This window comes from Bufo bufo, chromosome 6 (genome assembly GCF_905171765.1).
Source record: "Bufo bufo chromosome 6, aBufBuf1.1, whole genome shotgun sequence".
NCBI lineage: Eukaryota > Metazoa > Chordata > Amphibia > Anura > Bufonidae > Bufo > Bufo bufo.
The window spans coordinates 151,250,367-151,322,455 of NC_053394.1; the positions used below are offsets into that span (position 1 = coordinate 151,250,367).

The 72,089-nt window shown below is 44.9% G+C and overlaps 2 protein-coding genes across 2 annotated transcripts in view; both read left to right on the plus strand.

Moving 5' to 3' along the window:
- Positions 1–32,203: 32,203 nt before the first annotated feature.
- RNF114 (ring finger protein 114) lies at positions 32,204–54,142 on the plus strand. The gene is made up of 6 exons (XM_040435396.1): positions 32,204–32,357; positions 45,726–45,876; positions 48,068–48,174; positions 48,780–48,894; positions 48,973–49,080; positions 52,247–54,142. The coding sequence occupies exons 1-6, from the start codon at positions 32,230–32,232 to the stop codon at positions 52,310–52,312; spliced, it is 675 nt and encodes a 224-aa protein (XP_040291330.1). The 5' UTR covers positions 32,204–32,229; the 3' UTR covers positions 52,313–54,142.
- A 17,103-nt stretch (positions 54,143–71,245) lies between these two features.
- SNAI1 (snail family transcriptional repressor 1) overlaps positions 71,246–72,089 on the plus strand; it is a 2,282-nt gene continuing 1,438 nt past the window's right edge. Inside the window, exons 1-2 of the mRNA XM_040435394.1 lie at positions 71,246–71,397; positions 71,526–72,044. Coding sequence (XP_040291328.1) covers positions 71,319–71,397; positions 71,526–72,044 — 598 coding nt within the window. The 5' untranslated portion in view covers positions 71,246–71,318. The remainder of the gene's footprint in view (positions 71,398–71,525; positions 72,045–72,089) is intronic.

The window sequence follows — 72,089 nt, forward strand, 5'->3', positions numbered from 1 at the left end:
GAGTTTGCAATCTGCTGTTTTCCTCCAACAACACCTCATCCTAGATCAGTTTGAACAGCGTAGGGTTCAGCCTTACCTCCTGTAATTACCTTTCATGATACCAAGGCTTGGGGACAATCGTAGCCTATCAACAGTGCAATACCAAACTCCTTCAGTGGGGACATTTCATGAGATATGACAGATAGGTGCTCCCATTCATTGGCTGTTTCACAGGTAGATATGCAATCTCGATCTAGAGGTATATCATCTTTTGTATAAGCTGGAGGTAGATCTAATGTGAAGTTTGAATGAATTCCTCAGTCCTTTGACCCTTTGACTGTTCACTAATGTGTCTCTCCCCGTCATTGTGGTGAGTTTGAGCTTCACTGGTTCTGTAGCCACTTGTAATTTCTTGCAGATTTCTTGATCAATGAAGGTGACATCACTCTGGGCATCCAGTAGCGCATAGGCGTATACCTTCTTGTTCCTCCTTTTAGGATTTGAAATGCAAACTGGTACAACAATTGATGTGCCGTTGCTTTCTCTTTCCCTCACTCTGCAAGAGAATACTGATACTTTATTTCCTTCCTCAGTATCTTTAGGTATTGAGGATTTATCTTTCTTTGGACGTTCTTCATGTTGTGGTATAGGATGGCGTTTTTTGCAAACGCTGCATGTGGACCTTTTGTTACACTCCTTAGTAACATGGTCTTTTCTTAGACATCCGAAACAAAGTTGGTTATCCAGTACAAATTTTTTATTTTCTTCTAGGGGCTTCTCCTTCAATTGTTGGCACTTGTGTATGGAGTGGTTCCGTCCACAGAACATACATTTGAAGGTAGTCTGAAGATTTGTTGGTTCTGTCCCTCTACTGATCCCAGTAGTGACTTTGAACTTGCTCTCGTAGGTATCTGGACCTTTAGCTGCTGCGTTGGTTGCAAAGCTAGTTGCTCTTGCATGTCTTATCTCTCTTGCAGGCCTTACTTCTAAGGATTTTAAGACGTAAGATGATGTTACTGGATTACATGCTATCCGTGCTTCCTTATTGACAAACTCAGAGAACTCTTTAAAACTTGGGAAGTTCTTCTCCATTTCAGCTTCCATTTGATGGCGCTGTGCTTCCATTTGAGAGCGCTGTGCCTCGATGGCAGCTTCTATTTCAATTTCTGCTCTCTTGACAGCAAGTTGTTCAGCTAATTCCTTTTCTTTGGCTGAAGTATTTGAGGACTCTGATATATGGGTGGCACTTCTGCTAGCGAAAGCAATCCCACTTGAGATTGTGGTTCCCCCTAACGACCTAGCATAGTCTCTCATAAAAAGTTCATTCATTCTCCTTCTTGCTTTAACTTCATCATAGTTTGCTGTAGATGAAAGTTCTCTCATGAGCTTTACTAAATCCTTAGTGACCGCAGTACATGTGTCCATGTTCATTACAATATCCTGGGAAGGTGTCATAAACGGTTGACATATGCTGCCATAAGCTCTGATTCAGATTCTTCTACCATCTCTACCATATCACTCAAGTTCCTTTTTATACTTTATTGCTTTAGCTTTCTACGAATGTCTTTAATGTATGATTTCCACCTATCTTACATCCGGGTAAACTTTTTCTCTTTTAATGCTGCTTCTTGCTCCAAATTTTCCAGCAAATTTTCTGGCACATGATGAACGTCTTAGTTCCTCTGTTTGGATTATATTTGTCTGAGGCAAGACTAATGCTGCATCAGACTCTTCTATCTCAGACAGGTTCCCTTGCTCTTCCCCCCCCTACTCTACCTATCTTTGTATCCTCTAACAGGGGCATGGTCATACTAGGCTCAGATATTTTACTTTAAATGCTATAACAATCAATACAAATAATAAGATGCCTTTCACTTTAAATGCAATACTGACAAATGAAGAAATAAATGACTTTCACTTTAAATGCAATATTGACAAAATGCACAAATAAATTACTTTCACTTTAAATACTTTAGAGTCCATATACTACAAACTGTCCTTTGTTTTTACTTTAAAGTCTCTTATTTCTGAACACAAAAAAATGTCTATTTATGCCAAAGGCTGTATGCAATGATAAGTAATAAAAGGAAAGCTCTGAGCTTATTCTGAAAAGCAGGAACAAATGTCAGTCTTCAATGAGACGTGTCTTTTCTTAATATAATGCAATGCTCTGCGCTGACTTGTGATGCTCTGCGCTGACTTGTGATGCTCTGCGCTGACTTGCGATGCTCTGCGCTGACTTGCGATGCTCTGCGCTGACTTGCGATGCTCTGCGCTGACTTGCGATGCTCTGCGCTGACTTGCGATGCTCTGCGCAGACTTGCGATGCTCTGTGCAGACTTGCAATGCGCTGGCTTGGATACGCTGTTTGCGATAGTCTGTGCTGAATTGCGATTCTTTGTGCTGACTTGCGATGCGCTGGCTTGGATACGCTGCTGCAGACCTTGGGCTTACTGGCGTGAAACTAGCTGGCTGCAGTACATGGTTTCTCAGTGGATAGCGGTGCGGGCACTCTAGCGCTGGACTTTGGCCTCCCACCATGCGTCTCTTTCTCTCTCTAGGGATTGCAAGAGGGTTAGTGCTCTTTCTCTGACTATTTTGCCTTTGCCGTTCTGCCACTTTAAGAGTCGGCTACAGTTTGACTAATGCACACGTTCTATGGCCTCTATGGTAGCTCCGCTGAGGTGTCTTTGCTTGCTCACTCAGGGAACAGTTGCTGTGCGGCGGTATATGCTGGCACTCTGCTGCTCTAATGCGCTCTTTACTGTGCAAGTTGAGTATCGCTATCACTTCGCCCTCTGAGGGTAATAGTTTCACTGTGGCAGGCACAGCACTATGAATTGCCTTTTGCGCTGTGGCATTAGAAGAATTCTGATACCTCTGACTTTTAGTCTAACCAGACTGTTTGTTACTCTGTAATTCCTCCAGCGCAGTAGGTTTAAAGAGCACACCAAATGCTTGAAATAACTTCTTTATTAACTTTTCTTCATATAACATTGCCGCCTCCGCAGCAGATAGTCCATATACAAAACACGTGTTGCATAAAGATTTATAAAATGGCGGTATGCATAAGATGGTGTTCAATCTTGTCATTCAACATAAAATGGTGGATATATTTCTCTCGAGTATCTGTACTCTCCCTTTAAGTTATTTAAGCATTTTATGATCTATCTGAGAGGTATATCTGAGGTCTAACTAATAGTTCACTAGCTGAACTTGGTCGCAATTTTCAATATGCAGTTAGCATTAACTATTTGCAGATTGGTTGAGTATGATCTGGTATGGTTGTATGCAATTTGGATTGCAATATGGAGTTTGAATGGTTGCAATTGTTTGTATGGTATTTGTAGTTTGCAATTCGCGAAACTGTAGGTAAACACGCATATAACTGGTTCAGTACACAGTTCTTATCACTATATTAACAGTAGGAACATTATATAACTGTTTTAAATGCCTATTTTGGCCTCTCTGCTTCCATAAAACACAGCTATTAGTGGAGTGAATGTCTTTTCAGATCCTCGATCTGGTGAATAATGATTTCTAACAGCTCCTGCTAGGGAATTTCCCACACAGGCTGTGTGTGAGGCTGGCTGTGATTGGTCAAGACTCCTGCCCCGCAACAACAGATTAACTCCATGCTTTCTGTTGTTTCTGCTGTGTCATTGAGCTTACCTTACATTATATAATGAATCTTAAAGGCACATTATCTTTTTCTGCTTCTGTGGACACAAAATACGGTATAACAGTTTTATGACATCTAAAAATGAAGTCACTGTAAATAACTCTGCTTTTGTCTTTAACACACAAACATAGGAACTGTATTAAGGTTATTGGCAGGTTTAGCTGTATAAACATATAAGCTATATTAGCAACCTAGGACAGGTCTTAGCTGGCTAGCTACAGTCACTGCTGCCAATTTACTGCTGGAGTCACTGCAGCTTTAGTCTGTTCCACAGCATCGGCGCCTCTGTGCCCTGGGTTCTTTATACTTCCACACCCATATCTCCTCCTAGTTGTGTCACATGGTTCCACGTGTGCCCTCACTGGCGAGGCACTTCACGGCACCCTGCCCCCTCCTAATATGGCATCACTTCCTCTAACATATAGGCTGTTTACAATTCTCCTCTTCTTACTCTTGCCATCTTTGCACTCCTTCCACAGGAATGGATGCATAGTAAAAATACATGAATGTTCTTAAACATAGCATTCCCCTTACGCTAACATATTTCTCCAGTTTTACAGATGGGGCCCCATAACAAAGTTAAAAAAGGACCTTACTTTATGGTGCCATGTTTTGCCACTCAGGACACCATGAGCTTGTGTTTGTTTGCTCCTCAACTCCCTTTCCATGACCTGGGCAGGGGTGGGCGCAGACAGCAGAGGACCCCTGTGCAAGAATCATAGCTCTTTGATCTCCAATAGTTCATTATACAGATCTTCTTTATGTCTCGCTAGCAATCCACTACTTACTATGAACCATTAAACTCATTTATTCAGTCCCTGTCATTTTTAGGCTGAAAGGGCCCTCTTACCTACTGGGGCCCTTTGCAACTACACTTGCTGCACATATAGTATGTACACATCACCTTGTTTTGCTAACAATATGTGACCAAACTGATAAAGGCATTGAGCGAGGATTTGCCACCAGATAGCGTCTGATTAAAAAAAAGTATGACATGAAAATTGGTTGCAAAATGGCTTCTTTTACTAAATAAATAAATATCTATCACAATTAGGCTTTCTGTTTATCATGACGTGGTACAAGTCTTTAGTACTTGGGTGGTAATATCTGTCCTTGGTAAGAGAGTGCTTTAATCGGCGTGAGGAGACTTATGGGACATACATGCTCCTCTGGAATTCTATGAAGAAAGGGGCGCAAATGTGCTCTGAACAAGCTCTACCTCTTATGCCACCAGATGTAAGGTAGATATCCTATAAGTCAGTGGTGCCCCACCATTTTTCATCTGAGGGCCGCACTAGACATGGTATAAATTTTGCGGGCCAGAACCAGGTAACTTTACCAAAAAGAAATGCAAACAATGTGAGGGGGCACCTGTGAGCATTACTACTGTGAAGGGGCAAATATCTGGGCATTTTTTCCGTGAAGGGGCACATCTGGGCATTTTTTCCGTGAAGGGGGCGCATCTGGGCATTTTTTCCGTGAAGGGGGCGCATCTGGACATTTTTTCCGTGAAGGGGGCGCATCTGGGCATTTTTTCCGTGAAGGGGGCGCATCTGGGCATTTTTTCCGTGAAGGGGGCGCATCTGGGCATTTTTTCCGTGAAGGGGGCGCATCTGGGCATTTTTTCCGTGAAGGGGGCGCATCTGGGCATTTTTTCCGTGAAGGGGGCGCATCTGGGCATTTTTTCCGTGAAGGGGGCGCATCTGGGCATTTTTTCCGTGAAGGGGGCGCATCTGGGCATTACTACAGTGAAGGGGGCGCATCTGGGCATTACTACAGTGAAGGGGGCACATGTGAGCATTACTACAGTGAAGGGGGCACATGTGAGCATTACTACAGTGAAGGGGGCACATGTGAGCATTACTACAGTGAAGGGGGCACATGTGAGCATTACTACAGTGAAGGGGGCACATGTGAGCATTACTACAGTGAAGGGGGCACATGTGAGCATTACTACAGTGAAGGGGGCACATGTGAGCATTACTACAGTGAAGGGGGCACATGTGAGCATTACTACAGTGAAGGGGGCACATGTGAGCATTACTACAGTGAAGGGGGCACATGTGAGCATTACTACAGTGAAGGGGGCACATGTGAGCATTACTACAGTGAAGGGGGCACATGTGAGCATTACTACAGTGAAGGGGGCACATGTGAGCATTACTACAGTGAAGGGGGCACATGTGAGCATTACTACAGTGAAGGGGGCACATGTGAGCATTACTACAGTGAAGGGGGCACATGTGAGCATTACTACAGTGAAGGGGGCACATGTGAGCATTACTACAGTGAAGGGGGCACATGTGAGCATTACTACAGTGAAGGGGGCACATGTGAGCATTACTACAGTGAAGGGGGCACATGTGAGCATTACTACAGTGAAGGGGGCACATGTGAGCATTACTACAGTGAAGGGGGCACATGTGAGCATTACTACAGTGAAGGGGGCACATGTGAGCATTACTACAGTGAAGGGGGCACATGTGAGCATTACTACAGTGAAGGGGGCACATGTGAGCATTACTACAGTGAAGGGGGCACATGTGAGCATTACTACAGTGAAGGGGGCACATGTGAGCATTACTACAGTGAAGGGGGCACATGTGAGCATTACTACAGTGAAGGGGGCACATGTGAGCATTACTACAGTGAAGGGGGCACATGTGAGCATTACTACAGTGAAGGGGGCACATGTGAGCATTACTACAGTGAAGGGGGCACATGTGAGCATTACTACAGTGAAGGGGGCACATGTGAGCATTACTACAGTGAAGGGGGCACATGTGAGCATTACTACAGTGAAGGGGGCACATGTGAGCATTACTACAGTGAAGGGGGCACATGTGAGCATTACTACAGTGAAGGGGGCACATGTGAGCATTACTACAGTGAAGGGGGCACATGTGAGCATTACTACAGTGAAGGGGGCACATGTGAGCATTACTACAGTGAAGGGGGCACATCTGGGCATTATTACTGTGAAGGGGCACATCTGGGCATTATCTGTGTGAGGGGGGCACATCTGGGAATTACCCCTGTGAGGGGGGCACATCTGGGCATTACTACTGTGAAGGGAGCATGTAAGCATTACTGTGAAAGTGGCACATTTCTGGGCATAGCAAAACTAAGGAGGGGAATGCAGGAAACTCTCTTTAGAAATGCCTTGTGGTACAATATTATGAGTCCTCTCACACGGGCACCAGACATAGCAATCACATATTAAGAAATAGGCTCAGGTCAAATTACTTCCACCACTACCACCCTCGCCAGTCACATCCTCCATAGACCTCCTGCTCCCATCTGACTCGTCCTCATGAGTGGCACACTGTTATGGGGGTATATAGAAGTGGCACACTGTTATGGGGGTATATATGGGTGGAACACTGTTATGGGGTATATATATGAGTGGCACACTGTTATGGGGGTATATAGAAGTGGCACACTGTTATGGGGATATATATGGGTAGAACACTGTTATGGGGTATATATGAGTGGCACACTGTTATGGGGTATATATGGGTGGCACACTATTATGGGGTATATATGGGTGGCACACTGTTATGGGGTATATATGGGTGGCATACTGTTATGGGGGTATAAGTGACTTCTATTTGGGAACATTGGGACTAGTAAAGAGGAGTCATGTAAAACATAACATGTGCCCCTAGGACACAGCGAATCTCTCCTCCTCGTGTGTTGTACTCGGTGTGGGGGGGCATGTATAAGACTGCAGAAAATAATTGTACTGCAGACCAAATGACTGTGAAGGGGGCACATGTAAGCATTACTACTGCGAAGGGGGCACATGTGAGCTTTATTACTGTAAAGGGGGCACATGTGACCATTACTACTGCGAAGGGGGCACATGTGAGCATTACTACTGTGAAGGGTTCCTCCAGGAATGTAATACATTGTACCATCATATTCATCAGAGAGGGTACCCAAAAAGGACATTACATAAGGTCTTCCATAGGGCCAAAAAGAACCAATCATTATGACCTTCTCCAAAATAAACAAAAAGAAAGTACCAAAACTCGCTCAACCATCAGATGTATTGGTACTTTTGACGTACAGAATCGCAGGATCTATCAAATCTTACAGAGGCATTGGCACATTTTAAAAAATCGTACAGGGAGACAGGGAAAGGAAAAAATCAGCGGCACTGCGTGGATACACCTGAGATGCACATCCGTGTCGAGTCCAGAGACAGCAGCCGTCTGTAGGGACCTTGCAGATGGTGGTGCTCAGCGTAGTAAGTAATATAGGCAATGAATGGATAGAGAGAGAGACGCGGCACTCACCAAAGGTCGTTGCTGGTTGCTTTATTGCAAGTCAAGCGGCATACTGCGCAGGCAGGGGAGCGGGATGGCCACAATGTGCGCCGGCGGCGACGGCCGTTTCGCGCAAGGATAGCGCTTCTTCAGGCCGGATATGACGTGCAGGTGCACAGGTAAACCTTTTTATAAGGAAATATACTGGGCGTCACAGTGGTGATCCCGGACCTCCCCTGTGTGCAGCTGCAAAACAGATACAAACAGAGACACAAGGCATTAATACAAAAAGTGTCAATTAACAAAAGCGGTGCATGGAGTTAATGCAAAAAACTAAGGTATTCATTCTTAGATTAGGCAACAAGTTTCAGGGGCCGATTCAAGTATGAGGACGTTGGTAATTATCTAGATATTTTATGTACCTAGAGGGTGAGAGTGGGAAAGAGGCTATGTAGAAAACACTTAAGAAAAAGGGAGATGTAAGTTGTCAACAATATTATTAGAGTATAATGATGGAGATAGCAGCGATAAATGGATGGCAGGACAATAAGGTCACAAGAAGACAGCCATGTCATTCTTGTCATTGAATCCATGGGGTCCCATGGCATTTGTCCTGATGATCCATCTGGCCTCCCGTTGCAGCAAGAGGCGGTGGCGATCACCTCCCCGAAGGATGGGTCCCACAGCCTCAATGCCAGCAAAGGAGAGGCCAGAGGGATCACCATTATGAGTTGCACGTACATGTTCAATTAAACGGGGGGAGCCTCGTCCGGTACGGATAGAGTTGATATGTTCACGTACCCGTTCAAGCATTGGCCTGATTGTTTTTCCAATGTAGAACATGTTACAACTACATGAGATGACATACACCACGAAAGGGGTACGACAGTTGATGAACTGTGTAACTTTATGTGTGACACCCCCTAGAGACAGACTTTTTGCTTGAGAATTCAAATGGCAGAATGAACAAGTGCCACATTTGTGGTTGCCTATTGGGATTCTACTATGCAACCAGTCAGACCTCTTAGGTGGCCGAAGAGCACTGTGGACTAGTTTGTCCCTTAAAGTGTGGCATTTCCTGAAGGTAATAAGCAGTTTGCTAGATGCTACTGTGCCCAAAGATGAATCATGCTTCAGGAGGTCCCAGTTGTTGTGTACTGCCCGTTTAATGATGTCGGCTACGGGACTGTATTTAACCACCTCCCGACCGCCTAACGCACGGATGCGTCCGGAAGGTGGTTGATTCATTCCTCCTGGACGCATCCGTGCGTCATCTCGCGAGACGCGAGATTTCCTGTGAAGGCGCGCACACAGGAACGGAAGGTAAGAGAGTGGATCTCAAGCCTGCCAGCGGCGATCGTTCGCTGGCAGGCTGGAGATGCGATTTTTTTAACCCCTAACAGGTATATTAGACGCTGTTATGATAACAGCGTCTAATATACCTGCTACCTGGTCCTCTGGTGGTCCCCTTTGTTTGGATCGACCACCAGAGGACACAGGTAGCTCAGTAAAGTAGCACCAACCACCACTACACTACACTACACCCCCCCCCCGTCACTTATTAACCCCTTATTCACCCCAGATCACCCCATATAGACTCCCTGATCACCCCCCTGTCATTGATAACCCCCTGTAAGGCTCCATTCAGAGGTCCGTATGAATTTTACGGATCCACTGATACATGGATCGGATCCGCAAAACGCATACGGACGTCTGAATGGAGCCTTACAGGGGCGTGATCAATGACTGTGGTGATCACCCCATATAGACTCCCTGATCACCCCCCGTCATTAATTACCCCCCTGTCATTGATCACCTCCCTGTAAAGCTCCATTCAGACGTCCACATGATTTTTACGGATCCACTGATAGATGGATCGGATCCGCAAAACACATACAGGCGTCTCCCTGGAGCCTTCCAGGGGGGGGTGATCACCCCATATAGACTCCCTGATCACCCCCCTGTCATTGATCACCCCCCCTGTCATTGATCACCCCCCCTGTCAGGCTGCATTCAGATGTCCGTATGATTTGTACGGATCCACGGATACATGGATCGGATCCGCAAAACACATACGGACATCTGAATGGAGCCTTATAGGGGGGTGATCAATGACAGGGGGGTGATCACCCCATATTGACTCCCTGATCACCCCCCTGTCATTGATCACCCCCCTGTCATTGATCACCCCTCTGTAAGGCTCCATTCAGACATTTTTTTGGCCCAAGTTAGCGGAATGTTTTTTTTTTTCCTTACAAAGTCTCATATTCCACTAACTTGTGTAAAAAAATTAAATCTCACATGAACTCACCATACCCCTCACGGAATCCAAATGCGTAAAAATTTTTAGACATTTATATTCCAGACTTCTTCTCACGCTTTAGGGCCCCTAGAATGCCAGGGCAGTATAAATACCCCACATGTGACCCCATTTCGGAAAGAAGACACCCCCAGGTATTCCGTGAGGGGCATATTGAGTCCATGAAAGATTGAAATTTTTGTCCCAAGTTAGCGGAAAGGGAGACTTTGTGAGAAAAAAATAAATAAAATCAATTTCCGCTAACTTGTGCCAAAAAAGAAAATTTCTATGAACTCGCCATGCCCCTCATTGAATAGCTTGGGGTGTCTTCTTTACAAAATAGGGTCACATGTGGGGTATTTATACTGCCCTGGCATTTTAGGGGCCCTAAAGCATGAGAAGAAGTCTGGGATCCAAATGTCTAAAAATGCCCTTATAAAAGGAATGTGGGCCCCTTTGCGCATCTAGGCTGCAAAAAAGTGTCACACATCTGGTATCGCCGTACTCAGGAGAAGTTGGGCAATGTGTTCTGGGGTGTCATTTTACATATACCCATGCTGGGTGAGATAAATATCTTGGTCAAATGCCAATTTTGTATAAAAAAATGGGAAAAGTTGTCTTTTGCCGAGATATTTATCTCACCCAGCATGAGTATATGTAAAAAGACACCCCAAAACACATTGCCCAACTTCTCCTGAATACGGCAATACCACATGTGTGACACTTTTTTGCAGCCTAGGTGGGCAAAGGGGCCCACATTCCAAAGAGCACCTTTAGGATTTCACAGGTCATTTACCTACTTACCACACATTAGGGCCCCTAGAATGCCAGGGCAGTATAACTACCCCACAAGTGACCCCATTTTGGAAAGAAGACACCCCAAGGTATTCCGTGAGGGGCATGGCGAGTTCCTAGAATTTTATATTTTTTGTCACAAGTTAGCGGAAAATGATGATTTTTTATTTTTTATTTTTTTCTTACAAAGTCTCATATTCCACTAACTTGTGACAAAAAATAAAAACTTCCATGAACTCACTATGCCCATCAGCGAATACCTTGGGGTGTCTTCTTTCCAAAATGGGGTCACTTGTGGGGTAGTTATACTGCCCTGGCATTCTAGGGGCCCAAATGTGTGGTAAGGAGTTTGAAATCAAATTCTGTAAAAAGTGGCCGGTGAAATCCGAAAGGTGCTCTTTGGAATGTGGGCCCCTTTGCCCACCTAGGCTGCAAAAAAGTGTCACACATCTGGTATCTCCGTATTCAAGAGAAGTTGGGGAATGTGTTTTGGGGTGTCATTTTACATATACCCATGCTGGGTGAGAGAAATATCTTGGCAAAAAATAATGGGAAAAGTTGTCTTTTGCCAAGATATTTCTCTCACCCAGCATGGGTATATGTAAAATGACACCCCAAAACACATTCCCCAACTTCTCCTGAATACGGAGATACCAGATGTGTGACACTTTTTTGCAGCCTAGGTGGGCAAAGGGGCCCACATTCCAAAGAGCACCTTTCGGATTTCACCGGCCATTTTTTACAGAATTTGATTTCAAACTCCTTACCACACATTTGGGCCCCTAGAATGCCAGGGCAGTATAACTACCCCACAAGTGACCCCATTTTGGAAAGAAGACACCCCAAGGTATTCGCTGATGGGCATAGTGAGTTCATGGAACTTTTCATTTTTTGTCACAAGTTAGTGGAATATGAGACTTTGTAAGAAAAAAAATAAAAGAAAAAAATTCATCATTTTCCGCTAACTTGTGACAAAAAATAAAAAGTTCTATGAACTCACTATGCCCATCAGCGAATACCTTAGGGTGTCTACTTTCCGAAATGGGGTCATTTGTGGGGTGTTTGTACTGTCTGGGCATTGTAGAACCTCAGGAAACATGACAGGTGCTCAGAAAGTCAGAGCTGCTTCAAAAAGCGGAAATTCACATTTTTGTACCATAGTTTGTAAACGCTATAACTTTTACCCAAACCATTTTTTTTTATCAAAGACATGTAGAACAATAAATTTAGAGCAAAATTTATATATGGATGTCGTTTTTTTTGCAAAATTTTACAACTGAAAGTGAAAAATGTCATTTTTTTGCAAAAGAATCGTTAAATTTCGATTAATAACAAAAAAAGTAAAAATGTCAGCAGCAATGAAATACCACCAAATGAAAGCTCTATTAGTGAGAAGAAAAGGAGGTAAAATTCATTTGGGTGGTAAGTTGCATGACCGAGCAATAAACGGTGAAAGTAGTGTAGGTCAGAAGTGTAAAAAGTGGCCTGGTCTTTCAGGGTGTTTAAGCTATGGGGGCTGAGGTGGTTAAAGACGAAAGCAAATTTTTCGTCTTTGTCCACGCCTATGTTATTCCCGAGGAGACTAGAACGAGGGCGGATAGCCGCTCGATGGAAAGCATCCAATACGTTCCTCCTTGGGTAACCCCTCTCTAGCAGTCTACCCACAAGTAGATGTGACTGCTTATAAAAATCAGCATCGGTGCTGTTGATCCTACGCAACCGGACGAACTGTCCATAGGGCACCGCGTCTTTAACGGCAGGGGGATGGAAACTGGCCTGGTGGAGCAGCGAATTTGTGGCAGTGGGTTTACGAAACCCTGTTGTATGCAGATAACCATCAACGACGGAGACATGTACGTCCAGGAAATCCAGACAACTGCCCCCGAAGTTGAAGGTGAACTTCATGTTCATTTTGTTAATATCATTAAGGTACTGCACGAAGAGCCCACACTGCTCTTCGCTGCCCGACCAGACCAGGAACACGTCATCCACGTATCTAAGGAACCTGTGAATGTGTGCGAGAAAGGGATTACCCAAGGAGAATACGTAGGTCTCCTCAAATTTCAGGAGACCCTGACTCCCTCCGTGTCTAGTGTAGGGAGCCGGTGGTCGTGTCCCCTCACTATTGTAGGGTCTTCAGGTATTAGATAGCCGAGGTACGTGGATATGCGCCCATCCACCTTTGGGGTGTTCGCATAGGCTGAGCAGTCAGGGAGAGTGGCAGGTCTCATGCAGGGGTCTCCCTTTTGTTCCTTAGTTGTGGATCCAGTGAGTCATTGAATATATTGCATTGTCTTGTTTCCTCTACACCATCCGTGACAGTTACCTGGAGACAATGACTATTTCCGACCAACCTCCATTTGCATCGGATTCCAGCAACATAGTCATTAACCTCACGCCCCACGAGCTGTCCCCTGGCTGTGTCTCACTCCTCCGTCGGGGACTGGGATACAGCCTGGTGGAACAGTTCGACCCAGTGGGGTTCGAGGTTGACCTCTATAAGGCCGTACGCAAGCTTTTCCTTAAAAAATTGTTTGCAGAAAAATGCTCCATACGCCCCTTACCCTTACCTGGTGAGGTCCCGGCCCACATGACAACCACTGAGTTCCATTTGTACCCCAGATTTGATGCAGATGAGCTGTCATGCATCCAGTTCCTGGCAGACAGTGATAATGAGGATATCACTGTTCCACACTCTCTGACATCTTTTACGGAAGGCATCAGGTCCACGTTCTTGCCCCCCATGCCGACGGGCTCTTCTATTGACCTATTTTATAAACAGGTCCTTAGGGATGTACGTGCACTGGTTTATCCAGTTGCACCCCCTAATATTACCCGGGAGGAGAAGACCGCCTTACACTGGCTATGCAGCCTTGAAGATGTGGTCATTAAGCCCGCCGACAAGGGGGGCAACGTGGTCCTGATGTCTAGAACCTACTATCTTGAGGAAGCCTCTAGGCAGTTAGACGACACCACTGTTTACCAAAAGCTCAGTGAGAACCCTGTCCCATCCATCCTTTCCAGGGTCCATTCACTTCTTTCTAGATATGTCGACCAGCAATTTTTGCCTAAAAGCATCATAGAGAGGCTTGTCCCAAAATTCCCCAAGTATCCAGCTTGGTACTTTGTGCCAAAAGTACACAAGTCCTTATCACATCCCCCAGGGAGACCCATTATTGCCGGTATAGGGTCCCCGACAGAACCTATTTCAAAATATATAGATTGATTACTTAGGCCTCTTTTAGTGGGCACTCCCACGTATCTCAAGGACACCGGGGACTTCCTCCGCGCCGTCAATGATATTGAATGGCGGGAGGAATTCCACCTTGTGTCCTTGGACGTGGAGAGTCTCTACACCCGTATCCCACATGATGCTGGCCTTAGAGCCATTGCATCAGTCCTTGCCCATACAGATAAAAATACAGTGTTCTCTCAATTTGTACAGGAGTCTCTCCATCTGGTACTCAGCAATAATGTCTTTCAGTTCAACCGCCAATGGTACCGCCAGATACAGGGTACAGCAATGGGCACACCCGTGTCATGTACCTTTGCCAACCTGTATCTGGCGGTATTTGAGGAGACCTACGTATTATCCTTGGGTAATCCCTTTCTCGCACACATTCACAGGTTCCTTAGATACGTGGATGACGTGTTCCTGGTCTGGTCGGGCAGCGAAGAGCAGTGTGGGCTCTTCGTGCAGTACCTTAATGATATTAACAAAATGAACATGAAGTTCACCTTCAACTTCGGGGGCAGTTGTCTGGATTTCCTGGACGTACATGTCTCCGTCGTTGATGGTTATCTGCATACAACAGGGTTTCGTAAACCAACTGCCACAAATTCGCTGCTCCACCAGGCCAGTTTCCATCCCCCTGCCGTTAAAGACGCGGTGCCCTATGGACAGTTCGTCCGGTTGCGTAGGATCAACAGCACCGATGCTGATTTTCATAAGCAGTCACATCAACTTGTGGGTAGACTGCTAGAGAGGGGTTACCCAAGGAGGAACGTATTGGATGCTTCCCATCGAGCGGCTATCCGCCCTCGTTCTAGTCTCCTCGGGAATAACATAGGCGTGGTAAAAGACGAAAAATTTGCTTTCGTCTTTAAATACAGTCCCGTAGCCGACATCATTAAACGGGCAGTACACAACAACTGGGACCTCCTGAAGCATGATTCATCTTTGGGCACAGTAGCATCTAGCAAACCGCTTATTACCTTCAGGAAATGCCACACTTTAAGGGACAAACTAGTCCACAGTGCTCTTCGGCCACCTAAGAGGTCTGACTGGTTGCATAGTAGAATCCCTATAGGCAACCACAAATGTGGCACTTGTTCATTCTGCCATTTGAATTCTCAAGCAAAAAGTCTGTCTCTAGGGGGTGTCACACATAAAGTTACACAGTTCATCAACTGTCGTACCCCTTTCGTGGTGTATGTCATCTCATGTACACTGCGTGCAGAATTATTAGGCAAATGAGTATTTTGACCACATCATCCTCTTTATGCATGTTGTCTTACTCCAAGCTGTATAGGCTCGAAAGCCTACTACCAATTAAGCATATTAGGTGATGTGCATCTCTGTAATGAGAAGGGGTGTGGTCTAATGACATCAACACCCTATATTAGGTGTGCATAATTATTAGGCAACTTCCTTTCCTTTGGCAAAATGGGTCAAAAGAAGGACTTGACAGGCTCAGAAAAGTCAAAAATAGTGAGATATCTTGCAGAGGGATGCAGCACTCTTAAAATTGCAAAGCTTCTGAAGCGTGATCATCGAACAATCAAGCGTTTCATTCTAAATAGTCAACAGGGTCGCAAGAAGCGTGTGGAAAAACCAAGGCGCAAAATAACTGCCCATGAACTGAGAAAAGTCAAGCGTGCAGCTGCCAAGATGCCACTTGCCACCAGTTTGGCCATATTTCAGAGCTGCAACATCACTGGAGTGCCCAAAAGCACAAGGTGTGCAATACTCAGAGACATGGCCAAGGTAAGAAAGGCTGAAAGACGACCACCACTGAACAAGACACACAAGCTGAAACGTCAAGACTGGGCCAAGAAATATCTCAAGACTGATTTTTCTAAGGTTTTATGGACTGATGAAATGAGTGAGTCTTGATGGGCCAGATGGATGGGCCCGTGGCTGGATTGGTAAAGGGCAGAGAGCTCCAGTCCGACTCAGACGACAGCAAGGTGGAGGTGGAGTACTGGTTTGGGCTGGTATCATCAAAGATGAGCTTGTGGGGCCTTTTCGGGTTGAGGATGGAGTCAAGCTCAACTCCCAGTCCTACTGCCAGTTTCTGGAAGACACCTTCTTCAAGCAGTGGTACAGGAAGAAGTCTGCATCCTTCAAGAAAAACATGATTTTCATGCAGGACAATGCTCCATCACACGCGTCCAAGTACTCCACAGCGTGGCTGGCAAGAAAGGGTATAAAAAAAGAAAATCTAATGACATGGCCTCCTTGTTCACCTGATCTGAACCCCATTGAGAACCTGTGGTCCATCATCAAATGTGAGATTTACAAGGAGGGAAAACAGTACACCTCTCTGAACAGTGTCTGGGAGGCTGTGGTTGCTGCTGCACGCAATGTTCATGGTGAACAGATCAAAACACTGACAGAATCCATGGATGGCAGGCTTTTGAGTGTCCTTGCAAAGAAAGGTGGCTATATTGGTCACTGATTTGTTTTTGTTTTGTTTTTGAATGTCAGAAATGTATATTTGTGAATGTTGAGATGTTATATTGGTTTCACTGGTAAAAATAAATAATTGAAATGGGTATATATTTTTTTTTTTGTTAAGTTGCCTAATAATTATGCACAGTAATAGTCACCTGCACACACAGATATCCCCCTAAAATAGCTAAAACTAAAAACTACTTCCAAAAATATTCAGCTTTGATATTAATGAGTTTTTTGGGTTCATTGAGAACATGGTTGTTGTTCAATAATAAAATTAATCCTCAAAAATACAACTCGCCTAATAATTCTGCACTCCCTGTAGTTGTAACATGTTCTACATTGGAAAAACAATCAGGCCAATGCTTGAACGGGTACGTGAACATATCAACTCTATCCGTACCGGACGAGGCTCCCCCCGTTTAATTGAACATGTACGTGCAACTCATAATGGTGATCCCTCTGGCCTCTCCTTTGCTGGCATTGAGGCTGTGGGACCCATCCTTCGGGGAGGTGATCGCCACCGCCTCTTGCTGCAACGGGAGGCCAGATGGATCATCAGGACAAATGCCATGGGACCCCATGGACTCAATGACAAGAATGACATGGCTGTCTTCTTGTGACCTTATTGTCCTGCCATCCATTTATCGCTGCTATCTCCATCATTATACTCTAATAATATTGTTGACAACTTACATCTCCCTTTTTCTTAAGTGTTTTCTACATAGCCTCTTTCCCACTCTCACCCTCTAGGTACATAAAATATCTAGATAATTACCAACGTCCTCATACTTGAATCGGCCCCTGAAACTTGTTGCCTAATCTAACTCCTTGCACCGCTTTTGTTAATTGACACTTTTTGTATTAATGCCTTGTGTCTCTGTTTGTATCTGTTTTGCAGCTGCACACAGGGGAGGTCCGGGATCACCACTGTGACGCCCAGTATCTTTCCCTGTTTACCTGTGCACCTGCACGTCATATCCGGCCTGAAGAAGCGCTATCCTTGCGCGAAACGGCCGTCGCCGCCGACGCACATTGTGGCCATCCCGCTCCCCTGCCTGCGCAGTATGCCGCTTGACTTGCAATAAAGCAACCAGCAACGACCTTTGGTGAGTGCCGCGTCTCTCTCTATCCATTCATTGCCTACATTTTAAAAAATGATAACGATCTTAGGGAGGTGTTGACTATTAAACCGAGTATCACTTACCGCAGAGGTCAAAATCTAAAAGACTCACTTGTTCACAGTTTTGATAGTACCACTCCATCCAAGAGCACTTGGCTCAAATCAAATGTGGTGGGTAGTTTTCCATGTCGCAAGTGTACATCAAAAAGACAAAAGATTTCACTAATCCTGTAGATGACAAAAAGTACGATATCAGGCAGTTTATTAACTGCCAAACTATGGGAATTATTTATGTTGCTCAATGCCCCTGTTCCAAATTGTATGTCGGAAAGACATCCCAAGAATTTTGCCGGCGGATTTGCCAGCACATTAGTAGTATCAATACTAAATCTGACACTACAATTTCACGACACAACAGTTTTTTTCAGAATGGAGATCCTAGGTGTCTTAAATTTTGGGGTGTAACTAAAAAATCCCTTGGTGCAGGAAAGGTTGACTTGGATAAAATCCTTCTCCAAGAAGAAACTAGGTGGATTTATCGCCTTGACAGTCTCAGCCAAAAAGGCCTAAATGAAGCCTTCACTTTTTCATCTTTTTTATGATGTACCACCAATGAACCTTGTATATATTATTTAACCACTTCACATCCAGGCCATTTCCCCCTTCCAGACAGAGCCTAATTTTGCAAATCTGACATGTCACTTTATGTGGTAATAACTTTGGAACGCTTTTACCTATCCAAGCCATTCTGAGACTGTTTTCTCGTGACACATTGTACTTCATGACAGTGGTGAATTTGAGTCGATATATTTCACCTTTATTTATAAAATAATCCAAAATGTATCAAAAATTTTGAAAAATTAGCAATTTTCAACATTTCAATTTCTCTGCTTTTAAAACAGAAAGGGATACCTCATAAAATATGTATTACTTAACATTCCCCATATGTCTACTTTATGTTGGCATCATTTTGGAAATGTAATTTTATTTTATTAGGATGCTAGAAGGCTTAGAATTGTAGAAGCAATTTTTTAAATTTTTAAGAAAATTTCCAAAACCCACTTTTTAAGGACCAGTTCAGATCCGAAGTCACTTTGTGGGGCTTACATGGTGGATACCCCCATAAATGACCCCATTGTAGAAACTACACCCCTCAAGTTACTCAAAACTGATTTTACAAACTTTGTTAACCCTATAGGTGTTCCACAAGAATTAAAGGAAAATGGAGATGACATTTCAAAATTTCACTTTTTTGGCAGATTTTCCATTTTAATAAAAAAAATTCTTTAACACATCGAGGGTTAACAGCCAAATGCAATGAGCAGGACACTGGATCAGTTGGGGCTGCTATGCAGTGGGTCAGATTTATAGGTGAATAAGTTTGTGACGCCAGTTGCAGCTTGCGCAGGTACTGTAAAAGGGCCCTTTAAGATGGTATGAGCACACGTACTAGGTGAGGAATGCCAGAGGGGGGATATTGTCTCTGTATTGTGTCAACGGTGTCTCCTACCTGTAGTACGGCTGGACTCCTGTATCCTGGCTCACATACAACAAAATTGAGTGCTGTCAATAGGAGTAATGGAGGAATGATGGGATTCCACACAGAAAATAGGGTCCAACTTGTCTTTACTTGATGTTATTAGATGCAGCTTTAGATCCATACAATGTACAGTAGTAGTCTAGGATCCCAGCAGGTATTGGCAATATGTGGCAGGAATTATATATATATATATATATATATATATATATATATATATATATATATATATATATTTTCTGCATCTGGTACATACGCCTTTAAGAATCTGGCAGGTATCTATCTTCTGCTCTGTCTTGGGTCTGCTTAGTATGGGTCTGACTAGCTGTGGAGGTACTTATCTTCTCCTTGTATTTTGGAATCTTTTACTTACAGGACTGCTCGCAGGGTATGGTGGTTTCTTCCTGGAGATCTGATAGTTCTGAAGTTGGCTGCTTCCTTGGTCATCCAGCTGAGGTAAGGGACTCAGGCTGGGAAGGTGGATCTTGGGCCTCAGGTTGAGGCTTGGATCCCTGGTTGGGGTCCCTGTTTCTGGGAGCTCCTATCCACGCAGCCTACCCCAACAGGGGGTGGCTGGTACACTGCCTAGAACTTTCTATCCTCCCTCTGAAGTAGGATGTGGGAACATTCCACTCCTCCTCAGAAAGGGGGAAGCTAGCCTGGAATGGTCTATTCCAGTCCAGATATACTAACTGGCTTGGTTCTGCTACATACTGCTGCCACCCGCTGGTGTACATGGATATCACAGCATAAATACAATGCAACAGACCTGGAAAATGCACATTATGGGGAAAATGATGCAAACTTATACCAGATGACATTATGCATATACCTAACTTTATGAAGCAGTGGAACAGAAGTTTAGTGACATACTTCAGGATGTTACACAAACAAAACTCAATATTTATTACGCTGATTCTGCGGTTTACATAAACACTTTACAAATCACTGGTCAGACCACACATGGAGTACTGTGTACAGTTCTGGTCTCCTGTGAACAAGGCAGACATAGCAGAGCTGGAGAGGGTTCAGAGGAGGGCAACTAAAGTAATTACGGGACTGAGGGAACTACAGTACCCTGAAAGATTATCAAAATTAGGGTTATTCACTTTAGAAAAAAGACGACTGAGGGGAGATTTAATTACTATGTATAAATATATCAGGGGTCAGTACAGAGATCTATCCCATCATCTATTTATCCCCAGGACTGTGACAAGGGGACATCCTCTGCGCCTCGAGGAAAGAAGGTTTGTACACAAATATAGAAGAGGATTCTTTACTGTAAGAGCAGTGAGACTATGGAACTCTCTGCCTGAGGAGGTGGTGATGGTGAGTTCACTAAAAGAGTTCAAGCTGGGCCTGGATGTATTTCTGGAGTGTAATACAATTACAGGCTATAGCTACTAGAGAGGGGTCGTTGATCCAGGGAATTATCTGATTGTCTGAATGGAGTCGGGAAGGATTCCCCCCTCTACATTTTTTATAGAGCAGATCGTTACGGATGTGGCAATACCTAATATGTATACTTTTTCTTATTTATTTTTTACACAATAATAGCATTTTTGAAATAAAAAAATGATGTTTTAGTATCTCCATAGTCTGAGAGTCATAGCTTTTTTATTTTTTGAACGATTGTCTTAGTTAGAGTCTCATTTTTTGCAGGATGAGGTGACAGTTTAATTGCTACTATTTTGGGGGGCATAAGCCTTTTTGATCGCCTTTTGATCGCTTGGTGTTGCACTTTATGTGATGTTAGGTGACCAAAAATGCTTTTTTTGGCACTGTTTTTTTTTTTTACGGTGTTCACCTGAGGGGTTAGACCATGTGATATTTTTATAGAGCTGGTTGTTACGGACGCGGCGATACCTAATATGTCTATTTTTTATTTTATTTATTTCTATTTTTAACATTTTAATTGTGGATTTTTTTATTTCATTTTTTAAACGCTTTATTTTATTTTTTATTTTACATACAAGACACACTTTATTTATTTTTTTCACCATTGAATACTCCTGTAACTGGGGCTGACATAGTAGTCCCAGTTACAGGGAAAATACACCCCCCAGAGAGTGTGTACAGCATAATACTGCGCTGTACAGCCTCAGTGCAGGGCTGATCGAGGTCCGTGGAAGACCAGACAGCTCCTGCACTCTCCTGACCCTGGCGGTCACATGACCACCGGGCCGGGACAGGAAGCACATAGCGCTTCCTGATCTGTATACACAGCACTCGCTGAGCACTGTGTATGCAGCGATTTAGAAGGCAGGGACACCTGGGAACTGTCCCTGCCTTCTCTCTGGGGTGGCCTGCTGTCACTGACAGCGGGCCCCCCGCTCGGCAGCTGCACGATTAGCGCGCAGCTGCCATCTCTGAATGGACGTTCCAGAACGTCCATTCAGAGATAAACATCCACCCATAGAACTTTTATATCCTATGGGCAGATGTGAAGTGGTTAGATAATTTGTTACATTTTTCTTTGACTTTTTTTGTGAGCCTTGAGGACACTATAATAAATAGCCACACACTTTGAATGTGAATTTGATTTTATTGACAGTAATAACTTAAGGCACCAGTGAAGTCACAGTTATATGGTAGAAAAATATACATCTTCAAATATCTGCATAGTAGAGCATCTATACAATGCGATAGTCTAAGCATAATCTGCAACAGCGAGTAGTTATCTGTCCCTTTGCTACTTTATATATACTTACCTTCTCCTTTAGGAGATGTCATAGTGTCATTCTGTATTTATTTAATATCTTGTGATAATATCTTATTATACCATCTTGAGAGTGGCACTTAGGTCTGACAATAATAGTATATATTTGTTTGCCCGATGAAGTCAGAAATCCCCTAGTTTTCCAGATAACACCAGTCATGTGCTACCCCGAAAGCATACCTGGAATCAGTGTAACAATTTATTCTCAGGCCCTTACCCATTGTACATGCGTCAGTGAGTGCCAAGATGGGAGTGGCTTTTGTATAATTACCATCTTGGATTACCGCATACCCGGTGACAAAGTGTCCTTGTTCATCATTCCACCATCTGGAGCCATCTACAAAATACTCAGCATCAGGAATAGTTAATGGTGTTTCAGTAACATTTGGTAACCCTTTTGTTTCTGCAATCATCAATTCATGACAGTTATGATTTGCAACTGGATCAGACATTTCTACTCCCCCCTCCTCTTCTAAATCCACTGGCATCAAAGTAGCTGGATTTAGAACCAGTGGCGACTCTAGGAACAATATATAGGGGGGGCACAAAGATACCACAGTCAAAAATGGGGCAAAAACAAAATAAGTATATATAAATAAGATTACAAAATACGAGAGAATTGCGGTATGCAGGGATACATTTATAATAAAACAATTTACTTACAAAAGAAGCTTTTCAGTCGCCTGCTGTGCCGTCCTCTGCTTGCTTCCGCGGATTCTTTCCCCTTCTTTCTGTCTCTCGTCAGTGCGCAGGCGCACTGTTATGGTGGATCTGTGGAAGACACACTGTTATGGGGGCATCTGTGGATGACACTGTCATTATGCCTCTCATTAGCCCTCATTATGCCTCTCATCACTCCCATATCAGCCGCCATGCCTCTCATTAGCCCCTATATCAGCCCTTATGCCTCATTAGCCCCCATTATAAGCCCTTATGCCTTATTAGCCCCCATTATTCCTCTTATCACCCCCATGCCTCTCATTAGCCCCATTATAAGCCCTTATGCCTCATTAGCCCTCATTATGCCTCTTATTAGCCCCCATTATGCCTCTCATTAGCCCCCATATCAGCCCCATGCCTCTCATTAGCCCCCATATCAGCCCTGATGCCTCATTAGCCCCCATTATAAGCCATTATGCCTCATTAGCCCACATTATGCCTCTTATTAGCCCCCATGTGCCTCATTAGCCCCCATATGCCTAATTAGCTCACATATGCCTCATTAGCCCCCATTGTGTCTCTAATTAGCCCCCATGATTCCTCTCATTAGCCCCCATATGCCTAATTAGCTCACATATGCCTCATTAGCCCCCATATGCCTAATTAGCTCACATATGCCTCATTAGCCCCCATTGTCTCTCATTAGCCCCCATGATGCCTCTCATTAGCCCCCATATGCCTAATTAGCTCACATATGCCTCATTAGCCCCCATTGTCTCTCATTAGCCCCCATTATGCATCTTATTAGCCCCCATATGCCTCATTACCCCATTATATGCCTCATTAGCTCCCATATGCCTAATTAGCCCCATTATGCCTCTAATAGTCTAATTAGCCCCCATTATGCCTCTCATTAGCCCCTATTATGCCTTTTATTAGCGCCCATATGCCTCATTAGCCCCCATATGCATCATTAGCTCCCATATGCCTCATTAGCCCCCATTATGCCTCTAATAGTCTAATTAGCCCCCATTGTGTCTCTAATTAGCCCCCATGATGCCTCTTATTAGCCCCTATTATGCCCCCAGCAGCCTCATTTTTTATAAAATAAAAAAACACTTACCTCTCCTGCTCCTGGACGGCGCCTGCAATTTTCTCTCTCCTCAGTCGACTGTGCTCTGAACTGGCATGCACAGCGTGAGGTCACAGAGCGCCCTCACGCTGTGCGCAGCTCTGCACAGCCGACAGCTGACAGCCGAGGACCAGGAAGCGGTAAGTACATAGCGTTCACCACTTCCTGGTCCTTCGGTACTAATGAGCGCATCATTAGTATTCACCTGGGGCTCAAGAGGTAGCGTAGCTGCTTTGGAGAATCAGCGTGGGGGGCACCCGGGGGGGGGGGGGAGAGAACAACATAGCCCCCATTATGCCTCATTAGCCCCCATATGCCTCATTAGCCCCCATATGCCTGTAATTATCCCCCATATGCCTCCAATTAGTCCCCATTATGCCTCTCATGATTAGCCCCTATTATGCCTTCAGCAGCCACATTTTTTATAAAATAAAAAACCACTTACCTCTCCTGCTCCTGGACGCCGCCTGCAATTTTCTCTCTCCTCAGTCGACTGTGCTCTGAACTGGCACGCACAGCGTGAGGTCACAGAGCGCCCTCACGCTGTACGAAGCCCTGCACAGCCGACAGCCGAGGACCAGGAAGTGGTAAGCACAGAGCGTTTACCGCTGCCTTCCTGGTCCTTCGGTACTAATGAGCGCTTCTATAATGGAAGCGCTCATTAGTATTCACCGGCCTGCTTTGGGGGAAATCAGCGGGGGGGGGGGGGGGGCACCTGTAGCGACGCCGCTAGTGCTGCTATATAGCAGTAACTCTCTCAGATGTGAGGTGTTTAGAAATACAGTGACCTATGAAAAATCACAGTAGATTTACAAAGTTGCAGCTTCTCCTTGGAGGCTTTACAACCATTTTTAGCAAGGAAAATAAGCAAAGATAAAGTCTCTTCATTACACTGTTCAGAGCTGTGGCAACAAAGCATCAATATATTGTAAAAGAACAGTGTCCAGATAGGCCGGCTGCCAGGACTGCAACACATAATGTAGAGCAGTAGAGAAAATATATCTGAGCTTACCAACACACGCGTGACAATAGATAAGGCATCATGAATGTTAAGTTTAACAGGCTTTGTTAGTGGGAGTTTAACAGTTGTTCCCCCTTGACAATTAATGTAATCTGAGGAGATAAGCTCCTCATGTACATATTTCTCTTGTATTAGGGTATGGGCTGCTCCTGTGTCTACCAAAAAATTTATTCAATTCCCTGTGTCCTCACATGTGGATTTGATGATTAGTTGTGGACCTGGGGTTGTGTCAAGGGGGTAGTTAACGTTTAGGGAACTCACAGGATTGCCATCACTTCATTGATGAGTTCTGGGAAGTAGTCTGACCTCTCAGTCCCTGCAGACAGCTTCATTATCTGTGCTACATCTCCTGTGTGCGCATCCCAAAAATATCTATGACATCCAGTGTACATTTGTATGTTTTCCGTAGACGGTGTCCGCTGTGGACAGGGACATTAGCTTTGCTACATCTCCTGTGTAATGTGTGCACATCCCAAAAATATCTGTGACATCCAGTGTACTTTTTCTGTAGATGGTGTCCGCTGCGGACAGTGACATTACCTGGGGTACATCTCCTCTGTAACGTTTCCACATCCCAAATACCTGTGACATTCCCTGTAATTTTATATTAGCCGCTGCTGATATCAGTGACATTATTTGCGGTATTTCTCAGGTGTAGCGTGTGAGCATCCCAAAAATATCTGTGACATCCATTGTACTTTTTCCGTAGACAGTTTCCGCTGCGGACAGTGACATTAGCTGCGCTACATCTCCTGTGTAACGTGTGCACATCCAAAAAATATCTGTAACATCCAGTGTACTTTTTCCGTAGACGGTGCCCGCTGAGGACAGTGACATTACCTGGGGTACATCTCCTCTGTAACGTTTCCACATCCCAAATACCTGTGACATTCCCTGTAATTTTATATTAGCCGCTGCTGACATCAGTGACATTATCTGTGGTATTTCTCCTGTGTACCGTTTCAACATTCCAAATACCTGTGACATTCCCTGTACTTTTTTAATATCCGCTGGTGGCAGCAGTCATTATCTGCGGTATATCTCCTATGTGATATTTCCACATCCCAAATACCTGTGACATTCCCTGTAATTTTATATTAGCCGCTGCTGACATCAGTGATATTATCTGCGGTATTTCTCCTGTGTAACGTTTCCACATCCAAAATTCCTTTGACATTCCCTGTAATTTTATATTAGCCGCTGCTGACATCAGCGACATTATCTGCGGTATTTCTCCTGTGTAACGTTTCCACATCCCAAATACCTGTGACATTCCCTGCAATTTTTTATTAGCCGCTGCTGACATCAGCGTCATTATCTGCGGTATATCTCCTGTATGACATTTCCAGATCCCAAATACCTTTTTTAATGACATACTGTGACATACTTTCAAGCATACAGTATATAACATTTAATATGAAGAAGGCGAGCAGTAAGGGGCAGGGAAGTGGCCATGATGCTGATGGTGCACGCAGAGGCCGTGGCCCTGGGCGCAGTGAAACTGTGCCTGCTGCCAGAGCACAAGAAAAACAATCATCCAAGATACCTAGCTTCATGTCCCAGTTTGCAGGGCGGCGCATAGCAACGCTCTCGAAGTCAGACCAGTGCGACCAGGTGGTCGGTTGGATTGCAGCAGATAATGCTTCCAGTCGGTTAAGCACCACCCTGTCTTCCACCAAGTCCAGTCTCAGTAGCCAAGAGTTTGGTCAACACAATACTCACCCTGATCCTCCTTCCTCCCACCATGGAGAGTCTTGCCAAACAAGTGATCCCACACTCGGATATTCCGAGGAGCTCTTTTCAGCGCCATTCCTTCATTTGGGCCTCTCGACAAGCCCGCTTGAAGAGGGACATGAGATCTTGTGCCCTGATTCCCAAACTCTTGAGCATCCACAGTCACAAGAAGTTGATGGTGGTGAACGGCAATAAGTGTTTCACGAGGTGGATGATGATGATGAGACACAGTTGCCAATAAGTCAACGGCAATTAGTGTCTCAAGAGGTTGATGATGAGGATGAGACACAGTTGTCAATAACTGAGGTTGTTGTTAGGTCAACAAGTCAGGAGAATGAGCAGAGTGAGGAAGTGGAAGAGGAGGTGGTGGACGATGAAGTCACTGACCCAACCTGGAAAGGTGGCAAGCCGAGCGAGGACAGCAGTACAGAGGGGGAGGGATCCGCAGCACCGCAACAGGCTGGAAGAGGCAGAGGGGTGGCAAAAAAGAGAAGGTGGGCCACACCAAACAGGCCCGCAACTGTTCCCCGGAGCACACCCTTGCGGAAATCTCCCTTGCCAAGGGGTAGGTGTTCCGCAGTCTGGCGCTTTTTTGAGGAAAGTGCAGACGACACAAGAATTGTAATTTGCAATCTGTGCCATACAAAAATGAGCAGGGGCGTGAACACTAGCAACCTCACCACCACCAGCATGATCCGCCACATGGCATCAAAGCACTGTAATAGGTGGGCCGAACGCCTGGGTCCACAATCTGTGTCTGCGGGTCACACCACTAACTCCTCTTCCCCTTTTTTACATGCTGGCCAATCTCCTGTCGAAGGCGCAGGCCCGGATGCCTCCCGCACTGCACCTGGACCTTCGCAAGCACCATCAGCGACCACATCCACTTCCGTGTTCCAGCGGATGTCCGTAGCCCAGGCATTTCAACGCAAGCGCAAATACCCAGCCACCCACCCACCCACCCACAGTCCATAGCACTAAATGCGCAACTTTCCAAATTACTGGCCCTGGAAATGTTGCCATTTAGGCTTGTGGACACTGAGGCCGTCCGCAGTCTGATGTCGGCGGCCGTCCCTCGTTACGCAGTCTCCAGCCGCCACTATTTATCACGGTGTGCTGTACCCGCCTTACACCAGCATGTGTCCCGTAACATCACCCGTGCCTTGACCAACGCAGTTACTGGGAAGTTCCACTTAACCACTGACACATGGACAAGTGCTTTCGGCCAGGGACGCTACATTTCCCTGACAGCACACTGGGTGAACAGGCCGGGAGCGAGTCGGAACCTGGGATGGCACAGGTGCTACCGACACCAAGGATTGCGGGCCCTAATTCCATCAGGGTTTCCGCCACCACCTACGTTAGTGGCTCCAACCCCCACTTCTCCTCCTCCTCCTCCTCCACTTTCACCTCAGAATTATCCTCTTTCAGCACCAGTCAGTAGCTGGAAGCAGTGTAGCACTGCAGTGGGGAAGCGTCAACAGGCCGTGCTTAAGCTGATCTGCTTAGGTGACAAACAGGACACCGCCGCAGAGCTTTGGCTGGGGATAAGAGACTGAGCTGTGACTCTCGCCACTCAACCTAGAACCAGGCATGGTTGTGTCTGATAATCGCCGTAACTTGGTGGCGGCTTTGGAGCTCGGGAAGCTCACACACATCCCATGCCTAGCCCACATCCTCAACTTAGTGGTTCAGCGGTTTCTCAAAACCTACCCCAATTTGCCTGAGCTACTGGTGAAGGTGCGCCACGTGTGTGCCCATTTCCACAAGTCATGGACAGCTTCCGCCGGCCTGTCAACGCTGCAGCAGCACTTACAATCTCCAGCTCACCGACTGTTGTGCGACATGAGCACGCTCTGGAACTCAACGTTCCACATGTTGGCCAGGCTTTGTGAGCAGCAGAGGGCAATAGTGGAATACCAGCTGCAACATGGTCGTCGCCTTACCAGTCAGCTTCCGCTCTTCACAAGCGAGGAGTGGGCATGGGTGTCTGACCTCTGTGAGGTTTTAAGAAACTTTGAGTAATCAACACAGATGGTTAGCGGCGATAACGCTATTATCGGCGTCACCATCCCATTTCTGTGTCTACTCAAACGCTCGCTGCTCTCAATTAAGGCCGACGCTTTGCATGTGGAAGAGGTGGAAATAGGGGGAAACATTACACAGGGTGATAGCCAGACCACCCTCAGTTCGTCTTCTCAGCGCAAATTGGAGGAGGAGGATGAGCAGGAGACGGTTGTCTCCGCTACAGAGGGTAGTACCCATGGAAGTTTAATCCAATCTGTTCAGCGTGGATGGGCAGAAGAGAAGGAAGAGGCTGAGGAGATTGAGAGTCATCCTCATGATGACAACAGCGAAGTCTTGCCTATTGGGACTCTGGCACACATGGCTGACTTTATGTTAGGCTGCCTTTCCCGTGATCCACGCGTTTTACGCATTTTGGACAACACAGATTACTGGTTGTTTACCCTTCTCGACCCCCGCTACAAAAAGAACTTCTCATCTCTCATTCCTGTGGTGGAGAGGACGAGCAAAATGGTGCAATACCAGAAGGTCCTTGTTGAAAAATTGCTCCAAAAATTCCAGTTGACAACACTGGGGGCAGAGTATGTAGTTCCTTGGGCAACCGAGGAGGGGAGACGAGGGGAACACACAGCAGTTCCAACAGAGGCAAGGCAACACTCTCCAAAGCCTGGGACAGTTTCATGACACCCCACCAGCACTCTCACCCTGATGCGCGGCCTAGTGTCACAAGGAGGGGAAAGTTTTGATGGTGAAGGAGTACGTAGCAGACCATGTCAGCGTCCTCAATGATCCCTCTGTGCCTTACAACTACTGGGTGTCCAAGCTGGACACGTGGCACGAACTGGCTCTCTACGCCTTGGAGGTGCTGACCTGCCCTGCCGCCAGCATTTTGTCTGAGCGGGTATTTAGTGCTGCTGGGGGCATAATAACTGATAAGCGCATCCGCCTGTCAGCTAAAAATGCTGACAGGTTGACTCTTATAAAAATTAACAAGGCCTGGATTGCCCCTGACTTCTCTACTCCACCAGAGGAAAGCGGCTGAACATAATTGCACTTTAAATGTGTTTTTTATAATGTACTGAATACACTGCATTCCCATGCACCCCTTCCACCACAAAAAAGGGTATATGGTTCGATCTTCCTTTTCTCGTCCTCATCCTCTTCCATCATATCAACATGCTTATTAGTCTGCCCTCGCTCCTAATGTTGTAGAGGGTCAGCTCACCTGCAGGCCCTCGCATATAATGTTTTAGAGGGTCAGCTCACCAGCAGGCCCTCACCTACAATCTTTTAGAGGGTCAGCTCACCTGCAGGCCCTCGCATTTAATGTTTTAGAGGGTCAGCTCACCAGCAGGCCCTCACCTACAATCTTTTAGAGGGCCAGCTCACCTGCAGGCCCTCGCATATAATGTTTTAGAGGGTCAGCTCCCCAGCAGGCCCTTACCTACAATCTTTTAGAGGGTCAGCTCACCTGCAGGCCCTTGCATATAATGTTTTATGCTTAATCATATTTTATTAATCTTTTCAGAAGGTTAAAGTATATAATAAAACAGAGGGACACCTTTAAATTAAGCGTTCTGAACCAATATATAGACACTACTAAATCAATGAAATTAAGGTACATCATACCAAATTGAATAGCATAAAGTAACATGTTTTATCAAATCTTAGTGTAATCCGGTGAACCAGTTTTCCTTCAAACAATTAGTATGGAAATTGAAGAATAAAAGGATAAGATAGAGAATGGAACGAGGAAAGAAAGAAAGTGAGAATAAAGGGAAAGCGGAGTAGGGGGAAGGGGGAGAGGGTGGAAAAGTGGGTCTCGATTACGCATATAATGTTTTAGAGGGTCAGCTCACCTGCAGGCCCTCACATATAATGTGTTTGAGGTTCAGCTCACCAGCAGGCCCTCAACCATAATGTTTTACAGGGTCAACTCACCAGCAGGCGCCCATAATTTTTTCAATGGTCAGCTCAGCAGCAGGCACTCATCCCTAATGTTTTAGAGAGTCAGCTCTGCAGAAGACCCTCACCCCTAATGTTTTAGATGGTCAGCTCAGCAGCAGGCCATCAATCATAATTTTTCAAGGCTGTGTATGACGCCCTCCTTTATGTGTAATAAAGGGTATATTGTAGTGCCGGTTCCTTGTAATTTTTGGCAGCCCTTTCACTTAGTGCATAGGCTTTATGAGTGTAGGAGTCCCACTACATGAACAATTGTACCACAATATGAATGAGTCCCTCCTTTATGTGATATACAGGTTGTATCGGAGTGCCTCTTCCTTGTAATTTTTGGCAGCACTTGCACTTTATATACAAGTAAATATACAAGAAAGAATGTTTACTAACAATTTTTCCTTTAAAATCTATTTTATCTTCGGTTTTATGTGTATTAGTGTTAGTCTGTAAAAGTGGCGTACGACTCGGACAACATCGTTTCCAGCAGTGACCTGGGAGTCCAAGATGCATCCAGACATCCTCCCTATGCTGTTCCTGAACCATTTTGGTGGTGTTTCAACCAATTTCTGACCTTTTCCTATGAACCAGGCACCCTCCCCTCTTCAGAGCAGGGGGTTCCTGGTTTAATGCTCGGGTTCTCCCATTGACTTCCATTGTGCTTGGGTGCTCGGTAGAGCCCCCGAGCATCCTGATGTGTTCGACCCGAGCCCCCAAGCACTTTGGTGCTCGATCAACACTAGTAAAGATGTACGGTGACGACACAAGCATCCATGTTAATTCTATAGGGAAGCTGACCCTGGCACAGACTTGCCCAGTGCAGATTAATGAGCCCCTAGAGATAGACATTAGTGCCACCTAGAAGAGCGGAGACTACCAGTTTGACCTCGGATGGCAACTCAAACTCCCTCCAATGAAACATTCAAATGGCATTATGGTGATGGTTCTCAATCTCAGGGCTCATGCACACGGCCGTCCACAAACAGCAGGTCCGCAATATACAAGCACCGACCGTGTGCACCCCACACCCCTTACTTGAATGGGTCTGCAATCCGGAAGTTCTGTACGGAACGGAGGCGCGGAAACCCGTGCTAATTTTTGCAGTGGGGACGGAGCACGGACCCATTCAAGTTGAATGGATCTGCATCCACCTGCGGCAGTGCATTGGGTACCGCAAATTGCGGCCCCAATGCACGGAACGGCTGAACAACGGCCTCCCTTCTCTCATAGACAGTCCTCTCCTATACTGATCCCTTCTGGAACCACGGTGTGGCTGCCCAGTGTGAACTGTGGCCTGTTCAGTTAGCCACTGTGTCAGTATTTGTATTTTATCTACTTTTAGCAACTGAAATGATTATTATTAAAAAAATAATAAAGATGTAACCCTATGAATTTACCATGGTTACTATTAGTAATACTGTACCCCTATATTACCATGTATTACTATTAGCACGATATCGCTACGAGGAGGACGATCACTATGGACTACATGACGACGTTGGAGCTGTAAGTTTCCAGCATGAATAACGTCATGTGACCCGGTCGGTCACGTGTTGCGCCGGGGGGCGGGGTCTGAGGAGGAGTGACGTCAGAGGGTGTATGCGGAAGTGCCGGGACTGATGGCTGGGGAGCAGCGCAGGCCGAGAAGCTCCGGGGCAGCCTGGGACGTGGACCCCATGGAACGATTCATCTGCCCCATCTGCCTGGAGGTGTATCTGGACCCGGTGCGGGTTACCTGCGGCCACATGTAAGTCCCCGCTGGGTCACATTGTACCAAGGGAGCTGTAGTGTCGCTGCTGCTGCTGTGTCCTGTCACCTCACCTGAGGGACCAGACTAGAATGGAGTCAACGGATCGACACTTGGCATTTTTTGGGAATCGTCTGTGTGTCCAGTAGAAAGTGAAAGTGAGGTGTGCAGCTGCTGACATGTCTGGGTGCAGTCCCATGTAAGACGTCACCAGGGGAGTAGATGTCACTAAAGATTTGTTCTGCTATAAGCTTGTATATACCCCCCTCTAGACACGTATACACACATGTATATCCAAGTACCCACCAGCCATAAAGTCCTGATGGGCTAAGAAGGCGTATTTATTATATATATATATATATCTCTTTATTTGAATAAAACAAGTACAATTAAAAATTTTAGTACGAGATCAAAATATAATAATATTATTATATTTTTCTTCCCCATATAAGGCTACTTTCACACTGACGTTTGGTGCAGATCCGTCATGGATCTGCACAGACGCATCCGTTCAGATAATACAACTGTCTGCATCCGTTCAGAACGGATGCGTTTGTATTATCTGTAACATAGCCAAGACGGATCCGTCTTGAACACCATTGAAAGTCAATGGAGGACGGATCCGTTTTCTATTGTGTCAGTGAAAACGGATCCGTCCCCATTGACTTACATTGTGTGTCAGGACGGATCCGCTTGGCTCAGTTTTGTCAGACGGACACCCAAACGTTGCAAGCAGCGTTTTGGTGTCCACCTCCAAAGTGGAACGGAGGCAAACTGATGCATTCTGAGCGGATCCTTTTCCATTCAGAATGTATTAAGGGCAAAACTGATCCGTTTTGGACCGTTTGTGAGAGCCCTGAACGGATCTCAGAAACGGAAAGTCAAAACGCCAGTGTGAAAGTAGCCTAAACCACCAGTTCCCTCCCAACCCTTGCTATGCGTCTCAGATCTCATTATCACACAAAAAAGAGGAGAGAGGAAGAGGCAAAAAGGGAAGCTGCAACAAAGAGTCAAGACAAATAGATCATCAAGGCTTAAAGGGAACCTGTCACCGGGATTTTGGGTATAGAGCTGAGGACATGGGTTGCTAGATGTCCGCTAGCACATCCACAATACCCAGTCCCCATAGCTCTGTGTGCTTTTATTGTGTAAAAAAACTGATTTGATACATATGCAAATTAACGTGAGATGAGTCAAGGACAGGACTCATCTCAGGTTAATTTGCATATTTTTATCAAATCGTTTTTTTTTACACAATAAAAGCACACAGAGCTATGGGGACTGGGTATTGTGGATGTGCTAGCGGACATCTAGCAACCCATGTCCTCAGCTCTATACCCAAAATCCTGGTGACAGGTTCCCTTTAAGAACTCCAAGCTAGGGCTGCAGTAAACGGTTATTTCAGTAATCGAGTATTCTATCGATTTATTTTTTACGATTAATCGAGTATTCTAATAAGAAAAAATGAATTAATAGACTGTTTTCCTTTATAAAAACTCATCAGACCACCTGCCATCAGTCCCCAACACCCTTCGTTCCCCCTGTGTGATCAGCCCTAGTGCATCAGTTCCCCCCCAGTACCATCGGCTCCACTATCCCCCAGTGCCATCAGCTCCCCTCCCACCAGTGCCTTCAGCTCCACTCCACCAGTGTCATGTCCCCCAGTGCCATCAGAATAGCCCCTCCATGGCCCCCCAGTGCCATCAGATCAGCCACTCCATGCCTTCCATTGCCGGCTGTCCCCCTTCAGTGCCATGTCCCCAGCGCCAGTGAAATAAAATACTTACCTTTCTTGTAGGTGCGTCGCTCCACAGCTTCTTCCTCTTCTCCGCACGCTGCACTGGATCCTGACGTAACACAGCATCGGGTCATAGTGCGCTCTTACGTGCACTATGACCTGACGATGTGTCATGATACAGTGCAGTGTGGGCCGGCGGGTGACCGCGGAGTGGTAAGTAATACCAAGTGCTTCACTCCTGCTCCGTGGTCACATGACACAAACGATTTTTTTGTGTCAAATTACTCATATCTACAGTAAGTCCACTTCTCTTGAGCATTTCTTTGCTTATATAGAATATTCTCATAGTTTTTAACCTTGTTAACCAAATTTATCCATGTATTCACATCTGGAGTATATCGTGAGAACCAGGACCGAGTAATCAGGAGTTTGGCCAAAAATAATATTCTACCTAGAAAAATCTTTTTATATTTATGACTGCTTACCTTAGAAAGATCACTCAATATACAACATTCTATTTGTAACTTCAATTTATGGATAAGAAAATTATTAATACCATTCCAATATTCTTTTAATTCTGGACAGGACCAAAGCATGTGTAGGTGATCCGCACCTGGTAGATCACACCGTGGGCACCTAGAACTATCTCTTAGCACACATTTATTAAGCCATAAGGGCGTGACGTATAATCTATGAAGAATATTAAATTGTACCAAAATGTGATTAAAATTGTGAGATAATGAACTTAAATTTAGAAATATATTTCCCCATCCCTCTACTTGAATACCTGGACAGTCAACTCCCCAGGCCCTTTGCCCTGGTGATTGTATTTTAATAAATAGCACCTTTAAGAAATAATTTATAAATATGTGCAATCTTCAATCTCTGCTCTAAATTCCCTATCAATTCATTTACAAAGATAGAGGTATCTATGTCTAAAAGTGCTTTATCCTTTAAACTAGAACGTGCCGATCGCAACTGAAGATATCTAAACCACGACAAATTATCCACCCTTAGTGCTAAGTCCAGGAACGACATTATCTCTCTATTCTTCACCACCTGTATAACATATAAAACGCCATTCTTTTGCCAAAACTGATCGCCAACTATTCCACCTAAAACATGCAAATAAGAATTATACCAAAGAGGGGTGATTTGAAGCGATCCTTTTATCCCCAACCATGATCTAATGGTGCCCCAAGACTTAGATAATAACTTTTTGGCCTCTCTCCCGATTAATCAATTGGCCAGATTCTAGTAAAGTAAATCTATTGTTATACGAAGATCTCCTCACTAAAGTCGTAAACAATGCACTTTTCTGCCATTCGCGATACAACCATAGCTTACTCGCTTTCTTCCACACAACAAGTCATTAATCTCCATAACTTTAAAAAAACTTGTCCTCTATCCATATGGGTGAGTTCCTAAGAATATAAAGGAGTTGGGGTAAAATCACCACCTTAACCAGGGATACTATATCCGCTCTAGATAAGGGAAGTCGAAGCCATATCCCAATTTTTGACCTCAGCTTAGTTACCAGTGGAATCAAATTAAGCTGTAGAAAATCCTCAATCTTGGATATAGCTATACCCAAATAATAAAAAGAGCCGGAGACATTTAACTTAGTCAGAAAACCCTCATTGGAGGGTACAAAGTCCAGTGACATAAGAGTAGTTTTTGACCAGTTTATGTCTAAACCTGAACCCCCGCCGAAGGAATTAACCATTCGGATGAGTCTTGGAAGAGTTGTACTTGTATGATCTATAAAAAATAAGACATCCACATATAGAGAAATGCGGTCTTCCATCCCTAATGTTCCAAACCCTTTGATTTTAACATCCTGTCTAACGGCCAAAGCCAAAGGCTCTATATAAATGTCAAATAGCAATGGAGATAGTGGGCAGCCTTGACGAGTGCCCATATTCAAGTCAAATAATTGTTTAATCATATCTATAAATCTCTCTCCAAAACCTTCCAGAGGAATCCTCACTCCACCCTGTCAAAGGCCTTAGAGGCATCCAAAGACAGGGTGGAGCGAGAGGTCCCTCTGGGGGACTGAATGTTCATGAACAACTGATGAAGATTATAATGGGTACCCTTATTTGGTATAAAACCATTCTGGTCTGGATGAATAATAGAAGAAATGACCTTGGAGAGCCTTGTAGCCAGAATTCTTGAGAGAAGCTTCAAATCCGTATTTTGTAATGATATAGGTCTATATGACCCGAGATCTAAGGGGTCTTTACCAGTCTATTCCCATTATATACAATAGGTTGACACTCTCTCGCCCATCTTAATATCATATCTCTGTCCCGTGAGACCAATATCTTAACCAGAAGTGTTCGTCTCAGAGGAATTGGGACCCGGTGTGCCCTTTCTACTAAAAACAATGGGGGAAAAAATGTTATTTTCCATTTCGCCACCATGACTGCACACATGAGGGATTGACCCCTGACCTCTGTAGGGGCAGGAACAGAGAGGTTAAATTCCCCCCCCACCATACACCAGTGTATTCCTGCCCCTACAGTGGCCAGGACGGAGAAAGTCCTCTCTGCCAGTCAGGGAGGTGAAACGTATTGTATACCCCCTGTTCATCAGGAGCCTGCCCTGTGGCTGCCACGGGCCTCCTATGTCCTAGTGAGATCAGCTGGCCGAGACGTAGCACTTGTGCGGGCTTCTGACGTCCCTTCCGGGTCAAGGAGTATACCCGGAAGTGACTTTATCTCAGGCAGGGGATTTAAAAAAAGCTTCGTTCCTTGCCGACACAGTCACATCATGTCGGACCAGCAGCTACAGCAGCCAAAAGAGCAGGACGCTCCAACACTGCAAACCGTGAGTGTACACTTTTGTGTAGTGGCAGCAGACCCACCAAGGAAAAGGGTCCATAGTGGGGATTATAGGAGGTGGTTTACAATAACTACTATGGAATGCCTCCTCTTGGGCTGGTACCCCAATATTTCAATGTACATTGCACTTTCTTTGCTGTACTATACATTGAATCCTGCATTGATATAGCTGCTCTCTCATAGGTCTCTAAACAAACCTTGAAGAAACCCAGGAAGACTATGAGATGCATCCAATGCTGTGCTAAACTTCCTGATAAATATACTAAAAAGCTCTGTAAGGAGTGTATTACAAAAATTGTGAAAGATGAACAGCCGTCTATCATGCAGGAATTCAAGTCCATGATCCAAGAGGAAGTTAGATCTTCATTGGCATCCTTTCGCGAAGTAGCCCTTGCAGCACCTCCGCCAAAACGCCAAAAATTTATAGATATATTCTCCTCAGACTCTGACGGGTTGGAGGACGAGGCTTCCTCATCTAAAAGAGACGAAAACGAGCATCCCTTATCTGAAGGGGAAATGACAGATAAATCAAAAAAGTTCTTTTTCTCCACAACGGAGATTAATGATCTTTTAAAGGCAGTTAGAGATACTATGGGAGTAGAGGATGTCCAAAAACCTCACTCAGTTCAGGAGGAGATGTTTGGAAGATTAAAAACTAAACGCTTTAGAGTGTTTCCCATAAAGAAAACATCAAATAAATGATTATGGATGAGTGGGCATTCCCTGAGAAAAAATTAGGCATTTCTAAAGAATTCAAGAGCAGGTTATTATTTGACCCTACTGAATCTAAGGTATTTGCCGAAATACCTAGAATTGACATCCAGGTAGAAAAGGTAAATAAAAAAACCTTGCTAACTTTTTGAAGACTCTTCCCAATTGAAAAAAGATACCATGAAAAGGAAGGCGGATAGTCTCCTGAGGAAGTCTTGGGAAGCGGCAATGTATTGCCTTAAGACTAATATCACCGCAACCTCATTGGCTAGGTCGATGTATCTCTGGTTGAATGAACTAGAGAGACATCTAATTAATAAAACCTCACGAGAACAGATATTAGATTCAATTCCATTATTGAAATCAGCCACAGGCTTCCTAGCTGATGCTTCAGCAGAAACTATTAGTTTTTCAGCTAAAGACGCGGCTTTATCCAATGCCGCCAGAAGAGCTCTTTGGATGAAATCCTGGGGGGGAGATATAGCATCCAAAATGAAATTATGCTCGATAGCTTTTTCTGGGGAGTATGTATTTGGCCCCGTCCTGGACACAATCCTAGAAAAAGCTACCGACAAGAAAAAAAGGTTTTCCTGAAGATAAGCCGACAAAATGGAAATTGCCCTTTCGCCCCAGTTTAATCAGGGGAAAGGGAAAACAGGCCGCTGGAGCTATGCAAAAGGGGGACGGGGTAGAGGATATCTTCTTAAAAAGAAGCGCCCTGATGTGTACAGTCGACCTAAAAAACGCGTACTACCACGTCCCGATTCGTACAGAGTCTCAAAAATACCTGAGGTTCACCATAAAAGATCACAGGGGGAACCTAGCCCATTTTCAATTCGTCGCCCTTCTCTTCGGGATATCATCTGCCCCCAGAATATTGGCCAAGTTAATCGTAGAAATTATCGTTCTTTTGAGAACTCAGGGTCTTACAATCGTCCCCTACTTAGACGACTTCCTAATCATATCAGACTCGGAACACCAAATAAAAATTTTTAAAAAATGTAGGATGGATAATAAACTTAAACAAGTCGTGCCTATCGCCAAAAACAAGGGTACAATTTTTGGGCGTTCTTTTGGACTCCACAAAACAAACTTCCTTCCTTCTGGAAGGAAGGATAGAAAATATACAAAAAACTGTCAGAGGTTTTTTAAAAGGGAGGTTTTATTCCATCAGGGAGACAATGAGTCTCTTAGGGCAGATGACAGCCTGTATTGTTGCAGTTCCATGGTGTCAGGCCCACTACAGAACCCTCCAGGCTTGGCTTCTGAAGTGGGACAAGCACCAGTCATCATTAGACCAAAGGATTCGGATCCCAGGACACGTAAAAAGCTCCACACTCTGGTGGTTGGATTCAAAAGGCTAAGGAAGGGCGTAGAATGGCAGAAAACACCAGCAATAATTATCCAGACCGATGCGAGCGGCACGGGATGGGGAGCAAAGGTCAACACAAACCTCTATCAGGGAATCTGGTCTACGGAGATAGCAATGCGATCCTCGAACTATCAGGAACTCAGAGCAGTATGGGAGACCTTGAAGGCAGCCTCGGCAGAAATAGTAAACAACCACATAAAGATCTTCTCAGACAATGTGACAACAGTATCCTACCTGAAACATCGGGGGGGGGGGGGGGTACAAGATCAGTAAGACTACAGAATCTATCCACAAAAATATTCTCCCGGGCAGAGGGAAAAGTAAAATCTATCTCGGCCATTCACCTAAAAGGAGAACAGAACTTAAAGGAAACCTGTCGCCTGGATTTAGTGTATAGAGCTGGGGACATGGGCTGCTAGATGGCCGCTAGCACATCTGCAATACCCAGTCCCCATAGCTCTCTGCGCTTTTATTGTGTTAAAAAACCTTTTTGATCAATATGCAAATGACCTGATATGAGTCCTGTATCCGGAGATGAGTCAAGCGGAAAGGAGCCCAGCACCGCCCCGCGTCCTCCGAATCTCCTCCTTGCTGGCTGACGTCACAGAGCTGGAGCGCGGAAAGGAACATGATGCCGACACTGCGCACGCTAAATCCAGGTGACAGGTTTCCTTTAATAGCAGATTTTCTGAGCAGGACCACCATAGATCAGGGAGAATGGTCCTTAAACAGCAACATATTCAACCTGTTGGTGGAAAAGTGGGGTCTCCCATCAATAGACCTATTCGCATCCAAACTAAATGCAAAAGTCCCATTATTTTGCTCCCTGAACCCAAGGGACAATCCTTGGGCAATAGATGCTGTGGCGAAACCAACCTTGCCACGGTGTTTTGGAGGGGGCTGTTTGCCAGCCTCCTGCCCCAGGATTATGGCCCATACTAACTTTGAAGGAGAAGACAGACTGGTTAAATCTGTGGAACTGTTTTGGGCAGGAAAGCCAAATGTGACTTCCATGGAATTCGGGAACCCCTGCTCGGATCTGGGTGATTTTTGGATATGTTGTTCACCCAGATCAGAGCTATCCATGGATGTATACATTATGGGGGTATGTGGGGTTTTGGGGTGTTTTCTGTGTTTTAGGGAAAAATGTGTGTTTTCTGTCTGTGAGTGATTAAGTTAGCCCATTACGTTTGGTAATTGTATTTTGTTGATTGCCTCTCAGACAATGCCAGTGTGTTAGTTAATTGCGTCTCAGACAATGCTCATTGTATTTTGTTGATTGCGTTACAGACAGAGGGAAGGGGATTTTGTGTACAATTGCTGGGAAGGTTTGAATACTGGTGGTAACCTTGTTGGAGGATGTGTATAAATCAATGCTTGTGTGTTCAAACAAAAAGAGTTCCTGTTTTTATACCTTCATGAAGTTTTGGCTCATGTTTGGGGAATGGGATAACTACACTCTTGGGGATTGCTATATCACAATACTCCCCTGAGTATAAGCTCTTGTAAGAGCTTGTTCCTGCTCTCTGCATTTAGGAGAGGTTCACCCACTGGAGCCTGGAGCCTTGTCGTAGGTCCAGGGTGGGTAGGAGACGGCGAGACCTCCACCAAGCTTCGGCGGTTCGTGGGGTCTGCAGTGCTGACGGTGTCAAGTGGAGTGCTTGGAGCCCTCTGGAAGCACTAGGAGCATCTATCAACGGAGGTACCCGGTCGGGGTGCTAGGCGTTCCGTTACAGATGCGTTTTCCCAAAACTGGAATTGTAACCTTGCTTATGCCTTTCCCCCATTCCAGCTAATACCCAGGGTTCTACAGAAAGCCCTGCAAGAGTCGGAAAAACTAATCCTAATAACCCCGTTCTGGCCCAAGAGAAGTTGGTTCTCCATACTAATGAAACTATCTCCACAAGAACCTTTAATTCTTCCACTCAGGAAAGATACCTTGGTCCAGGGCCCGATCTCACATCCACATCCAGAACTCTTCAAACTAACAGCTTGGATCCTGAATCTGACGACATAAGACGCAAAGGCCTTTCTGAGAAGGTAATATCTACTCTCAAGGCAAGTAGGAAAAAAGTTACCGGTGCCATTTTACCTCAAAATATGGAAAAAATTCGGTATCTGGAGTGGAGAGGACACACCTAACCACTCGGAGCCCAATATTCAGAAGATCTTAGACTTTCTTCAAAAGGGTCTAGAACTGGGCGTCAGACCATCTGCCCTGAAGGTTCAGGTTTCAGCCCTTCTTTGACATTGAGCTGGCCAGTCATAGATGGATCAGGAGGTTTATTAGATCCGCATCTAGACTAAGACCTTCAATCAGACCCCGGATGCCTTCCTGGGACTTAAATACGGTTCTTAAAGGACTGACAGGGACTCCATTTGAACCTTTAGAAGACATCTCCTTAAAAAAAACTTTCACAGAAAACAGCTTTCCTGATAGCCATATCATCAGATAAGAGGTTAAGCGAAATCCAGGCCCTTTCAATTCGGGAACCATACCTCACTATACAAGAAGACAGGATAACCCTCAAACTAGATCCAGGGTTTTTACCCAAGGTAGTAACCGATTTTCATAGAAACCAAGAAATAATATTACCTTCCTTCTGCACAAACCCCAAAAAACCTGGGGAGAAGCAATTCCACTGCCTGGATGTCAGAAGAACGGTCCTCAAATACCTAGAAAATACCAAGGATTTGCGCCAAGTGGAAAATTTACTTATCCAATTCCGAGGAAAGAATAAGGGCAAAGCAGTATCAAAAGCAACCATCGCTAGATGGATCAGACTGATGATTTCCGATTGTTACAATATTCAGGGTATTAGTTGCCCCGTAGAAGTTGAAGGGCAATTTCCTCATCATATGCAGAAAGAGCAGGGGCTTCTCTAGAAAAAATATGCAGAGAAGCCACATGGTCTAGTACAGTGGTGCCCAACCATTTTTCATCTGAGGGCCGCACTAGACTTGGTATAAATTTCGCGGGCTGGAACCAGGTAGCTTTGCCAGAAAGAAATGCAAACGCTGTGAGGGGGCACGTGTGAGCATTACTACTGTTAGGAGGGCACATATCTGGGCATTATTACTGTGAGGGGGCACATATCTGGGCATTATTACTGTGAGGGGGCACATATCTGGGCATTATTACTGTGAGGGGCACATATCTGGGCATTATTACTGTGAGGGGGCACATATCTGGGCATAACTACTGTGAGGGGGCATGTGCGAGCATTACATCTGTGAAGAGGGCACATATCTTGGCATTATTACTGTGAGGAGGGCACATATCAGGGCATAACTACTGTGAGGAGGGCACATATCAGGGCATAACTACTGTGAGGAGGGCACATAGGGCATAACCAATCGTGCCCCCTCACGGTAAGCATTACTACTGTGAAGAGGGCACATATCTTGGCATTATTACTGTGAGGGGGCATGTGATGTATACATGTGTGTAATGTATGTAGTGCAGTATGTGATGATCACACACTGCACTACATACATTACACACATGTATACATCACATACTCCGCTGTCACCTTCTTCTGCAGGTCTACCTTGATGTCTGGTCTTTAGGCTTCAGTCAGATCCTCCACCGCCATGCTTGCGCCGTGTGCCCGACACCACCAGGAGCTGGCCCCTCCTCCTTTCATCTCCCGCCGGCTTCTCCTACAGCAGGGCGCTCTATCGCTCCAGTGCCTCCCAATCTTACCAATCAGGGGCGTAGCTAGAAATGACTGGGCCCCATAGCAAAAAAAATTATGGCCCCCCCCCCCCCTCCCGGATCTCCCACCCCCACATACCTATCGGATCTCCCACCCCTTCCAGAGCTCCCACCCCAACATCCCCACTCCCCTTCCTAGATCCCCCCTCAGTGTCATCCACAGATCCCCCCCCTCAGTGTCATCCACAGATCCCCCCCCTCAGTGTCATCCACAGATCCCCCCCCTCAGTGTCATCCACAGAGGTCAGGGGTCAATCTCTCATGTGTGCCGTCATGGTGGATTCATGAAAACTGAATTACCGGTAAGTCTAAGGCTGAGTTCACAGGGCGAGATTTCCGTGCGGGTGCAATGCGTGAGGTGAACGCATTGCACCCGCACTGAATCCGGACCCATTCATTTCTATGGGGCTGTGCACATGAGCATTGATTTTCACTCATCACTTGTGCGTTGCGTGAAAATCGCAGCAAGCTCTATATTGTGCGTTTTACATGCAACGCAAGCCCCATAGAAGTGAATGGGGCTGCGTGAAAATCGCAAGCATCCGCAAGCAAGTGCTCCCACCCCAACATCCCCACTCCCCTTCCTAGATCCCCCCTCAGTGTCATCCACAGATCCCCCCCCTCAGTGTCATCCACAGATCCCCCCCTCAGTGTCATCCACAGATCCCCCCCTCAGTGTCATCCACAGATCCCCCCCTCAGTGTCATCCACAGATCCCCCCCCTCAGTGTCATCCACAGATCCCCCCCCTCAGTGTCATCCACAGATCCCCCCCCTCAGTGTCATCCACAGATCCCCCCCCTCAGTGTCATCCACAGATCCCCCCCCTCAGTGTCATCCACAGATCCCCCCCCTCAGTGTCATCCACAGATCCCCCCCCTCAGTGTCATCCACAGATCCCCCCCCTCAGTGTCATCCACAGAGGTCAGGGGTCAATCTCTCATGTGTGCCGTCATGGTGGATTCATGAAAACTGAATTACCGGTAAGTCTAAGGCTGAGTTCACAGGGCGAGATTTCCGTGCGGGTGCAATGCGTGAGGTGAACGCATTGCACCTGCACTGAATCCGGACCCATTCATTTCTATGGGGCTGTGCACATGAGCATTGATTTTCACTCATCACTTGTGCGTTGCGTGAAAATCGCAGCAAGCTCTATATTGTGCGTTTTACATGCAACGCAAGCCCCATAGAAGTGAATGGGGCTGCGTGAAAATCGCAAGCATCCGCAAGCAAGTGCGGATGCGGTGCGATTTTTACGCACGGTTGCTAGGAGACAATCGGGATGGGGACCCGATCATTATTATTTTCCCTTATAACATGATTATAAGGGAAAATAATAGCATTCTGAATACAGAATTAAGGCGAGTTAAATATATATATATATATATATATATATATATATATTATAATTTTTTTTATTTTATTTTTAACCCCTCCAGCCCTATTGTACTATGCATTCTGTAGTCAGAATGCTATTATTTTCCCTTATAACCATATTATAAGGGAAAATAATAATGATCGGGTCTGGGTACCCCATTCATTTTTTTATCACGCGCGTGCAAAATACATTGCACCTGCGCGATAAAAACTGAACAATGGAACGCAATCGCAGTCAAAACTGACTGCAATTGGGTACCTAATCGCGTGGGTTTGCCGCAATACACCCAGACGCATCCTGAACAAATCCGTCACCCCCGTGTGAACCCAGCCTAATTCCGATTTTCCAAACTTCAACATCAACGTCTGTAAAAATTGAGTGAGATTTTTATCCTCAGCACCCTCGGGTAGCCCCAGTATTCTCACATTGCATCTCCTTGACCTGTCCTCCAAGTCTACCACTTTTTTTCTAAGCATGTTCAGATCCGTCTATAGTGTAGAAATCTCAGTTTTTGATAACTTGTATCACATGATCGGAATAGGAGAGAAAGGATGGAAAAATGACACACCTAATACAAAAGAAACGAAAGCAGGACGAAGCCTGGAAGGTGAACCACGTGTCGGTGTTCTTCTAGCAGGGTATTTGGTATGTTATTACGATTAATCATTTAGTTGTACAAGTGTGGTGCCACATTGTGGGTCATGTAGAGAAGACTGAGTATTTGTACATTTTACATGTATTTGGGGTAATTCTAAGAGACTGTTTTATGTCCTCACTTGTTCATTTTGGCACAATATCCGTGCTTACATCTTTCATGCCCCTCTTTTATGAGAATCATTACTGTTCCTATATCATGTCATATTGGTAATTATAATTAGATCTTATTGGTAGGTTTGGATTCTTTACATTTGTGGTTAGTCAAGGTCCGCATATCCCTGCTTTTAGTTTCTTTTGTATTAGGTGTGTCATTTTTCCATCCTTTCTCTCCTATTCCGATCATGTGATACAAGTTGTCATTGTATTTAATAAAGCTATATATTTTTTATAGTAATTCCATTCGTTTTTGTTTTGTGTTTTCAGCATGATTAACCCTGGCATGCAGTCTGGTAGGGTTGATTATGCTGATAAAAACAATACCTGGATTATGACTGTCCGTTGGCCGGTTGATGAGAGAACTGCATTTTTATTGATATGCAAATGACCTTCCTGGAGCACTGAGTGGCTGGCCAGAGCCCTCGGAGCACCAGTTCATTTACAGCTCTTAGGATTCTGTCCCTCTGCTTTTCCCCTGGATTGCCCAGTTGTTTGTGCCTGCGCTGTGTCTCCCGGTGTTGGCGCTTGCTGAGTCAGAATCTGCGCTGCTTGGAGAGCAGCAGGAGATCCCAGCTTTCCATGAACCCTGAAAGGCTTATCGGCTCATCAGCCATGTTAGTTTGTCTTTTGGATACATCCTGTACGAGTTTCTGGCACTGATCTTGTAACTGTCTTCTGAGAGTCAGTGGTCGGCTGCCGCCCGTGAGCTGGGAGTAGTATCTGTGCAACAGCAGGAGAGCTGCAGACTGCTGGTCTTCTTCTGTTCCTCAGCTCTTCTTGTTTTGCTCTGCAGATTCTGCTCCTCCTGCCTCCAACAGTGTATGAAGCAGAAAAGTCCTATCTGTGCCGTTTGTCGTTCTGCCCTGAGCCCCAGCTGGAAAGCCTCGGACCTGGAGAGGCAGATGCGGGACATCCAGGCCTCATGTAAAGGTTGTCATATACAGGTGAGTGAATCAGTCCCGGGAGATAGCTACATCCTTACTGCCTCCAGTAACTGGACTGGACTCATTTGGGTGTTAAAGTGGTTCATTCCATGTAGTCACTTTAAGGGCCCATTTACATGGCCATATTTTGGATCCTGATCCGATCCGCCTTTTATTGTGGATCAGATGCAGACCCATTCATTTCAATGGGGATTAAAAATGAACGCACCCCGTGTGCTGTCCGTATCCATATATCTTTTCCGTGGCTCCGCAAAAAAGGTAGAACATGTCCTGTTATTGTCCATTTTTTGTTGTAAAATTATTTTTGTTTTTTGTCATGGACAATAAGCTAAGTCACAAAAGTTGGTATATTATGCATTGTAACAAATAAGAGCATAACGTTACCATTAGGTACTAGTACAGAGAGGTATCAGAATGCAGTTACAAAATACAGTTTCAAAAGTCTGTACATACCTATATAGTATTCCAAAATTGCCATACAATAACTCGAACTGGTTATGAACAGGTGGGGAGAATTCCAGGGATAGTGGGGGGGGTGTATGGAAAAAGGCCATTCGAAGGAGTGGGCGGTCAGAAGGCAAATTTTGGTTGTAGGTAAGGTACTACTACAAGTAAAATAGTGGAGATACATTGCATAAATGTAACTTAGTTAGAAGGTGACTCGTATAATATTGTAAGTGTAATCAAAGGGGAGATCTACCTTTGCACAAAAAGCATACAGAATACTGGAAGCCGTCTTGTTGTCCATTTTTTTGGCCAGGGTACGATATTTTAGGCATGCATGCAGTCTCACTCCGCTACTTGCGGACTGCAAAATAGATTGTCGTGTGAGGCCTAAAGGGGTTGTCCCGCTGATCAGCTGGTTGGTGTAGCTCTGTCAGCGGAAGTCAATGCTTTAATGGGAGCATCACTGTAGTAGCGAGTTAGTGCCGCTTACAGTGTAGCTGGTGCTGTGCAGCTCTGGTGCTGACTCCCATTGACAGAGCAACAATTAACCAGCTGATCAGCGAATGTGCAGGGTTTTGGACCCAGCCAATTGAGTGGTGATAGGCTATCTTCATCACTTAAAAAACCCTGGACAACCCGTTTAGGCCCCATGCACATTTTGCAGACATGTTCTATCTTTTTGCAGAATAGATATACGGATGAAAAAAAGCACACGGGGGCTACGTGTGGGTTCCCTGTCTGTTCTGCAAAAGGATAGAACATGTCCTATACTTGAGCGCGAAATGCAACCCATTGAAGTCTATGGATCCGCAAAAAATGCAGGTTCAACACGGACTGAATCTTTATTTTGTTGATCTGCAATTTTGCGGACAGCAAAACTGATATGGTCGAGTGTACGGGGGCCTTAAAGCATTGATTTTATTTATTTTGCTACATATACTCCAGTCTCATCAAGAACAGCAATCGCAATTCTGTTTTCTTGTTTGCTTTCAGGCTTCAGGACTACCCTTCAGGTCCCTTGTATGTTCAAAGTATTTGCTGCAGTGTGCAAAACAGATAATATGATGCAGCGCCAAATAGATAATACAGTGCCGCGCAGACTACCTTCCAGCAGCGCCAAGTAAATAATACAGATCAGCGCAAACTACCTCCCAGCAGCGCCAAGTAAATAATACAGATCAGCGCAAACTACCTCCCGGCAGCGTCAAAGTAAATAATACAGTGCAGCAACAATGACAGCAGCATTATTACTCGTAGCCATTTCTCGCCCATTGAGGGCAACAGTGTTACCCGTATCTACCCTCCTCCCACTGACAGCGGCTCTGTTCCCTCCAACAGCCCCTCCCACTCTGATAGCAGAATTGTTACCCATTACCACCCTTCCCTTCTGACAGTAGCATTATTACCAGGGTACCAGTGGAGTAGCAACTCTGGATGTGACTGGAGTATAATATGGGCTGTAAGTGAAGGAATAAATGTATGAGGTGATGATTGTAAAAATCATTGGGTGTTGAGCAAGAGGTACAGACAGAGTGCGGCTGTGTAATAATGGGTCAGGCCCGAGTTCCCCTTGAGGCTGAGCTGATTCCGATCATTAATAGTGAGAAAGTCCTGGACTTTCCCCTGTTTGGAGTCAGTTGTTTTTCTTGAATTCAATCATGGGGATTTCCAGCCGCACAGCTTTCTTGTACGTTATCTACTGAGACATATTTCCAGACAGGTCACGTGACCCTTTTCTTCATAGATGGCCCTGTCAAACATGCGCAGCCACTCCGCCACTTGTTCCAAGTATGAGAGCTACGTTATGGAGGGGATTAAGTCGGTGAAGAAGGAACAGACGCAGGTTGTCAGGTGAGTGTCTGGTAAGTCACTGCTGCAAAACGAAGGGCTCATTCAGACGAACGTAAGGGATCTGTGCTGCGGACCGCAAATATACGGGCACTGACTGGTGCGGATGCAGACCCATTGACTTGAATGGATCCGCAAAATATGGCAAAAGATAGGACATGTCCTATCTTTTGCACGGACCCAAAAGCTCACAGGAGTGCGTTGTAGTGCTTCTGTGGGCTTCTGATCCATGCCTCCGCTCCGCAAAAGATAGGTCATGTCCTTTCTTTGGCCATATCTTGCGGATCGCAAACCCATTCAGGTCGATGGGTCCGCATCCGCACCACGGAGTGCCCGCAGCTGGAGCCCTTACGGTCGTGTGAATGGGGCCTAAGACAAGGACTAATACATTCTATGTAGCAGATGAGTGCATGGTGCCATCATGCCTATGTATTGTATGCAAACATAGCTAACCTTATGTCTGTATAATACCTATATACCAGACTAGTGTATTGTGCCCTAGATATAGATAGATAGATATATATATATATATATATCTATCTATCTCTATCACAGTAAATATAGAGTCTTCCTGAAGTACAAGTGCCTCTCGTCTGTTTCTGTTGCAGTGATGTCCCTAACCGCTTCACCTTTATCTGTCCATACTGTCGGCAGCAGAACCTGGACCAGGAGGGTTTGGTGGAGCATTGCAATAAATTTCACTTCTCTGACCCAACACCAGTGGTAAGGCCTTACAGTCCTCTCACTCAGGCTATATTCTCTGCCCATCTTCTGCCACCTCACCTGTATCCTCTTCCTTAGGTTTGCCCTATTTGTGCCTCCATGCCCTGGGGAGACACCAGCTACAGGAGCTCCAATTTCATGGAGCACATCCACCGCCGACACAGGTTCTCATATGATACATTTGTGGTTAGTACATTTATGTATTAACATACTTATAAGACATGTCTGCGAGAGATGGTTCTGTTCTGCACTATTTACATGCCATTAGACACAGATTTGACTTGCCATAGAGTGGAAACAGATTTATATAATGGCAGTGCACAATCTTTGTGAATATCGTCACAAAACTGATTAAAAAAAATAAAATAAAAAATCACACACACGTCTGTAAGGGTACTTTCACACTAGCGTTTTTTTGATTCCGGCAATGGAACTGCCTGCCGGCAAGCCGTGTACAAACGGAAAGCCTTTTTTTCCGGATCCGTTAAATCAAAAATAGCTCCTCCTATGTCCCGGTGCATGCGCAGACCGGAAAACCAGATCCGGCGATGTGGCATTTTTCCGAAACACTTTGTACCGGATCCAGCATTAATACATCTCTATGGAAATTAAGTGCGGGGAAAAAATACGGCAGCATGCTGCGGTATTTTGTCCGGTCAAATACCGTACAAGGGACGGAACGGAAGACATCCTGATGCATTCTGAATGGAAAGCAATCCGTTCAGTATGCATTAGGACAAAACCGATGCGTTTTTTTTTTCCGGTATTGAGACCCTTTACCGAATTTCAATACCGGAAAAGAATAACGCTAGTGTGAAAGTACTCTTAGCTTACTTTTGATAAGATGTGAATGTGCCTCTGGTGCCCCCTAGTGGAATTACTGATGGATGACACATTGCCCTTTAGTAATTCAGAAATTGACATTATTATTTTATTTGATAGGGCCATTAATTCCATGGCACTGTACATCTAAGAGGGGGTATACATACATAACATAAAACACAAGTACAATGAGCATAAACTTAGTAACAAACTGGGAGGGAGAGGGCCCTGCCTGCTAGAGTTTACAATCTTCAAAGGAGAAGGACACAGTAGTTGAGTGTGAAAGCTGCTCACTTGGCTGTGTGGTGGCACCATGCTTATTGCAGGTGATAAACTTTCCCGAAGAGGTGGGTTTTCAGGTTGCTTCTGAAGGTTTGAATGTTGGGGCTAGAGAGTTCCAGAGTATGGGGGATGCACTGAGAAATCTTGTAGATGATTGTGTGAAGAACAGACAAGAGGAGAACAAAGAAGAAGGTCTTGTGAGGATCAGAGGTTACATGTGGGGATAATCGAGAAAGCAGGTCAGAGATGTAAGGTGGTCAGATTGTGGACATCCTTATATGTAGTTGTTGTATCTTGAACTGAATTCATTTGGCAATGGGGACCCAGTGAAGGGACTGGCAGAGGAGAAATGGGTGGAGAGGTGGATTAACCTGGAAGCAGAGTTGGGGATAGATTGGAGGGATGCAAGAGTTGTACATGGTTGGCCACACAGGAGGAGTAGTTCGGGAAATTATAAGGGCATGGACTAGCATTTTAGTTGATTGAGCGGTGAGGAAGGAGCAGATACAAGAGATATATTCTTGAGTTGAAAGCAACAGGTGGAGGTGAGAGTTTGGATGTGTGGTTTAAAACATAAGGCAGAATCAAATATCTTGAGGCAATGGACCAGTGAGACTGGAGAAAGTGTGGTGCAGGTTATTGTAATGAATTCGGGGGCGGAGTGACATGGGGGGAAAGATCATGAATTCAATTTTCTCAATGTTGAGTTTTAATGAGCGGGAGGAGAAGAATGAAGACATAGCTAATATAGCCACGTGAAGATTCTCGATAGTAGAGAAGTGACATCTGGGCCAGAGAGGTAGGTTTGAGTGTCATCGGCATAGAGGTGGTACTAAAATCCATAGGACTCTATGTCCTAGGTCGCATATATAAATGTAAAAGAGTAAGGGACCCAGGACAGAGCCTTCAGGGACGCCAACAGCGAGGGCGCATGGTGAGGAGGTGGTGTATGAATGGGAAACGCTGAAGGTTCTGTTGTTGAGGTTCAAAGAAGAGGGCTAGGTGTGTAATGCCGAGGGATGAGAGGGTTTGCAACAGGAGAGAGTGGTTGATTGTGTCAAAGACAAAGGACAGGTCAAGAAGGAGGAGCACAGAGTAATGACATTTGGCTTTGGCGGCTAGCAGATCATTGCCGACTTTGGTTAGGGCGGTTTCAGTGGAGTTATTGGGGCAGAAACTAGCCCGGCATTATGTTATTGTAAACAAAAGAGCCTTTGCCCTGCACGATTTAGCGCAGGGCAAAGGAGAGCATCGGAGCATGAACTGCTCCGATGCTTAAGTCAGGGGGCTGCCTGGGTGAAAATGGAGGTTTGTCTGGGTTCAGCTCTGAACCCGGACAACCCCTTTAAAGCTTCTGTTTGGAGGCTCTTCTGCTTGTAATATTAGCAGTTTATCATAAATTCATATTTGGTAGTTGCTGAAATTGTAAATCCGATACATACTAGATAAAGGGGTTATCCAATTTGTCAACCCCCACCCTCCCCCACACACACATGTATCGGGCCCCTCACCGGTAATATACTTACACCGCTCCCGGCGCTGTTCCTGGTCCTCGCACCGCCGCTGCTGCTTCTTCCTGCACGCGGATGGGGAAGAGCCTCCCTAGCGTCCCCTGCGATGCTAGGGAGGCTCGTCCCAATCCCCGCCTGCCATTGGCTGGTCCTCCCAACCCCCCTCCCCCTCCCCGACACCGGATGTTTTTATCCGCGTGCAGAGAGAAGCAGCGGCAGTGCGGAGACCAGGAGCAGCGCCGGGAGCAGGGTAAGTATATTACCTGTGAGGGTCCCGGCACATGTGGGTGGGCTTTGAGAAATTGGATAACCCCGTTAATGGGTCTTTAGACGATAAATAGCAGTTCCTTAGCAAAGTGTTATTTTGATTTCATGATAAAACACATTGCTGCAGTCTACTGCAGATCCATCAGCGGAATACAGGCTTCTGTTAACGTGAATAGAATCCGCAGTACACATTGATGTACTTTTCTGATATGTCTGCAGGGAGACCATGGGGCTTTGGGAATCCACGTCATCCTTGTACATGCGGATAGCTCCTGCAGGTAAAGGAGGCAGTTTGGATTATTGTTTTTTTTTTTTTTTTAAAGCAATATTCCTTCCCTAATGATTTCTGAGTTGGGGAGCTTCATGAAGTTTTTGCGAATCCCATCTACTGTTATTTTTGCTGCTCTGCCTCCCTCTAGTGACGCTCACAGGAATTACAAGAATTTTATAATTTATTTCTCTCATATTAGGATTACAGCGCTGATGAGGACGCCATGATGCGTGAAGCGCTGGTACGATCCCTAACGGACAATTGAGAATGTCGGTGACTGAAGATGCCATGCACATTGTCTAGCTCTACGTGTTTTGCTGCTCTTCTGCAGTTGGATAATCCATGTAATGGGATAGGCTGCTGATGAGTGGATAGCGTCTGTTCTGTTTAGACACTGATCTTGGGTGTGTCTTCACCGCTCAGTGTGTCCAGGTGATAGATGTCACTGTAGCTGACGCCCCTCTCCCTATATAATGTTCTGTTATAATAACTTTTAGTGTACAGGTTTCTATGTGTATTCATGTATTTTGTAGTCAGGGAGATAACAAGATCTTTGTATAATGTATACCGCTGGATTTTATATCTGATTTCTTTATTGCATTCAGTTGACTTTTTTTTTCATTGATTATAACCTTCTTATTGGGTCAATGTTTTTTTTTTTTTTTAACATATATCTTAAAGGGAGTCTATCAGCAGTTCTGACCATGCTAAACTGCTGGAAGCAGTAGGTAGATGCCAGGGAGAGCAGGACAAACCTACCTAATGTGTATTGTTTATCATCAGGAGTAGTGTGAATATGAAGTTTTATTCTGCCATATTCTGTTCCTGCCCAGGAGGCGGAGCTATTTGCATTGTACTGCTTCTCGGCTCCTCCCTTCTACTCTGAGTGACTGCTGTAGCATCCAGCCAGGAGACCACTCCACTGTCACTCAGAGCAGAGGATCTATGAAGTAGGTCAATGCAGAGAGGAGTTCACACTGAAGCTGAGTGTAATCTAGCTGAATAAAACGTCATATTCTTACTACACCTATTTGTCCTGTTCTCCTCAGCTCCTACCTAGTGCTGTCAGCAGTTTAGCACGGTCAGAACTGCTGACAGTCTCCCTTTAAAGTTTCCTTTTTAACTCCTTATAGGATGTAGTCTCTCTAGTCTGAGTTCATCATGCACAACCTCAGGGCGAGATATATTAAACATGTTCAAGGCTTTTTCTTTTCCTCCTCAGATCAGCTCCTCTGTCACCTATCCTGGCTTTTCTGTTGAGAAATGATTTGCTCCTTCGTGCATAAATATAATGTTTTTATGAACAATAAATCATCAGGCAGTTATTTTTACTTAATGGGGTTCTTCGGGAATACTTATCTTTTACCAAGTGACTGCAGTCTGCCTCTCCAACGGAACATACCTATAAGTGTGGATCATTTACTCAAAACATTATTATGCAGGTGCTGACATAAAACGACACAAAAATCACCTATATCAAATACCAAAATACACTGCAACGCATGTTAGAAATATTTCAAAATGATCTTTATTGATTTATAAAATACAGCGTAAAAATAATTATATGCATTTGCACACCATGACCACAAGGGGGCCGTACTAGGTCAACTATAGTATCACATACAATGTCTAATAAAGGGAAAAGTATGCATCAAAAGTGACAAAGACCATATGGTATTCCCTGAAAAACGTTTTAGTTTCAAAAGTTGGTTTTATTAAAGAATGACATAGGATAAGGTTACAAAACCAGAAACAATATCATAAAAGAGCACCTCACGCAGGAGGTGGTTAATGATAGGTGTATAGTTTTATGCATGTAGTATCAAACAAACAGGGGAAAGTGAACAGGAGAAAATAATAAAATAAAAAAAATTCATTCACATACATCAGGTAACAAAAGCATGGTATCCTTGTGAATGCAAGGCTTAGGAATTCTTAGATACATGGAGGGGGCAGATGTTGCGGACAGAATGTAACCCAGGCATCTCGGAGCATAAATTAGGGGAAGTCCTGAAAAACTTTTTTAAAAGACAAAGGAGTATAAATATACAGACCCAGATTATACTTGCTTTATTTATACTCCTTTGTCTCTTAAAAAAACCTTTTTCAGGGAATACCACATGGTCTTTGGCACTTTTGCTGCATACTTTTCCCTTTATTAAACATTGTATGTGATACTATAGTTGACCCAGTGAGGCCCCCTTGTGGTCGTGATGTGCAAATGCATATAATTGTTTTTACGCTGTATTTTATGAATCAATAAAGATAATTTGGATATATTTCTACGTGCATTGCAGAGTGTTTTGGTATTTGATATAGGTGATTTATTTATTTTTTCTCTCCAAGCAGAAGATTCATACTTACCTGCCACCCACCACTCTGGTACTCCCCGCTGCCTCTGCTGCGTCCACGTTCTGGCCCCTGGCTTTTATTCTTCCTGCTTTATGGACATGGTCACATGCTCTACTGCAGCCAGTGACTGGCTTCGGTTGTAACAGGGTCAGCGCATCACCGCTAAAGCCAGTCATTGGCTGCAGCGGAACTTGAGGGCATGCCATGGACTGCCAGAAGAAGAAAACAATCCAGGAACTGGAATATGGAGGCAGCACGGAGAACTGGAGTGGCGGGGAGCAAGTAAGGGTCCATTCACACGTCCGTAGTGTATTGCGGATCCGCAATACACCCGGCCGGAACCCCCCATAGAACAAGCAATAGCGGACAAGAATAGGACATGTTCTATTTTTTTGCGGAGCCGCGGCCCGGAAGTTCGGGGCCACGTTCCGGAAATGCGAATGCGGAGAGCACATAGTGTGCTCTCCGTATCCATTCCTGCCCCATTGAGAATTAATGGGTCCGCACCCATTCCTGATATTGCGTAACGGATGCGCACCCATTTGCGGACGTGTGAATGGATCTTCCGTTTAGAGAGGCAGCCTGCGGGCACTTGGTAAAAAGCTCAGCATAACCGGAGACCCCCTTTTAAAGAGGTTGTCCCAGTTGCACAGCTGCTATACTTGTGATCTATTAGGGACTGTAGAATCTCCTCTCTACAAGATAAAATACGTTTTATTATTTCATGGTTGCCCATTCATTTTAATATAACAAATTTCCCTTGTAAGAATTGTGCCACCACACTCCAATATCACAAAATGTCTAATCTGCTACAGTCAGTCATTGGTATTTTTATTCACCCATAAATTGGACATATTTGTATATTTTGCTCCACAGTGTTTTTGATGTTTTATATGTATTTCAGGCTGAGATTCTTTTAGAATGGGGTAGGATGGAGTTATTCTTCTAGCCTCTGTCCATCCTCAGGGCCGGCGCACTGACTGACACGATCCCAGTGGTCTCTTCAGCAATACGTTACCTATATTGTACATGGAGATTGAGGATTTCTTCTTTATCTTTGTAGCATCTTAGATTCTTTTGCAATAATTTATTTTCTGGCATTCCGTCAGCAGTGGGGGAGGAGCATCATTGAGTGCGGCGCGCGATACGGCTGTTGGTTTTTAGGTCTCGCTTTTCTCTGTTACTTTGCTCTATGGCCTTATTTCTTTGCTTGCCTTTTGCATTGTGTACCATAAGGTTTGGGAACAGAGTTTTGCTCTCGGGCAGAAATGCGTTGGTTTTCCACCTCAATGTATCTTGTAACGTCAGACCCAGCCCATTAATACATATCCCGAGTCTACATTTCCCGTATTATCCGGACGTTTCCCTGTTTTGTGCTCCAAGACTGCACGGTTTTGAAGGTCTTAGGCCTTATGAATATTTTGATAACAGCAGATACTAAGGCTAGGTCTACACAACGACATTTGTCGCGCGACAATTTGAGATGGATTTTTCTGCGACTGTCGCGTCGCAGTCGCAACATGTCGCATGTTGCAGTGCGACACCATAGACTACCATTATAAAAATTGTCGCGCGACATTGGTGCAACTAAGTGTTCCACAACAAATGTTGCAGTGTAGTTCTGCCCTATCTGTCGCACGACTTATTGTCGTCGTGTAGACCTAGCCTAAGGGCCACTCCGCCCAAAACCCTTCAGAGATGGAATTTCTGTGACACAGTTTCACTCCTCCTTTTTTCCCCAAAAAATTTTGGTTACTGGTAAAGGCTAAATTAATTTTTTAGGCTGGTTTCGCACTCAGGTTTGTTATTACCGTTTTTTAACAGCATTTTTAGCAGGGTTTTTTTTTTTCATGTGGCCATATGTTTCTTTAAAATCTATGGTGAATTATCAGATTCACTACAGTAAAAGTTTTTTTTGCATTGCTTTGTGTTTTAGTTTTTTTTTTTACTGTTTTTGATAAAACACTGCATGCTCTTGGTATGTTTCTTTTCAGAAAATCTTGCCTTAGGAATCTCTATAAAGGTTAACAATGTCTTCTCTGTGTACACTTAAAAGAAAGCTGCCAAAAAAATGTAAATAAAAAACCCATTAAGAAATGCGTAAAGGAGGCCTAAAGTAGGTTACTAAATCATATTGTATAGTTAGTTAAAGGGGTCGTGCTGCCTAGGAGCCGACATCCTCATTTGTCATAATTTGTGGCCAATTCAATAAAAATAAAATAAAAAAAACCCTCACCTATCCACTTTCCTGCGCCTCTGCCCCATTCTTCTCCAAATCAGGCCAGTGATTGGTCTCAGTGGTCGTGGGACCAAGCCACTTCCTGTCAGTTGGGGATCAGAAATGAGGCAGTGGTGCAGGACCAGGGACAGGCGAGCATATATCTGTACATGGAGGTCTGAGATTCCGTTTTATATATTTGTAGCTTCATAGAATCTTTTGCAATAACTTCTTACACGAGACCAAGCCACTTACTGTCCGGTGGCGATCAGAAGCAGGCAGAAACTGGATCGCAGTAAGGGATCGGGGACAGAGGAGTGTCTTTTTGTTTGTTTTTGTTTTTTTTAATTGGCCACAGGTTACCACCACTGGGGTTGTTGACTCCTAGGCTGAACAACCCCTGTAATAGTTCAGCAACTTTAATAAACTCTGTGTTTCAATTCCTCACCATTATAAGTATCTCTGTTTGCTGTCAGTGACTGGGAACATTGGAACATTAAAGGCTTCCATCCAGAGACTAAAAACCCCAAAAGACCTAATATTTCTCATAGCTGGTCCCCCCCCCCAGTGTATCGCCGTAGAGAGCAGAGCTGTACATTAATGGGAGTCTGTCAGCACTTTCCACCATGCTAAACTGCTGACCGCTCTCCATTCTGTACTACTGCTGTCTAAGATCAAGAATTCTGAACACATTTCAGTTTAATAATTTTGGTGTGGTCGGTCTACCTCCTGTGCCATCTCCTATCAGGTCTCACATGTGCAGTGTTAACAGGTGATCTTGTCTACGCAATATGCATAAATAGGAACAAATCAACGAAACCTTTTGTCAGCAGCTGGCCGGGCACATTTAGAGGTGAAACTCGAAAAATTTAGAATATTGTGCAAAAGTCCATTTATTCCAGTAATGCAACTTAAAAGGAATTGCATTAATGCAGCTTAAAATTAGAATTTTGTGAAAAGGTTGAATATTCTATTCTCAAAGTGTCACACTGTAGTCAGCTAATTAATCCATACCCCCTGAGCAAAGGGTATCGGAGATTGATTTTGGGGTTTCATAAACTATAAGCCATAAACATCCAAATTATAACAAATAAAGGCTTGAAATATCTCGCTTTGCATGTAATCAGATAGATAGATCTCATATGTTAGTTTTACCTTTTTAAGTTGTATTACTGAAATAAATGAACTTTACACGATATTCTAATGTTTCGAGTTTCACCTGTATGTTCCCCCTTCTGTTGTTTCTTGCACTGCCCTGGGGCCATTGACCCCAGAAAATTCTTCTCTACTGACACTTTATTATTTATGCAAATATAACACTCAATGTATCAAGCCATTTACACACATTTTACAAAACCATGTTTGTAATTCTAAGCAGCAATAAAGCACTTAGAGGAATCAGTGAATTGTGTCCGTTCCTTGTGTGTGCACTAATGCTTGTTATTCTCTTCAGTTATTACCGTAATTATCAAGATGATGGCGGCCATATTGGTTGTTACCCAGCTCATGATCTAAGTTGCAGCACTGTGTGATTCAGCACATTTTGCTTTACTTACACCATCTCATAGTTGGTTTACTTTAGAGCAGGGATTCTCAACCTGCGGCCCTCCAGCTGTTGCAAAACGACAACTCCCAGCATGCCCTAATAGCTGTAGGCTGTCCAGAGATGCTGGGAGTTGTAGTTTTGCAACAGCTGGAGGGCCTCAGGTTGGGCATCCCTGCTTTAGAGCAATAAAATGGTTTTTGGAAAGTTCGATGCAGATAACCGTCAATTTCAGATCAGAGGGATCCGACTCCCAAGACCCCCACCGATCAGCTGCGGTGAGCGCCACGGCCTCCTCTCAGCGTCATATATTGTATAGCGCTGTGCTTAGTAGTGCAGCTCAGGCCCATATGTTTGAATAGGACTGAGCTGCGCCTTAGGCTACTTTCACACTCGCGTTTGGTGCGGATCCGTCATGGATCTGCACAAACGCATCCGTTCAGATAATACAACCGTCTGCATCCGTTCAGAACGGATCCGTTTGTATTATCTTTAACATAGCCAAGACGGATCCGTCTTGAACACCATTGAAAGTCAATGGGGAACGGATCCGTTTTCTATTGTCAGTGAAAACGGATCCGTCCCCTTTGACTTGCATTGTGTGCCAGGATGGATCTGTTTGGCTCCGTTTCGTCAGACGGACACCAAAACGCTGCAAGCGGAATGGAGCCAAACTGATGCATTTTGAGCGGATCCTTATCCATTCAGAATGCATCCGTTTTGGACCGCTTGTGAACGGATCTCACAAACGGAAACCAAAACGCCAGTGTGAAAGTAGTCTAAGCCATGTGACCCTTGAACACGATGTCGCCAGCCGCAGTCTATTATGGTCTCTTCAAACAGCTGATTTGCAGAGTGCTGAGAGTCGACCCGCCCGCCTATCTGATACTGATTACCTATCCTGGGGGTAGGTCATCAGTATCAAACTCCCAGAAAACAGGTGCATGCCATAAATAAATGTATTGCCAATTAAGACCACTTGAACATGGCACCCTGTCATTCTTTTTTGCGCAGTTTAATAATGAATCTGTCCAATATCTGCTGAACCAGGAGAATGACACAGATTATGCAAAAAGAAAACAAGTGCAAGGTCTTTATTCATTGTATTCAGCCATTTCCTAAGGTCGGATGAACTACGGACTGAGAAAGCTGGGTGTCCGACAGTCTGACTACCGCTGGGACAGTCGCAGTCCCAGACTCCGTTTTCAGCAATGTCTTTGCAGATTCGCCATTCAAGGATCTGAGAAAACAATGTGGGTGCGGTAATGGTTAACCATTGTGGGGTGCAGGGTCACGTCGATAGATGGTTGGGTGTGTTGTGCACCTTGCTACTTGGAGCTGTGACCAGACACGGAGTCCTACACCTGTCCTGTGTATTGGTACCTTGCTGCCAGCAGGATGCTTGCCCCGGACCACTCCCTCCTTTACACCCTAGTTTGCATCTCATTTTCCCCCAATCTTTTGTTGTCATCACCTCCGCAGAGTCTGCAGGAATAATGAGTGTAGCGGGCGGGTGTCTGGGACTTGTGGATTGTGGACTTGTGTGTTGGTGTTATATGTATCCAGGGAGAAAGTGACAAAAAAGCTCATTTGCTTTCTAAAAGGCCGGCTTGTTAGGAGCAACATTAAGAATTTAATCCTTAATCTACGACTTTGAAGTGACGCTTCGTCCTGACACTTCCCCTGCTCCAGATCCTGTGCGATTCCACAGAGTGTGGCTGTGTCAATCTGGTCCTAGACCAGATCTTGTGGCATGTTCACACACTAAGGCCTCATGCACACGACTGTATGTATTTTGCGGTCCGCAAAAAATACGGATGACATTCGTGTGCATTCCGTATTTTGCAGAACGGAACAGCTGGCCCCTAATAGAACAGCACTATCCTTGTCCGTAAGGCCTAGTTCACACGAACGTATGGCTTTTATAGTTTTTTGCGGTCCGTTTTTCACGGATCCGTTGTTCCGTTTTTGAGTTCCGTTGTGTTTCCTTTCCGTTTTTCCGTATGGCATATACAGTAATTACATAGAAAAAATTGGGCTGGGCATAACATTTTCAATAGATGGTTCAGCAAAAACGGAACAGATACGGAAGACATACGGATGCATTTCCGTATGTGTTCTGTTTTTTTTTTGCGGAACCATTAATGGAGCCACGGAACGTGATTTGCGGCCAAATATAGGACATGTTCTATCTTTCAACGGAACGGAAATACTGAAACGGAATGCATACGGAACACATTCCGTTTTTTTTTTGCAGAACCATTGAAATGAATGGTTCCGTATACGGAACACAAAAAAACGGCTCGTACACTCGCAAAAAAAAAACACGTTCGTGTGAACTAGGCCTAATGCGGACAATAATAGGACATGTTCTATTTTTTTGTGGAACGAAAATACGGACATATGGAAACGGAATGCACACGGAGTAACTTCCGTTCTTTTTTTGCGGACCCATTGAAATTAATGGTTCCGCATATGGTCTGCAAAAAAAAACGGAACTGACATGGAAAGAAAATACATTCGAGTCCATGAGCCCTTAGGCCGCATTCACGCAATCGCGTCACAGCCATGAATCTGCAAAACACAGGCCCCGGCTGTGTGCACCCCACATCTCGCTGTGGACCCATTGACTTTAATGGGTCTGCTATCCGCAAGATGCGGCCAAATGTAGGACATGTTCTCTTTTGTTTGCAGCGAGGAGGCACACAGAAGGCTATATCTTTGACTGCATCTTGTGGATTGCAGACCTGTTAAATTCAACAGGTCTGCACCTCGATGTGGCGTGCAGACACTACTGGTACCTGTGTTTTGAGGTCCGCAAAACGGACACAGCTGTGACACGGTTGTGTGAATGCGGCCTATGGTTTCATGTACATGACTGTATTTTGTATCTTGGTCCAGTCTGCATTTTTTTGCGGATTGCATATAGACCCATTCGTTTCTATGGGTCCGAAAAAAAAAAAATATGTACACGTCCATTCCAAAAATGATAGAACAGGTTATATTATTGTGGTCAAGAATAGTAACTTCTAGTAATGGGAGTGAGAAAAATGCGGGATTTGCAGATCGCTTTGTGGACTGCAATACGGATACGGTCGTGTGCATGAGGCCTAAAATGCATGTAATTTTCTGGGAATTGGGGATAGACCCTTCTTTTTTTTAGCAGGTAAAATATTTAAATTGCATTGCCATATTATGTAAAATCATGATCACCAAATATCTTATCACAGGCTTGGTTATCATTACAGATTGGTGCTATTTACTGTACTGTAGAGACTAATTGTATTGAATGTAAATGATCACTCCTAGAATTAAATACGACCTGTGCCGCTATTAATATTATCAATGACATATAATGCCATGTTAGAGTGCAAAATGGGTAGTAACTTGTGAACAATCCGAAAAATAATATATTGGGATTCATCAGAACGTTCCTGTAACTACCACTGTCCACCAACAGAGGGCAGTGTTGTTTATCTAATATTTTGGTAGCTTTCACTGATGTGTCAAGTGCCAGAATGTGATTTCTCAAATCAGGTGAATTCTGTCAGGTTGAATATTACATATCTCAGAATCTTCTAAGAAATGGAACCGTGAAACATTAAAAGAAGATTCAACATGTGAGTACTATCAGGGCTTTATGCCTCCTCCTTGCCCTTAGCTCAGTGCCAGTCCATCATGTGCAGCGTTGCCAACTGTCCAGAAATTTCTGCACAGTCCGTAAAAATAGGTGACTTTTTTTTCCCCCTTGCGTCTGTGATTTATTTAATTTTTTTGAGGCTGGGAGTACTTGACTAGATTATTTTGGTGGTAATTATCATCATCAGCTCACAGTAAATGCTGGTAATGACGTGTTATCAGTATATTGAGCCATGTGTATCACTTATAATCTTTATCATTCTTTATGGTTTTCCAATATGTCCATAAAAAAATGTTGGCTGTCTGTGATTTTGGGATAAATTGTCCATAAAAAAAAAAATTCGGGTTGAAAACCCTGGTTTTGTGTAATCTTATAGAGAAATATTACTAAGGACTTATGCCTTTACAACTGTTGTTAGACAGTGTACCCACAGCAACCAGCCTGTCTGAAATGACTCAGCCGCCACTGTGCTGACAGCAGAGGTGAGGATGAGCTTGGCAGCGCTGACACCACCTCAGACTTGCAAAGTCATCTCATTAGTATACAGATAAAACATAATTTTATTGCAACAGGAGGCTCTCATTGTGCTTCACTGTCTTTTACTACTCCCATAGCAGCAAGAACTATTACAACAGGTAATCGGTATGTAAATGAGGAATCACAGGTAGCCAATCAATAAGCATCCCAGTTTATATAAGGTGAAGAGAGCATAGACCCCTCCTCTTTCTTGCTGCTCCCAAACAAGAGATACGTATAGATTTTTTTCTTCTGTTATTATAATTCATTTCTGTGGTAAAAATTTGCAAATTATTTGCTTTAATCGTTTAAATTATATTCGTATTACCTATATGTTGGCTATTGAATCCCCTATCGCTGTTTATTCCACTAGCGCATAAGAAATTTTTGTTTTAACCACGATTATAATCTTCTGCTCTTTTCTGTCACTCCATTTCACCTTCAAGTTGTCTTACTTACTTCTATTCCCTCTATACGAGTCTCCCGTTCGCCCCCTTGCATTCAGAAGCACCATCTCACACTGAACGGCGTAATCTCGGATATCGTGAGATTTCGGGCGCTCTGCTTAATTTGTATGGTAATTCGCGCTCGCTCCCGATTTCTCCTCAGAGTGTGTCTCTTCACCTCACAGAGCATACTCCACACCTCTCACTGAATACACTTGACTAATTAATCACATAATTAATTACATAACTTACCTCATTTCCTCTGTAAGTATACCTAATAGTCATTTCTATATATATCTATATCTATATTTAATGTAACTTACATATCTCTCCTATTTACTCCAGTTTTTCTTTCCCTTATCTTTCCTCACACATTAGCAACATGAATCCCTCACAAGAACAACCGACTAGTCAACCCATGCCGGTTAACTATGAGGTAGTAACCACGGAGTCCATCCAACATATGGTGGACCAATCTGTTTCTAGATCAGTATCAGTGGCCATACAATCTGCCATGGTTTCTCTCCAAGACTCCATTTCAAAATCTCTTTCTTTAGTAATAGACCAAAGAACACCTCAGGTCTACCCTTCTACCCCTTCAGATAACTTCCTTTCCGCAGAAGATTCCATCGTGGAATTAGCTAAAGGATTAAAAAAATCAGGCAAGATTGCCAGAAAGAGGAGGTTCTGTAGCGACCCTAATATCCCCAATATTTCTAAAACCCAGACCATGGGGGACGGGTCAAATACCCAATGAAAACCCGCATATCTTAAGCGGTAATGATAAAGGTGGCGAAAAATCCCACAAAAGACCCTCTGCCCGGGAGGAGACTAATAGCCGGGCTATGACAGCCAGTAAGAGGGCTAAGAACATCTCTTACAAAGAAATGTCTTCCATATCCCCTTCCAGTGAGTCTGACTCGGAAGACGGATTGCCTTTTTATTCTGAAGAGGACTCATCAGATAATCCTGACGAGTCAGTCCCAACTATCCAGCTCTCGGACTCCCTAATACTAGATAGTCAGGGCATCCCCTTTTTCAGCCCTGACCAAATAAAACACCCCAGATCTGGGGAGTGGGTTCCCCACTCTCAAATCTCAAAATTCTTATCTTTATGGGTCAAGAAATCCCTAGACAAAGCTTCCAGAAATAAATTGAAAGCGGAGTGTCCGAGACCTACCCTCCCTCAGAAAATTTCCCAGACTCCGGAATTAGACCCCTTCATCACCAAATACCTAAATAAAACAGGTAGAAATCCCAAAAGACGCCTGGACAGATCATTCAAATTATGTCAAGACAAACTCCTAGACCTATTAGGACCTCTAACAAAAATTCTAGACCTTTCCGAACAAGCTGCCGCTACAGGCCAACCAGTATATACTGCAGTACTCCGCGGCTGGGCCCAAAGAGCCATATGCTTCTTCGGCAATATTAATTCTGCCATCATCGCAGAGAGAAGACGGAATGTCTTAATGAAGCTGGACCCACAGCTTTCTCACCTGGCTATCTCAGAACCAGATTCCTCGGCAGAGGGTCTTCTCTTCGGAGACACCCTCATTAAAGAAATTGGAAAATTTGTTGGAGTATTTACCTCTCTCGACAAAGCAAAAACATCCCTTAGAAAAGTAGGGCAATCAAAATTTTTTGACAGGGCTGGGAAAGACAGGGGTCGCTTTCCCAGCCGAACCTCATACTTCAGATAGTCTCAACAGGCCCCCTACCACACAGAAAACATACCTACCACCTCCACATCTTCTGCCATACCTACACCATTCTTCCCTACCAGAGGACACCCATGGAGAGCCCGAGGCCATCGAGGCTTCCCTAGATCAAGACCGTCATCAGGTAAGCTTTTCTACCCTAAACTATTCCCACATACCTTTAGGGGGAAGACTGAAACATTTTTTTCCAGTCTTGGGTTTCGCTATTCTCAGACTCATGGATCCTGAATACTATCTCAGGTTATCAAATAGATTTCCCATCCCCTCCATCCCAAAACCACATACCTCAACCAATACTCATCTCTACCACAGACCAAAACCTCATAGAATAGGAGATAAAAGATCTCTTCTACAAAGGAGCCATCATCCAAGTTCCACTCCTATCACCGGGTTTCATCAGCAACATCTTTCTAGTAAAAAAGAAAGATGGGGTCACAGACCGGTCATAAATTTAAGAACCCTCAACGACTTTGTAACTTACCATCACTTAAAGATGGAGGGAATCCATCTTCTCAGGGACTTGTTACTCCCTCAGGATTGGCTCATAAAGACCTAAAAGATGCCTATCTTACTGTTCCTATACACCCTCACCATCAATCTTACCTACAATTCTTTTGGAACTACCAAAAATGGCAATTTACTTGCCTCCCATTCGGCCTATCATCGGCATCGGAGGCTCTCGTTGTGCTTAACTTTCTTTTACTACTCCCATAGCAGCAAGAACTATTACAACAGGTGAATGAAAGTTTTTTTAAAAACAGGTAATCCGTATGTAAATGAGGAATCACAGGTAGCCAATAAATAAGCATCCCAGTTTATATAAGGTGAAGAGAGCATAGACCCCTCCTCTTTCTTGATGACGACCAGAGAAGGAGTGGATCCGGTTTGAAGTAATCCGAATAATGCAATCATGGAATAGTCGTAGGTTTAGACGATAGGAAACTGGAGTAACAGGAACTTTTGAGGATGTATGAAACGGTGAATTATCCAGGATGTTCTAGTATGCTACTGAGATAAAATATATACAGTTAGGGTTGGGTTAATAGGGAGGGACAATGTTCGCCTCCTGTCTTCAATAAAATCAATATTTTCCGTTACAATAGCTAGGAAAATCTTCAATTCTCATATATTTAGGCTACATGCACACGACCGTATGTGTTTTGCAGTCTGCATGACATCCGTATACCATGCGTTGTTTTTTTTGCCGATCCATTGTAACAATGCCTAAAACAGACAAGAATAGGACATGTTCTATTTTATTTATTTTTTGCGGAGTTACGGAACGGACATACTGATGTGGACAGCACACGTGCTGTCCGCATTTTTGGCGGACCAATTGAAATGAATGGGTCCGCATCCTATCCGCAAAAAAAAAAACGGAACGGACACGGAAACTAAATACGTTTGTGTGCATGAGGCCTTATTATCACAGTTCAGTGTCTTTTTTTTTTTTTCCTGTGAGCGATGTACCAAAGTTCACCACCAGGTGGCGGAGTTGCTGTACATTTGTTCATTTGCTATGGACCTTTAAAGGGGTTTTCAGTGTTCAGAATATTAACGGCCTATGCCCAGGATAGGCCATTAATAACAAATTGGTGGGGGTCGTCTGACTGTCGGCACCTCCACCGATCTTCAGTGTTTACTTCAGTCCCTCCACCTGCAAGCCGTCTACTTAGTGGCAGTGATTTGGAGGACTGGAAGTTTATCCCCTTCACTGGAATTAGATAAAGCTGCAATATCCTGCATCGCCGCTACTAAGTAGACGGACTCATTTAAATAATGTAAACTAGTCCATCAGCGGGGGTGTCTAGACTCAGACCCTTACCGATTTGGTATTGATGGACTATCCTGAGGATGGGTCATCTATACTCTGAACTAGGTAAACCCCTTTAAACATCAGGATGAGCACAGATAATATAGTTACAAATGTACCCGCCGCCCAGTGTAAAACACGTTGCCATGAGTACTGCCACATGACAAACTGAACTGAAAGTATATATATATATATTTCCACTAAGCATAGAACTAGAGACTTCTAATAAAAGTGATCTGTGCCATCCGAACTCCTCCCAGACTGCGGCTGCAGGTGTCTCCCTTGGAGAGCTTATCTTTTTATCATAGTTTTACGTTTCTTAAGGCATAGTTCACATGAGCGATATGGAATGAGTCGGGAAAACCTGATGGCTTTGCACACAAGTGTAATCATTTTTTTCAGCAATTGCATTCAGTTTTTTCTGTGCAGATGCAATCAGTTTTTTGGTGCGTTTTTCACGCACGGGAAGAAAAACCTGAAGAATAACAGCCTCCTAAAAACCATCAGTGAAAAACGCATTGCATCCAGATGACTTCCGTTTTTTCATGCAAGCCCCATTCACTTCTATGGGGCCGGAGCTGTGTGAAAAACGCACCATATAGAACGTGCTGTGATTTTTCCTGAATGCAGGGAGGATCAGTGATAAACACCTGTCCATTGAAATGAATGGGTCAGAACTCCGGATGGTGTCCGTACAAAACATGGATTGTATCCGGGCGGAAACCTGGCGCATGTGAAAGAGCCCTGAATCTTAATGTTAAAACATCCAGTGCTGGTAGCAAATGGATTGTACTGTATATACATATGTAAATTCTAAGCCCCTTAGGGGCTATTGGGCACTTGGATTCAAGCTGTGGCGGGTGACAATTTGCATAGGACAGGAGTCACCCCATCCATCTCTCCTACAAGGAATGGAAAAGAAGCAAACAATATCTGGGCCCTACTGTGGCAAAATGTGGTTGGTACAGCGCACCAGTAGAGGGGCACCGTTTTGATTTCTGCTTTGGAGTCCCTCCTTTTTCCACATCCCTGAGGCTACTTTCACACTGGCGTTTTGGCTTTCCGTTTGTGAGATCCGTTCAGGGCTCTCACAAGCGGTCCAAAACGGATCAGTTTTGCCCTTAAAGGGGTTGAAGCCGGACAACCCCTTATTTTCACCCCGGCAGCATCCCTGAGGCTAGATCGCGCAGGGCACGGACTCTTTTGTTTATCATAACACACTGCCCGGCGGTAACTTCCGCCCGGCAGTGTGTTCGGTGACGTCACCGGCTCTGATGGGCGTGCTTTAGCTATCCGTCCTGACTTTCAATGGTGTTCAAGACGGATCCGTCTTGGCTATGTTACAGATAATACAAACGGATCCGTTCTGAACGGATGCAGACGGTTGTATTATCTGAACGGATCCGTCTGTGCAGATCCATGACGCGAGAGTGAAAGTAGCCTACTATATTATTAAAAAAATACAAAAAAAAACAAACTGGAGTTTTACACCCTGCTTGGTGATCTGGAATGTTCTTCTTGGACGCTCAGAATAAAGGATTGGGCTCCATCCAAGCTATAGGCGCTGTCAGATAAAGGGCACAGTCGTTTCCCAGCCACCCATGGACAACATGAGAGACTCTGCAAAGTTAAAAGTGAGCAGCAGGAGCTGGGATCCCTCTGGGTCTACTGTCACCTGTCCATACTGTAGTGTCAGAGGAATGCGGAGGGGTCAGGTGGCATCTGGACGACACGTGTGGGCCTGTCTGAAGCAGAGTTAAAAAAAAGTAGGAGGACTCTTCCTAACAATCCCAGGGGAGGGAGGGGGGGCGATTAAAAGCAGTTCCCATACTCCGCTTACTACTGTGACAGCTCCAGATCTGTGTTCCCAAAATGTGCAGATGTTCTCACGGTTGTTATTTGTCCTTCTTATGAATGTTATTATTATAATAACAATAAAAGTCTTTTAATCCGGCATCCAATAATCCAGAAACTGAGAAGAATGAGCAGAGAGGACCAGTCACAAGACAAACGGACTGTAGCAGATTGTGTTTGAGGCTCTCTGTCCTTACAAGTGAGTTAGCTCGTCTTTTAGGGTCATGTTCACACCAGACAGATTTGTCGCGCATGGATTCCTATAAAGCCCATGAACTTTCATACTATCGGGTCCTGTTAATGATGGCAGTGAAAGGAAAGGTCTACATGATGGCTCAGGGGTTGGAGGCGCAGGATGCCTCATGCCTAAGGCTAGGGCTACACGACGACATGTGTCGCCCAAGATGGATTTTTCTGTGACTGTCGCGTTGCAGCATGTCACATGTCACAGTGCGACACCATAGACTAGCATTATAAAAATTGTTGCACGACATCATGTTGCAGTGTAGTTGTGCCCTATGTGCCGTCGTGTAGCCCTAGCCTTATTCTTGGAATGTAATTACTGTGAGATGAGACGTCGGGGCAGCGCGGGTCACGGGGGCGGCTGCTATGTGCCCTGGCCAGGGCTTCACGTCTCATCTACAGGCACCACTTTGGGGTTTTGGACCCAGGGAACAGGTGGCGGTTGTGTGTTTTCTGCTTTGAGCAGCACGGCAGGTTTAGCTTCATTTACCCCAAAAACCAAGTGCAGTCATTGTCCCCAGTGTAAATAAGGAGCAGAGCACAAAACAACTTTAAACAGGGTCAAAAAGCCCGCAAAGAGGGAACTGATTTGGAAAGAAAACTATTTGGAGAGGGCAGGTTCCTGTATTGTCCCTGTGAGGAGCTGCCACAATAGAGTTTTGTGTTGGGGACAATGTGGGATAATTCCTGGAGAGACCCCCTGAGCCTGCCCGTGGTGGTGTCAGGTAGTATTACTGCTTGGTGCTCAGGTATTGTTCCCGATACAGGTTGTATCTGTCCATTATACTTTCTGTCCTTTTATGATTCTCTCCTGGTTCTAGTTTCCAAAATGCCATCAGGAAACCTGAACCGTACGTTCAGTCGCCATCTTCTGCATTTTAATGGAGCCACAAATGACGCGGACGGCGCGCTGTGTACTGACTCCATCCGCCCGCAAAATAATACAACATGTCCTGTACAAGGAAGGGACGTTTGTACAGGAGCATGCACTCGGCCGGGGTCCGTGTTTGTGCATGAGCCCTTAGTGTTAGACGCTCAGCTGATACCTGGGTGCTCGGGTATTATTTATTAGATGCTCAAATATTAGTGCTGGGTGCTCAGTTACTACTAGTGTTCGGTACTGAGGTATTGGTGCTGGGGTATTACTACTGTTGGATGTTGAGGTATTGGTGCTGGCTGTCCAGGTATTACTAGTGTTGAATACTCAGGTATTGGTGATGCATGTTACGTTATTTCCAGTGCTGGATACTCAGGTAGTGATGCTGAGTCTTCAGTGATATACTACTGCTGGATACTCAGGTATTGATGCTGGGTCCTCTATTTTTAAAGAGTTGGATACTCAGTTATAAGTGCTAGGTGCTCGGGTATTACTTGTGATGGATACTGAGGTGCTGGTGCTGAGTGTCCAGGTATTACTCAGGTACAGGCGCTGAGTGCTCAAGTGTTACTCAAATACTGGTGCTGTGTGTCTAGGTATTACTTGCAAGTACTCAATTCGGTCAGTGGACCGACAAAAATCCCTGTAGGGGTCCTAAACTAAATAACTTTATTGCTACATATCTAAAATGTAAAGAACTGCAGGGATTTTTGTCGGTCCACTGACCGAATTGAGTACTTGTGAAATTATCCTGAGGGCCCAAAAATTGGGCATTTTTTGTTTTTCATTAGGTATTACTTGGGTACAGATGCTGAGTGCTCAGGTATTACTCTAGTACTGTTGCTGTGTCCAGGTATTACTCAGGTACTAGTGCTGAGTGCTCAGGTATTACTCTAGCGATAGGTACTGTGATAGTGGTGGAGTGCTCAGACAATACTCCAGTACTGGTGCTGAGTGCCCAGGTATTACTCCAGTACTGGTGCTGAGTGCTCAGGCAATACTCTGGTGCTGAGTGTCCAGGTATTACTCCAGTACTGGTGCTGAGTGCTCAGGTATTATTCTAGCGATGGGTACTGTGATACTGGTGCAGTGGTGCTGAGTGCTCATGTACTACTCTAGTACTGGTGCTGAGTGCTCATGTACTACTCTAGTACTGGTGCTGTGTCCAGCTACTACTCCAGTACTGGTGCTGGGGGCCAGGGGCTATCCATAGTACTCAGTATATTGGGCAGACTAGATGGGCCAAATGGTTCTTATCTGCCGACACATTCTGTTTCTATATGTTTCTATGAGTGCTCAGGCAATACTCCAGTAATGGTGCTGAGTGTCCAGGTATTACTCCAGTACTGGTGCTGAGTGCTCAGGCAATACTCTAGTACTAGTGCTGTGTCCAGGTACTACTCCAGTACTGGTGCTGAGTACTCAGGCAATACTCTAGTACTGGTGCTGTGTCCAGGTACTACTCCAGTACTAATGCTGAGTGCTCAGGCAATACTCTAGTACTGGTGCTGTGTCCAGGTACTACTCCAGTACTAGTGCTGAGTGCTCAGGCAATACTCTAGTACTGGTGCTGAGTGTCCAGGTACCACTCTAGTACTGGTGCTGAGTGTCCAGGTACCACTCTAGTACTGGTGCTGAGTGTCCAGGTACCACTCTAGTACTGGTGCTGAGTGTCCATGTACCACTCTAGTACTGGTGCTGAGTGTCCATGTACTACTCTATTACTGGTGCTCAGTGAACAGGTACTACTCTAGTACTAGGTACTCCGGGGCCCCGCCCCCTCAGCCTCCAGCTATGTTCTTCAGTTTCTCGTCTTTATTACAGGGTAGAAGTTTCACCAAAATCCACAGCTCCAGGCACCTGCTGGAAAGAGGGGGCGTGGCTGACACTCCCCTGCTCGCTGATTGGCTGGCCTCTGACAATGCTCATTTACATGGGAGGTCCCCTGGCCGGAGGCTGCATATTAGGCAGCGCAGCGCTGAGCCGGACAGTGCCTTCCCTGCTGCCAGTGCCGAGACCCCCGCTGCCTGCAGCCTCCTCCCGGCATCATGCCCCGATCATTCCTGGTAAAGAAACACTTCTCTGCCACCAAGAAGCCGAACTACAGCGAGCTGGAGAGCCAGACAGGTAAGGGCACCATGCTGAGCAATCAGTACCTGATGGAAGTGATCCATGTGATGCTACCTAGTTGTAGCAGAGCTGCTGCGGACTCCTGGAGCACCACGTGACGCACCTTTCCCCTCTCTCTCCTGCAGTGTACATCTCTCCGTTCCTGTACGACAAGTTCTCCATCCCTGTGATCCCCCAGCCTGAGATCCTGAGCACAGGAGCTTACTTCTCCCCTCTGGTCTGGGATACCAGCTTACTTACTACCTTCTTCACCACTGAGCCTGACTACAGCAAGTCTCCCATCTCCACATCCAGCGATGACTCCAAACCTCTGGACCTCACCTCCTTCTCCAGCGAGGACGATGAGGGGAAGACCTCGGACCCCCCTAGTCCTGCCTCCTCAGCCACAGAAGCTGAGAAGTTCCACTGTAACCTATGCAGCAAGTCTTACTCCACCTTTGCTGGACTCTCTAAGCACAAGCAGCTCCACTGTGACTCACAGACCAGAAAGTCTTTCAGCTGCAAGTACTGTGAGAAGGAATATGTCAGTTTAGGGGCCCTAAAGATGCACATCAGGAGCCACACGCTGCCCTGTGTCTGCAAGATCTGCGGAAAGGCTTTCTCCAGACCTTGGCTTCTACAGGGACACATCAGAACACACACAGGTAAGGACCCGCTCTCACCTTCTGGATGCAGTTGGCTTTCTGTTC

Excerpts from the sequence above, each read along its gene's own strand:
- RNF114 (XM_040435396.1), top strand. The coding sequence starts at position 32,230 with ATGGCTGGGGAGCAGCGCAGGCCGAGAAGCTCCGGGGCAGCCTGGGAC. Across the intron at positions 32,358-45,725 it reads CGGGTTACCTGCGGCCACAT|ATTCTGCTCCTCCTGCCTCC; the intron begins GTAAGTCCCCGC and ends TTTGCTCTGCAG. Across the intron at positions 48,175-48,779 it reads GAACAGACGCAGGTTGTCAG|TGATGTCCCTAACCGCTTCA; the intron begins GTGAGTGTCTGG and ends TTTCTGTTGCAG.